Consider the following 61,343-nt stretch of genomic DNA (forward strand, 5'->3'; position numbering starts at 1 on the left):
CAAACTTTTTTCCTATTTAGAGCAAAACATGGCCCACAATGATGAGGCCGGCCGTTCGGGCGGCAAGCAATTCTGGGAGCTATCCCAGGAGTTGGAGGAAGAACCTCACCACTATGAGGACGCCGCGGAAGACACCAATCCTGACTACACAACCCCTAGTGGCGTCGGGGATGACACCACTGATGATGGCGCCGCGGATGCCACCACTGATGATGGTGGCGCACGCACAGATGGCAGCCAACCGAAGAGGCAACGGAAGGACCGGCGCCCGAACATGCTCGGCACCGTCAGGGAGGAATTTACTGAAGTGAACTCTGATGGGCATCCGACGGCGCCCAAACACGTAGTCAAGGGGTACTCGATTCAGCTCGGGTGCATTCTCCGGAGCACCGCCTCAATCAACACCGAGAACCTAAGGCATAAGGACCAAGGGAATTTGCGTAGCCTCCTCTTCACGAAGCTGCACGAACGATACAAGTTCCCCGCTGAGTTCGCAAACACACGCCTCTCGGGTAATAAAGTGAATGGTGCCGCCCTCACGACGATGAGCACGGCCCTGTCTACTTGGAAAAGCATGGTGAAGGCAATGATTGACAAAGGTGATAGTTATGAGAAGATCAAGGCGAAATATCCTTTGATGAGCGAAGATGACTACAAGGAGTTCAAGATCAAGTGCAAGAGCCCCGCAACCTCCGAATCAAGTAAGTGGGGGAAAGAAATGCGGCAGTTGAACATAGGGGTCCACCAACTCGGTCTCGGCGGTTACAGAGTGGTGGAGCCTGTATGGGACAAGGAGGACGCGAAGCGTGCCGAGCAAGGCCTACGGCCCCGCTTCGAGAAATACAGTGACAAGCAGACCAGGAACTTTCTCAGGGCCCGGTACAAGGAGGACCCGGTAACAAAGGAGCTTACCACGGATCCGAAGACCAAGGAGCTTGAGCTTATTCTCGTAAGGAATACACCCCCGTGTAATTAGCTCCATATGGTTGCATTCTAATTAATCCCCAATATTTCTAAATGGTTCACATTCCTTCCGCAGGACAAAGAAAGTAGTAGCGCGGGGTCGTCTCAGAGCTCCCCTTTCGACACCCCTTTGAATAGGGCGTTGAACATAATGAAAAACAAGGATAAGCTCAGTAACCCAGCGTCAGCTGGTCGTGTGGCCGGCAAAGGCTTGTCCACAAAATGGTTGCCATACTATACCGCTGGTGGGCGAAAGGAGAAAAAGACCAGCTCGGAAAGCCAGTCGCGCGAGGTTGAAGCACTCAAGGCATAAGTGGCGCGGATTCCGGAGATGGTCCAAGAGCAAGTGCAACAACTGGGATCGACGCTCACCGGCATTATGCCTACCTTGATTCATGGGATAACAATGTGGATTGCGGGTGGGCAACAGGAGCCGCCCCCGATTCCTAGCTTCACGGCCAGCAACTCGCACAACGCGCAGGCGGCGCCATTGGTGTCTCCGGCGGCGGCGGTATTGGTGTCTACGGCGGCAGTGCCATTGGTGTCTCCGGCGGCGGCGGTATTGGTGTCTCCGACGCCGGCATTGGAGCTTAATGCACCCGGGTGTACGCCGGCCGGCACCTCACCAGCAAGCGGCCCCTCCGTCAGTTGCACGCCTGCCGTTGGCGGTGCCTCGACATTAGCCGAGCTCGATGGCATCACGGTAACTAAGCCTCTCGACCGAGGACTTCATCTCCTTGCCTTTGACTAGGCATCCCTGACGCCCTACATGTTTTCGTAGGGCACCGCCGACGTTCCTTGCACTCTCCTGCACTTCGTGGGCGGCGAGTTGGTCGATGTCGCCAAGGGCAGAATCGTTCAACCGGGCAACCCCGTGTTCCACGGTAATCCGATGCCACCCAAAATGTATAGGGTTGAAGTGGTTCGGGTGCTGCCAGGCTGCGACGAGCTGTTACCTCCGATTCGACCCGCTGGGGCCGACGAAGAAGATGAGATGACCCTCAGCACCTGCGTAAGATGGCCCCTGCTTTGGCCGAAGAGCCAGATTCGTTTGGGGGCGGGGGACACCACCCCACAGACAAGACCGCCAGTCATGCCGGCGCCAAGCCATGGCAAGAATGCCGCAATGCTACCGGACATGCCAGACATCCCTATGGCACAGGATCCGGACATGCATATGGCACACGATCCGGACAACGACAACGACGATGGTACATTTACCAACGTCGATAAGTACTTTGCCGAACATGGGTACGGTGACGAGTTCTGCGGGCCTCCTTCTCAAGAACCCAAACAAGACGACTGCGATCTAGCTGGTACGGCGGAGAAACCCAATTGCAACAGGCGTCGTCTGGCGTTCAGTTCTCAGGAGACGCCTCCAGCTGCCGCTGAGGGAGTCCTGGATTAGGGGGTGTTCGGGTAGCCGGACTATACCTTCAGCCGGACTCCTGGACTATGAAGATACAAGATTGAAGACTTCGTCCCGTGTCCGGATGGGACTTTCCTTGGCGTGGAAGGCAAGCTTGGCGATGCGATATTCAAGATCTCCTACCATTGTAATCGACTCTGTGTAACCCTAACCCTATCCAGTGTCTATATAAACCGGAGGGTTGTATTCCGTAGGACAGAATCAACTCCATATACATCAATCATACCATAGGCTAGCTTCTAGGGTTTAGCCTCCTTGATCTCGTGGTAGATCTACTCTTGTACTACCCATATCATCAATATTAATCAAGCAGGAGTAGGGTATTACCTCCATCGAGAGGGCCCGAACCTGGGTAAAACAAAGTGTCCCCTGTCTCCTGTTACCATCCAGCATAGACGCACAGTTCGGGACCCCCTACCCGAGATCCGCCGGTTTTGACACCGACATTGGTGCTTTCATTGAGAGTTCCTCTATGTCGTCGCCTTTAGGCCCAATGGCTCCTTCGATCATTAACAACGATGCGGTCCAGGGTGAGACTTTTCTCCCCGGACAGATCTTCGTCTTCGGCGGCTTCGCACTGTGGGCCAATTCGCTTGGCCACCTTGAGCAGATCGAAAGCTACGCCCCTGGCCATCAGGTCAGGTTTGGAAGCCTAAACTACACAGCTGACATCCGCGGGGACTTGATCTTTGATGGATTCGAGCCACAGCCAAGCGTGCCGCACTGTCTCAATGAGCATGATATAGCTATGCCGCCGAACAGCGCCTTGGAGGCCGCACACGCATCGGTTTCGACCATTGATTTGGAACCTACTGCGCCGATCGAGCATCAGCGGTTGGACGCTGCCTCAGGGGCTGCGATCTCAGAGGCGATCGAGCCGAACTCCAGCCCTGCACTCCGCGTGGCCCGTGACTCCGAGAAGCCGGATTCCTCTCCGAACTCCGAGCCCCCCGCACCCCTGCCAATTGAATTAGATTGGGTGCCGGTAATGGAGTTCACCGCCGCGAACATCTTTCAGCATTCGCCTTTTGGAAACATCTTGAATTCCCTTAAGTCTCTCTCTTTATCAGGAGAGCCCTGGCCGAACTACGGTTAGCAAGGGTGGGATACGGATGGTGAGGAAATTCAAAACCCACCCACCACCCACTTTGTAGCCACTGTCGACGATTTAACCGACATACTGGACTTCGGCTCCGAAGACATCGACGGCATGGACGACGATATAGGAGACGAACAGGAACCAGCACCTGTAGGGCGCTGGAACGCCACCTCGTCATATGACATATACATGGTGGATACTCCAAAAGACGGAGATGGCGATGGAACAATGGGGGATGACGCCCCCAAGAAACAGCCAAAGCGCCGGCGTCAGTGGCGCCGCTCTAAATCCTGCCAAAGCAAAAACGGTGATTCCGGCACGGGAGATAATACTACCCTGGATAGCGCCGAAGAACACCCACCCCAGCAAGATTTGGCACAGGAAGATGGAGAAGCCAGCCCTCATGAGAGAGCGGCAAACCGAGAGGTCGAGGATGCTATACGCCTCCCTCCGAAGACGAGGCAAGCCTCGATGACGACGAATTCGTCATACCATCAGACCCCGTCGAACAAGAGCATTTTAAACACAGGCTTTTAGCCACGGCAAGCAGCCTCAAGAAAAAGCAGCAACAGCTTAGAGCTGCCCAAGATTTGCTAGCTGACAGATGGACTAAAGTCCTTGCGGTCGAAGAGTATGAACTCGAACGCCCCTCCAAGAGTTACCCGAAGCGCAGGCCGCTACCCCGATCAGAGGAGGAAGCACCTACATCACCAGCACATGACATGGCAGACCGGCCACCGCGTGGCCGCGACAGAGAGGCCTCTCAACCCTCCATCCAAGCCATGCCCCGACGCCGCACAACTAAGGCACGGGAAAATACGCCCGACCTGCGAGACATACTGGAGGACAAGGCAAGACAGACAAGATCAATCTACGGATCATGTAGGCACCCTACGGCATGTGACAATGATCTTCATGTCGGATACAACAAATCCGGCCGGGCCGAACACAACAGACATAGCTCTTCCGAGCTGTGTCATGATATAGCCCAGTACAGAGGCGCCGCACACCCGCTATGCTTCACGAATGAAGTAATGGATCATAAAATCCCAGAGGGCTTTAAACCCGTAAACATCGAATCATACGATGGCACCACAGACCCGGCGGTATGGATTGAGAATTATCTCCTTCACATCCACATGGCACGCGGCGATGATCTACACGCCATCAAGTACCTCCCACTCAAACTTAAAGGACCGGCCCGGCACTGGCTTAACAGCTTGCCAGCAGACTCAATCAGTTCTTGGGGGGACCTGGAAGCCGCATTCCTCGACAACTTCCAAAGCACTTACGTGCGACCGCCGGATGCCGACGACTTAAGCCACATAATTCAGCAGCCAGAAGAATCAGCCAGACAATTCTGGACACGGTTCCTAACAAAGAAAAACCAGATAGTCGACTGTCCAGACGCAGAGGCCCTAGCAGCCTTCAAGCATAACATCCACGACGAGTGGCTTGCCCGGCACCTGGGACAGGAAAAGCCGAAATCCATGGCAGCCCTCACGACACTCATGACCCGCTTTTGCGCGGGTGAACACAGCTGGCTAGCTCGCAGTAACAACTTATCAAAGAACCCTGGTAATTCGGATACCAAGGACAAAAGTGGCAGGACACGTCGGAACAACCAAAAACGCCGCGTTAACAGCGACAGCAATGAGGACATGGCAGTCAACGCCGGATTCAGAGGCTATAAATCCGGTCAGCGGAAAAATCCATTCAAAAAGAATACTCAAGGCCCGTCCAGTTTGGACCGAATACTCGATCACTTGTGCCAGATACATGGCACCCCCGAAAAGCCAGCCAATCACACTAACAGGGATTGTTGGGTGTTCAAGCAGGCTGGCAAGTTAAGAGCCGAAAACAGAGACAAGGGGCTGCACAGCGATGATGACGAGCCCAAACCGCCGAACAACAATGGACAGAAGGGCTTTCCCCACAAGTGCGGATGGTGAACATGATATACGCAACCCACATTCCCAAGCGGGAGCGGGAGCGTGCGCTACGGGACGTATACGCGATGGAGCCAGTCGCCCCAAATTTCAACCCATGGTCCTCCTACCTGATCACTTTTGATCGAAGGGACCATCCCACTAGCATCCGTCATGGCGGCTTCGCCGCATTGGTTCTTGACCCAATCATCGATGGATTTCACCTCACAAGAGTCCTCATGGATGGCGGCAGTAGCCTGAACCTGCTTTATCAGGACACAGTGCGGAAAATGGGCATAGATCCCTCAAGGATCAAACCCACAAGAATGACCTTTAAAGGCGTCATACCAGGTGTAGAAGCCAACTATACAGGCTCAGTAACACTTGACGTGGTCTTCGGATCCCCGGATAATTTCCGAAGTGAAGAGTTAATCTTTGATATAGTCCCGTTTCGCAGTGGCTATCACGCCCTGCTCGGACGAACCGCATTCGCAAAATTCAATGCGGTGCCGCACTATGCATATCTCAAACTCAAGATGCCAGGCCCTCGAGGAGTAATCACGGTCAACGAAAACACCGAACGCTCCCTCCGTACGGAGGAGCATACGGCGGCTCTCGCAACGGAGGTACAAAGTAGCCTTCTTAGGCAATTCTCCAGTCCGGCCATTAAAAAGCCAGACACTGCCAAGCGCGCCCAGAGTAACCTACAGCAGGACCGCCTGGCACACTCTGAGCAAGCGTAGCAATGCGGCCCCAACCCTAGCTTTCGCGACCTAGCGAAACCAGTACCTCGCGTACATAACTACGCCCTTGAAATACCATGGGCACAGGGGAAGGGGCACAATAACGGCACGCCCAAAATACGGCTTAAAACGTACCAGGGGCTGCCGGATTATTTTTTTTATTTTTTTCTTACTTTCAGGACTCCATACTTTGGACGACCTGTCCGGCAATTCGATTGCCGCACAAACGATGCAAGATCCAGGGAGGCAGACAAGCCATGCCGCATTATGGAACTCCCAGGTGGTCTCTGTTACGAGCGGTATACCTACTTTATATATAATTCCGCGGCCTGCCCCTGGTCAGGACATACTGAATAGTCCAATATCTTTTGCTTACCACACCATTTGTATCGTTCGGCTTTGATAAATAGCCTCTCCATAAACAATGCTTAGCTTTTTGTCTATTTTTTGCATTACTCTTTTCATATATATGTTCATTAATGACATGTCGCACCCGTACATTGTGGTACGGCAAGTACGCCAGGGGCTTCAGTACCCTTTAATATGGTGTGAGAAGTCCGTACACTTTCACAAGTGCGGCACCCCGAACTTATAGCACTATATGCATCGGCTCCGAATCATGATTTGGGTCAATAGTTGGGTTTGCCCGGCTCCTATGTTTTGGTGCCTTACGTTCCGCCATATCGGCTAAGGTAGCACTAGGAGAACCACTGCGATTGTGCCCCGGTTGAGCTGGGTTAAGCACCTCAGTGGAGAAAGCTAAAACTGACTGTCATGATGAGGCGAGAGACCGGTTGCTGTTCGAGAGGTTTTTCGAGTCCCTAAAGGCTTATGCCGCTTCGAGAGAGGAGCTGGATAACCCCAGCCAAGGCGTGGATAGCGCCCTGAACTCGGTCTTCCGAACTAGGGGCTTCGCCGAAATTTAAAATTATAAAGTTCTATGGCTAAGTGAGAGTGTTCAAGCATTATAGTCTGATTGCCTCGTTCGTCGTGCTGAGCGTCTCCCTCGAAGGACCCAACCATGGGGAAAAGAGCGCCCAGGTTTATCACCGAACACCCCAGCACTAGTGGCATGGGGGCAGAAGCCGACGACTGGCCATCTCTCAATTTTTGATAAACGGCCGCACAGAAAATAATATTTTAAATTCAATAAGCATTGCTTAGTGCATATGAACCAGTTTTCAGCGCACAGGATAAACACGAGCGAATTCATTCAAAAATTACATCCTTGGTGCACTCATCCGCCACAAGGCGGGCACCCGCAAGAACATCCTTATAGTAGTTCTCCGGCTTGCGATGCTCCTTCCCCGGCGGTGGCCCGTCCATCACAAGCTTCTCACCATCCATCTTACCCCAGTGCACCTTTACACGGGCAAGGGCCCTACGGGCACCTTCGATGTAGATGGAGCGCTTGATGACCTCGAGCCTTGGACAGGCCTCCACCAGCCGCCGCACCAGCCCGAAGTAGCTCCCAGGCAGGGCCTCTCCGGGCCACAGCCGAACTATGCAGCCCTTCATGGCCTGTTCGGCCGCCTTGTGGAGTTCGACCAGCTGTTTCAGCTAGTCGCTCAAGGGCACAGGGTGTCCGGCCTCAGCATACTGAGACCAGAACACCTTCTCTGTCGAGCTGCCCTCTTCAGCTTGGTAGAATGCGGCGGCATCGGATACGCTGCGGGGAAGATCTGCGAATGCCCCTGGAGAACTCCGGATTCGGGTAAGTAACAAGTAGTTTACTTTTATATTTTTGCTTTGCATAAAGAATGCCTTACCCGCTGCTATCTTTTTCATATCCTCCAACTCTCGGAGGGCCTTTTGGGCTTCGGCCTTGGCAGACTTGGCAGTCTCAAGGGCCGTCGCGAGCTCGGACGCTTGGGTCTTCGACTCAAGCTCCAAACTCTCATGTTTTTTCATGAGAGCCTGAAGCTCTTGCCGCACCTCGCCGACCTGAGCCCCAAGTTTCTCTCGCCCGGTGCGCTCCGTGGCCGTTTTCTTTTCGGCCTCGGACAGTGCCTGCTTGAGGTTCACCACCTCAGTCATGGCCCCTACAATAAGCAGTACAATCCTGTTATTTTTTGCAATCACGCCTCTCTATAGGCACTTTTTTATAAGGTATTTCTTACCTTCTTTCTCCTCGAGCTGCTGCTTGGCAAGGCCGAGCTCTTCCTCGGACCGCTCGAGTCCCTGTTTCAGGGCATCCACCTCCGCAGTCAGTGCGGCGGTGGCTAGCAGCGAAGCCGGCATACGCATATTGACTCTTCATTATTAGACTCCTGCGAAATTTAATAGATCCTCTATTCGGCTTTTCTTTTCGAACGCCAAACAGAGCATCAGGGGCTACTGTCTATGTGGTAATATTTTTACATATTTTTACTTACCTCGAAGCCTGTTAGGAGGCTAGCGCAAGCTTCACTCAGCCCGCTCTTGGCGGACTGAACCTTCTAGATCACCGTACTCATAATAGTACGGTGCTCCTCGTCGATGGAGGTGCCTTCAAGCACCTCCAGCAGATTGTCCGGCGCCTCTGGTTGGACGGAGGCTACCGGCTCAGAAGGCTTGCTCCTCTTGGAAGGAGTTCGCCTGTCGCGGTCCGGAATTGTTGAAGATTCCGGCATGGTGTCTGGCTTAATGCCGGACTTGGAGCCCTGGGGGGTCTTGTCCCCTTCACTCCTGGGGTCCGGGAGGTCGCCTTGTGGCTCCTCCAGGACCACCTCCTCCTGCCCCGGAGCTCATTGCGACGCCACTTCGGCGTCATCTGCAGTGCGGGGGGAGATAGCGGGCGGAACAGAGTTCACATCCGATGAATCCAGGGAGCCGCTCGACGACTCGTTGAGTGCGGCCTGGGGCGGGGTGCATGATTATATTCGACATTAGGGGAAGTTGTGCAACAAAAGGAATATCATGAGTTACTCTGGTATCTGAACACTTACGATTTTGCCGGACGCCTGGCCCTATCCGGCCACTCCTCTTCGCCCTCGACGGCGTCGGGGGCGTAGTCCGGCGGAGGGGTTTTCCTCTTCTTGGACCCTTCGCCCCCCCCCCCCCCACTGGGGCGGCCTTCCTTTTCTTTCCTCCCCCCGCTGGAAGGGGAGAGGTTTCTTCTTCCTCCTCCTCATTTTCACGGGAAGAGGGCATCTTGGACTCGTCAGATGATGAGTCCGACGGCACCACATTACGAGTACTCTTTCGAGTCCCCATGGTCTTCTTCTTCTTGGCCTTCTTTTTCGGCACCACATAAGGCGTCGGAGCCAGCAGCTTCACTAGTAGAGCTGGGGCTGGGTCTTCGGGCAACGGAGCTGGACAGTTAATTGGTTCGGCTATCGCCCGCCAAGCCTATCAAAGGTAAGGGAGTTTAGATCCTCATAGAGTCAAACTATGAAAAAAGCTTAACATCCTGTAAAAGGTGTAGATGGCATACCTTGCTAGCGTGACGCTGTGAGCTGTATCCGCGGTCCTCGCAGGCGGATGCGGGAGCCTCGGCGCCCTTGAATAGCATCTTCCAGGCATCCTCGTACGCTGTGTCGAAGAGCCTGCTGAGGGTTTGATGCTGCGTCGGGTCGAACTCCCACAGATTGAAATCCCGTTGTTGGCACGGGAGGATCCGGTGGACGAGCATAACCTGGATTATATTAACTAGCCGGACTGGCTTGTTCACCAAGGACTGGATGCATGTTTGCAATCCGGTCACCTCTTTTTCGTCACCCCATGATAGGCCCGTCTCTTTCCAGGACACAAGCCGCGTGGGGGGTCCGGATCGGAACTCGGGGGCCGCGGTCCATTCCGGATTGCGTGGCTCGGTGATGTAAAACCACCCAGATTGCCACCCCTTTAGGGTCTCCACGAAAGAGCCCTCGAACCATAGGGCGTTGGCCATCTTGCCCGCCATGGCGCCTCCGCACTCCACTTGGATGCCGCTCACCACCTTGGGCTTGACGTTGAAAGTCTTGAGCCAGAGGCCAAAATGGGGGCGGACGCGGAGAAAAGCCTCGCACACGACGATAAACGTCGAGATGTTGAGGATGAAGTTCGGAGCCAGATCGTGGAAATCTAGGCCATAGTAGAACATGATCCCCCGGACAAATGGGTGGAGTGGAAAACCCAGTCCGCGGAGGAAGTGGAGGAGAAATACCACCCTCTCAAGGGGCCTTGGGGTGGGGATAAGGTGCCCCTCCTTGGGAAGCCGGTACGCGATGTCCTTGGACAGATACCCGGCCTTCCTTAGCTTCTTGATTTTGCCCTCCGTAACAGAGGAGACCATCCATTTGCCTCCCGCTCCGGACATTGCTGGAGAAGGTTGAGGTGGGAAGTGCGGGCTTGGGCGCTGGAGCTCAGGTGCGCGAGAGATGGGTAGGCGAGGGAGGAAGAAGGCGTAGGTAAAAAGGGTGGATCCTTATCCCCTTATATAGGCGGATGCGGTTATGCGTCCCCACCTGCCTAATAAAACTTGCTTGCCTCCCGAGCGCCGTGATAAATGGCGCGGTTGGGTTACCCACGTCCGTATTGATGAGAATCCCGTAAAAAGGGTACACGATCTCTGCTTTGACAAGACGTGCCAAGGAAACCGCCTCGCAAAACATGTTGAGGTGGAAAAGTAAAGACGATTCGAGTAAAGGGCTTGGTTGTAGTGTGATGGTGCACTGCAGAATACGTCAGCAGATTTGATTTGTGTTAATATTATTCTCTCTATGGCAATATGTGGAAACTTATTTTGCAGAGCCGGACACTACTCTTGGTGTTTACAATCTTCTATGAAGGACTGGGAGGAGGAACCCGCCTTGCAATGCCAAAGACAATATGCGTGTCGGACTCGTCGTCATTGAAGCCTGGTTCAGGGGCTACTGAGGGAGTCCTGGATTAGGGGGTGTTTGGGTAGCCGGACTATACCTTCAGCCGGACTCCTGGACTATGAAGATACAAGATTGAAGACTTCGTCCCGTGTCCGGATGGGACTTTCCTTGGCGTGGAAGGCAAGCTTGGCGATGCGATATTCAAGATCTCCTACCATTGTAACCGACTCTGTGTAACCCTAACCCTATCCGGTGTCTATATAAACCGGAGGGTTGTAGTCCGTAGGACAGAATCAACTCCATACACATCAATCATACCATAGGCTAGCTTCTAGGGTTTAGCCTCCTTGATCTCATGGTAGATCTACTCTTGTACTACCCATATCATCAATATTAATCAAGCAGGAGTAGGGTATTACCTCCATCGAGAGGGCCCGAACCTGGGTAAAACAAAGTGTCCCCTGTCTCCTGTTACCATCCGGCCTAGACGCACAGTTCGGGACCCCCTACCCAAGATCCGCCAGTTTTGACACCGATAGCCGCCTTCACCGAGCCTTAGATAGCGGAGGTACCAAATATTATCAGCCCCAACACGCTTAAGAAGGCGGTCTGTGAGCAGAACTCGGTCCCATTACAACAGATCAAGAAGAAGGGCCGGAAACGGCCGACTAAAAAGGGCACCACGATCCGTGCTCAGGACGGGCCACCTTCACCTAAGGATATCTCGAGGAGGGTGCATGTGGCGGGTAGGGCGATGCTACCGACAAATATGCTCAATGCTGCAACCGGTGCTATGCGGAGTCTGCACGACAGTGTTCTTTCTTTGGAGAAGCGGCGTCTCAGAGAGAATGATGTGGCATACCCGGTTTTCATGGCCAAGGTGCCAGAGGGCAAGGGCTTTGTGGATGGCGCCATCGGGGGTACGATCGTCCTGCGGTTTGATGACATCTTTGCTATGTTCAACCTTCATCCGCTGCACTACACCTTCGTTCGGCTGTTTTCACTGAGTATGGAGATGCGGATCATTAGAGACAAGACCCCGGACATCGTGATCGTCGACCCCTTCTACATGCGTGCCAAGCTCTTGAGCAGCGCTGGGGACCGCCAAGTCGTGAGTTCACACCTCGAAGACGTCATTCTGGCAAACCCAGATAAGGATAACTTGTGGCTTACTTTCCCGAGTAAGTCATCCCTTAACCGCCCCGTAACATACGATTTCTTAGATTTCGATCGTTCTTTTTTTTCTAACATTCCGTGTTCTGTGCAGTGACACACATTGCACACTCATCCTCTTAAGCCCGAAATATTCCATGGCCACGTATTTTGACCCGAACTGTAACTCCAAGATAGACTACACAAATATCAAGAAAGTTCTTGATGATGTTCTCCCTGGCTACGCCAAATCTGGAGGCACCTTCATCAGGGCAGTTCGTAAGTACGACAAGCACGTGTTCACCCACAATACGACATTCTGCTGCGTCAAGCAGCCGCCTAGCGGTCAGAAGGATGCCTACTATGCCCTCCATCACATGCGGGCGATCGTAAGGGACCATCATCACCTTCTGCTACCAAATAATCTCAAAGATTGGGTCGCGAGCTTGTCGGCAATCCAAGACGCGGACATCAGACAAGAATTCTTTCGCATCCAGTCGGAGTTTGCAGAAATCATCCATCAAGATGTCCTTCATACCTCAGGGCATTTCTTCCTCAGATATCAACTGTCCAACATTGAGATAGACGGAATGCTACAAATGCAGGCTGACAACGCCCGCGATTTCATGACCATCACGACAGACGGCGGCTTCATCCACGCTCCTGTCCATGAGTCGAGTCAAAAGTAGTGATGTGTAGTTCTGAAACATTGATTGGCTCATGTTGTAATTAAACTTTAATGAATTGTATGTCTCTTTGGTTTGGACAGTCGTTCAACTTAGATGTAATCGATGCTATTTATTAGTAGGACCATGAATCGTGCTATTAATGTCTTGCTTTTCTCTTCCGATCCTTTTGTTGCATACTTATATATTGCTTATGTATGTATTGTCTATTGTTTGGCTTGTGCATAGAGATGCCGTCGTATGTCGTGTACAAGGGTAAGGTTCCCGGAGTCTACGACGACTGGGAGGAGTGTCGAAGACAGGTTCACCGTTTCAGCGGTAACAGTTACAAAGGGTACACCACTAGGGCGGAGGCCGAATCTAGATACGCCCGCTATCTAGTGGGAGAGAGGAGGGAGCGTTGGAGGAACCGGATGAAGACCAGTTTGATCGCGATGATGCTCATCGTGATGACCGCAGCTCTCTTCTATGTGATGGTAGTTTAGATGATTGATATCGACTTGTAATGTGAAGACAAACTCGATACTCGCGGTCTCGAGACTTGTAATGTTTTATCTTTGTTCGGTCTTTTGAATTCGGAGACTAATATGATGAATTGTATTCGGAGACTAATCTTCTATTGTATTCGATGAATCTGCTATTGCTGTGTGCTACTGTCTATATTCTGTCTAATAATATATTTTGTAACCTGTGCAAAAATCAGAAAAGTAAAAAAAACAAATATTCATACTAATGGCGCATCACCACAAGGTGCGCCATTAGTATGCCAAAGGATACTAATGGCGCATCAAGACAGAGTGCGCCATTAGTATGCCAAAGGATACTAATGGCGCATCAAGACAGAGTGCGCCATTAGTATGCCAAGTATACTAATGGCGCATCTATCCACAGTGCGCCATTAGTGTCCCAAAGCACATGGTTAAATATGGCCCCTGGGAGGCACACTAATGGCGCATGGTGTTATATACTAATGGCGCACTTGGTGGTGCGCCATTAGTATACCAGATACTAATGGTGCACCAGTGGTGCGCCATTAGTAAAAATTACTAGTGACGTGCTAGTAATGGCGCACCAGTGATGCGCCATTAGTAGGCAAAACTGGTGCACCATTAGTAGTCCTTTTCCTAGTAGTGCAAGCCTCTCCGATGAAGTGTGAGTAGTTCACCTCAGACCTACGAGTCCATAGTTAGTAGCTAGATGGCTTCTTCTCTCTTTTTGGATCTCAATACAATGTTCTCCCCCTCTCTTGTGGAGATCTATTCGATGTAATCTTCTTTTTGCGGTGTGTTTGTTGAGACCGATGAATTGTGGGTTTATGATCAAGTCTATCTATGAATAATATTTGAATCTTCTCTGAATTCTTTTATGTATGATTGGTTATCTTTGCAAGTCTCTTCGAATTATAAGTTTGGTTTGGCCTACTAGATTGGTTGTTCTTGCCATGGGAGAAGTGCTTAGCTTTGGGTTTGATCTTGCGGTGTCCTTTCCCAGTGACAGAAGGGGCAGCAAGGCACGTATTGTATTGTTGCCATCGAGGATAACAAGATGGGGTTTTTATCATATTGCATGAAACTATCCCTCTACATCATGTCATCTTGCTTAAGGCGTTACTCTATTTTTAACTTAATACTCTAGATGCATGCTGGATAGCGGTCGATGAGTGGAGTAATAGTAGTAGATGCAGGCAGGAGTCGGTCTACTTGTCTCGGACGTGATGCCTATATACATGATCATACCTAGATATTCTCATAACTATGCTCAATTCTGTCAATTGCTCAACAGTAATTTGTTCACCCACCGTAGAATACTTATGCTCTTGAGAGAAGCCACTAGTGAAACCTATGGCCCCCGGGTCTCTTTCTCATCATATCAATCTCCATCACTTTATTATTGCTTTGCTTTTACTTTGTCTTTTACTTTTCACTTTGCATCTCTATACCAAAAATACCAAAAATATTATTTATCATCTCTATCAGATCTCACTTTCGTAAGTGGCCGTGAAGGGATTGACAAACCCTAAGCGTGTTGGTTGCGTTGAGCTATTGTTTTTGTGTAGGTACAAGGGACTTGAGCGTAGCCTCCTACTGGATTGATACCTTGGTTCTCAAAAACTGAGGGAAATACTTACGCTACTTTGCTGCATCATCCTCTCCTCTTCAGGGAAATCCAACGCAGTGCTCAAGAGGTAGCAAGAAGAATTTCTGACGCTGTTGCCGGGGAGTCTGCACAAAAGTCAACATACCAAGTACCCATCACAATCCCTATCTCTCGCATTACATTATTTGCCATTTGCCTCTCGTTTTCATCTCCCCCACTTCACCCTTGCCGTTTTATTCGCCCTCTCTCTCTATCCTCCCTCTCTATTTGCCTCTTTTTTCCCGTTTGCTTTTTGTTTGCTCGTGTGTTGGATTGCTTGTTTGTCGCGATGGCTCAAGATAATACTAAATTGTGTGACTTCACCAATACCAACAATAATGATTTTATTAGCACTCCGATTGCTCCTCTTACCAATGCTGAATCTTGTGAAATTAATGCTGCTCTGCTGAATCTTGTCATGAAAGATCCGTTTTCTAGCCTTGCTAGTGAAGATGCCGCTACCCATCTTAATAGCTTTGTTGATTTGTGTGACATGCAAAAGAAGAAAGATGTGGATAATGATATTGTTAAATTGAAGCTATTTACTTTTTCGCTTAGAGATCGTGCTAAAGCTTGGTTTTCATCTTTGCCTAAAAATAGTATTGATTCATGGAACAAGTGCAAAGATGCTTTTATCTCTAAGTATTTTCCTCCCGCTAAGATCATCTCACTTAGAAATGATATTATGAATTTTAAGCAACTTGATCATGAACATGTTGCACAAGCTTGGGAGAGAATGAAATTAATGATACGTAATTGCCCTACTCATGGTTTGAATTTGTGGATGATTATACAAAATTTTTATGCGAGATTGAATTTTGCTTCTAGAAATCTTTTAGATTCGGCCGCGGGAGGCACTTTTATGGAAAACACTTTAGGAGATGCTACTAAACTCCTAGATAATATTATGGTTAATTATTCTCAATTGCACACTGAAAGACCCACTAATAAAAAAGTGCATGTGATAGAAGAAATTAATGTTTTGAGTGAAAAGATGGATGAACTTATGAAATTATTTGCTACTAAGAGTGTTTCTTCTGATCCTAATGATATGCCTTTGTCTACTTTGATTGAGAATAATAATGAGTCCATGGATGTGAATTTTGTTGCTAGGAATAATTTTGGTAACAACGCGTATAGAGGGAATTTTAATCCTAGGCCTTATCCTAGTAATCCTTCTAATAATTATGGAAATTCCTACAATAACTAGTATGTAAATTATAATAAGATGCCCTCTGATTTTGAATCTAATATTAAAGAATTTATTTCTCCGCAAAAGAATTTTAATGCTACGATTGAAGAAAAATTGCTTAAGATTAATGATTTGGCTAGGAACGTTGATAGAATTTCTCTTGATGTTGATTCTTTAAAGCTTAGACCTATTCCTCCTAAGCATGATATCAATGAGTCTCTCAAAGCCATGATAACTTCCATTGATGAGTGCAAGGAAAGAACCGCTAGGACGCGTGCTATGAAAGATGCCTTTATTAAAGTGTGTTCTTCTAGTTCCTATGAAAATAATGATGAAGATCTAAAAGTTATTGATGTGTCCCCTATTAAATCTTTGTTTTGCAATATGAATCTTGATAATGATGGGACTGAATATGATCCACCTTTACCTAGAAGGCATTCCAAGAATTCAGAATTTGTTGATCTTGATGCTAAATTTGATAAAAGTGAGATTGAAGAAATTAAAACCCTAGATGTTGCTAAACCCACTATTATGGATTTCAAGGAATTTAACTATGAAAGTTGCTCTTTGATTGATTGTATTTCCTTGTTGCAATCCATGCTAAATTCTCCTCATGCTTATAGTCAAAATAAAGCGTTTACTAAACATATTGTTGATGCCTTGATGCAATCTTATGAAGAAAAACTTGAGTTGAAAGTTTCTATCCCTAGAAAACTTTATGATGAGTGGGAACCAACTATTAAAATTAAAATTAAAGATTATGAGTTTTATGCTTTGTGTGATTTGGGTGCTAGTGTCTCTACTATTCCCAAAACTTTGTGTGATTTGCTAGATTCCCGTGATTTTGATGATTGCTCTATAAACTTGCATCTTGCAGATTCCACTATTAAGAAACCTATGGGAAGAATTAATGATGTTATTATTGTTGCAAATAGGAATTATGTTCCCATAGATTTTTATCGTTCTTGATATAGATTGCAATCCTTCTTGCCCTATTATTCTCGGTAGACCTTTCCTTAGAACGATTGGTGCAATTATTGATATGAAGGAAGGGATTATTAGATTTCAATTTCCATTAAAAAAGGTCATGGAAAACTTCCCTAGAAAGAAAATAAAATTTCCATATGAATCTATCATGAGAGCCACTTATGGATTGCCTACCAAAGATGGCAATACCTAGATCTATTCTTGCTTGTTATGCCTAGCTAGGGGCGTTAAACGATAGCGCTTGTTGGGAGGCAACCCAATTTTATTTTTATTCTTTGCTTTTTTACCCTGTTTAGTAATAAATAATTTATCTATCCTCTCTTTTGGTTGTGTTTTTTGTGTTTAATTAGTGTTTGTGCCAAGTAGAACCGTTGGGAAGACTTGGGGAAAGTCTTGTTGAACTTGCTGTAAAAAACAGAAACTTTAGCGCTCACGAGAACTGCTGTCATTTTTATTTGGAAAGTGCTATTTAGTTAATTCTTTCTGCATATGATTAATAGATAAATTCCTCACGTCAAGAAATTTATTTTAGAATTTTTGGGGTTCCATATCTTGCGCTATCTACATATTACTACAGACTGTTCTGTTTTTGACAGATTCTGTTTAGCGTGTGTTGTTTGCTTATTTTGATGAATCTATGGCTAGTAAAATAGTTTATAAACCATAGAGAAGTTGGAATACAGTAGGTTTAACACCAATATGAATAAATAATGAGTTAATTAAAGTACCTTGAAGTGATCTTTTATTTTCTTTCGCTAAACGGAGCTCACGAGATTTTCTACTTTAAGTTTTGTGTTTTGAAGTTTTCAAGTTTATGGTAAAGATTTGATGGATTATGGAACAAGGATTGGCAAGAGCCTAAACTTGGGGATTACCATGGAACCCCCAAGATAATCTAAGGACACCTAAAAGCCAAAGCTTGGGGATGCCCCGGAAGGCATCCCCTCTTTCGTCTACTTCTATCAGTAACTTTACTTGGAGCTATATTTTTATTCACCGCATGATATGTGTTTTGCTTGGAGCGTATTTTATGATTTGAGTCTTTGCTTGTTGGTCTACCACAATCATCCTTGCTTTACACACCTTTTGATAGAGCCATACATAATTTGGAATTTGATAGAATACTCTATGTGCTTCACTTATATCTTTTGAGCTTTATAGTTTTGCTCTAGTGCTTCACTTATATCTTTTAGAGCACGGTGGTGGATTTGTTTTATAGAAACTATTTATCTCTCATGCTTCACTTAGATTATTTTGAGAGTCTTTAATAGCATGGAAATTTGCTTAATAATAATATGCTTGGTATTCAAGATTTGTAGGACTTTCTTTTGAGTGCGTTGAATACTAAGAAAAGATTGATGCTTGATAATTGTTTTGAGATATGAAGATGGTGATATTAGAGTCTCTAGTTGAGTAGTTGTGAAATTGAGAAATACTTGTGTTAAAGTTTGTGATTCCCGTATCATGCACGTATGGTGAACCGTTATGTGATGAAGTCGGAGCATGATTTATTTATTGATTGTCTTCCTTATGAGTGGTGGTCGGGGACGAGCGATGGTCTTTTCCTACCAATCTATCCCCCTAGGAGCATGCGCGTAATACTTTGCTTTGATAACTTCTAGATTTTTGCAATAAGTATATGAGTTTTTTATGACTAATGTTGAGTCCATGGATTATACGCACTTTCCTTCCACCATTGCTAGCCTCTCTAATATCGCGCACCTTTCGCCCGTATCGTACACCCACCATATACCTTCCTCAAAACAGCCACCATATCTACCTATCATGGCATTTCCATAGCCATTCCGAGATATATTTCCATGCAACTTTCCACCGTTCCGTTTATTATGACACGCTCCATCATTTTCATATTGCTAGCATGATCATGTAGTTGACATCGTATTTGTGGCAAACCCACCGTTCATAATTCTTTCATACATGTCGCTCTTGATTCATTGCATATCCCGGTACACCGCCGGAGGCATTCATATAGAGTCATACTTTGTTCTAAGAATTGAGTTGTAATTGTTGAGTTGTAAGAAAAATAAAGAGTGTGATGATCATCATTTTTAGAGCATTGTCCCAAGTGAGGAAAGGATGATGGAGACTATGATTCCCCCACAAGTCGGGATGAGACTCTGGACGAAAAAAAGTCATAAAAAAAGAAAAGGCCCAAACAAAAAATGAGAGAAAAAGAGAGAAGGGACAATGTTACTATCCTTTTACCACACCTGTGCTTCAAAGTAGCACCATGATCTTCATGATAGAGAGTCTCTCATTCTGTCACTTTCATATACTAGTGGGAATTTTTCATTATAGAACTTGGCTTGTATATTCCAATGATGGGCTTCCTCAAAATGCCCTAGGTCTTCGTGAGCAAGCAAGTTGGATGCACACCCACTTAGTTTCTTTTTTGAGATTTCATATACTTATAGCTCTAGTGCATCCGTTGCATGGAAATCCCTACTCACTCACATATATATCTATTGATGGGCATCTCCATAGCCCGTTGATACGCCTAGTTGATGTGAGACTATCTTCCCCTCTTTTTGTCTTCTCCACAACCACCATTCTATTCCACATATAGTGTTATATCCATGGCTCACGCTCATGTATTGCGTGAAGATCGAAAAAGTTTTGAAAATGTCAAAAGTATGAAACAATTGCTTGGCTTGTCATCGGGGTTGTGCATGATTTGAATACTTTGTGTGGTGAAGATAGAGCATAGCCAGACTATATGATTTTGTAGGGATAGCTTTCTTTGGCCATGTTATTTTGAGAAGACATAATTGCTTTGTTAGTATGCTTGAAGTATTATTATTTTTATGTCAACATGAACTTTTGTCTTGAATCTTTTGGATCTGAATATTCATACCACAATTAAGAAGATTTACATTGAAATTATGCCAAGTAGCACTCCGCATCAAAAATTCTGTTTTTATCATTTACCTACTCGAGGACAAGCAGGAATTAAGCTTGGGGATGCTTCATACGTCTCCAACGTATCTATAATTTTTGATTGCTCCATGCTATATTATCTACTGTTTTGGACTATATTGGGCTTTATTTTCCAATTTTATATTATTTTTGGGACTAACCTATTAACCGGAGGCCCAGCCCAGAATTGCTGTTTTTTTGCCTATTTCTGTGTTTCGGAGAAACGGAATATCAAACGGAGTCCAAACGGAATGAAATTCGGGAACATGATTTTCTCACCGAATACAACTCAGGAGACTTGGACCCTACGTCAAGCCAATTAACAGGAGGCCACGAGGTATGGGGGCGCGCCTGCCCCCCCCCCCCCCCCCAGGCGTGCCCTCCACCCTCGTGGGCCCCCCGTTGCTCCACCGACGTACTTCTTCCTCCTATATATACCTACGTACCCCAAAACAATCAGATACGGAGCCAAAAACCTAATTCCACCGCCGCAACTTTATGTATCAACGAGATCCCATCTTGGGGCCTGTTCCGGAGCTCCGCCGGAAGGGGAATCGATCACGGAGGGCTTCTACATCATCATCCAAGCCTCTCCGATGAAGTGTGAGTAGTTCACCTCAGACATACGGGTCCATAGTTAATAGCTAGATGGCTTCTTCTCTCTTTTTGGATCTCAATACAATGTTCTCCCCCTCTCTTGTGGAGATCTATTTGATGTAATCTTCCTTTTGCGGTGTGTTTGTTGAGACCGATGAATTGTGGGTTTATGATCAAGTCTATCTATGAATAATATTTGAATCTTCTCTGAATTCTTTTATGTATGATTGGTTATCTTTGCAAGTCTCTTCGAATTATAAGTTTGGTTTGGCCTACTAGATTGGTTGTTCTTGCCATGGGAGAAGTTCTTAGCTTTGGGTTTGATCTTGCGGTGTCCTTTCCCAGTGATAGAAGGGGCAGCAAGGCACGTATTGTATTGTTGCCATCGAGGATAACAAGATGGGGTTTTTATCATACTGCATGAAACTATCCCTCTACATCATGTCATCTTGCTTAAGGCGTTACTCTGTTTTTAACTTAATACTCTAGATGCATGCTGGATAGCGGTCGATGAGTGGAGTAATAGTAGTAGATGCAGGCAGGAGTCGGTCTACTTGTCTCGGACGTGATGCCTATATACATGATCATACCTAGATATTCTCATAACTATGCTCAATTCTGTTAATTGCTCAACAGTAATTTGTTCACCCACCGTAGAATACTTATGCTCTTGAGAGAAGCCACTAGTGAAACCTATGGCCCCCGGGTCTCTTTCTCATCATATCAATCTCCATCACTTTATTATTACTTTTCTTTTACTTTGTCTTTTACTTTTCACTTTGCATCTCTATACCAAAAATACCAAAAATATTATTTATCATCTCTATCAGATCTCACTTCCGTAAGTGACCGTGAAGGGATTGACAACCCCTAAGCGCGTTGGTTGCGTTGAGCTATTGTTTTTGTGTAGGTACAAGGGACTTGAGCGTAGCCTCCTACTGGATTGATACCTTGGTTCTCAAAAACTGAGGGAAATACTTACGCTACTTTGCTGCATCATCCTCTCCTCTTCGGGGAAATCCAACGCAGTGCTCAAGAGGTAGCACAGCCTAGGAATAGCTTGCAGAGGGTGATGAAGCCCGCGATGTGTAGAATAGAGCCCAGCGTGAGATTATGAAGTGTGAGGCCATAGTACTCCAGGAGACCTCAGAGGAAAGGATGGATTGGGAATCCAACGCCTCTTAAGAGAAAGGAAACGAAGCACACCCACTCCCCTGCTAAACGATTTGGGAAATTTTCTGCCAGGGCTTCGCCATTAAGGGAAGTTAATCCCGCCCGAACGGGGACTAGATCCGTGGGAGGGAGGTATCCCTGCACCTGGAGCTTGGTTAGCTGGGCATGGGATACAAAGCAGCTCTCCCAATCACCTTTTTGAGGGCCGTGGGGGCGGGAGTAAGAACTGGGAGTGCTGGCCATGATTGTGTGGTTTCTTGAGGCAAGTTTGAAGGATGTTTGCTTGGTGTGCAATGGCATCTGAGATCTAATCTCCTTAAATAGGCACCTTCTGTACATTGTCAAGGGGTTATCTATAAAAGCACCTGGACCCTTCGTATTCATTTGCCACATGGAAGCTGAGGCAATGGGAACACAGAAGCCGAAGGGTATGACATTTAATGAAAACCGAGCTGTTCGAAGAGTGCACCTTACCAAGACCGAAGATGTAAGGGCCGAATATAGCCCTTCGGTTCAGATGCTTTGAAGTGTTAGGAGGAGGAACCCGCCTTGCAATGCCGAAGACAATCTGTGCGCCGGACACATCATCATTGAAGAGTGGTTTGGGGGCTACTGAGGGAGTCCAGGATTACGGGGTCCTCGAGCGTCCGGGCTATGTGACATGGGCCGGACTAGTGGGCCGTGATGATACAAGACAGAATACTTTCCCCCGTGTTTGGATGGGACTCTCCTTGGCGTGGAAGGCAAGCTTGGCGTGCGGATATGAAGATTCATTTCTCTGTAAACCGACTCTGTACAACCCTAGCCCCCTCCAGTGTCTATATAAACCGGAGGGTTTAGTCCGTAGAGGCAATCATAATCACACAGGCTAGACATCTAGGGTTTATCCATTACGATCTCGAGGTAGATCAACTCTTGTAACCCCTATACTCATCAAATTCATCAAGCAGGAAGTAGGGTATTACCTCCATCAAGAGGGCCCGAACCTGGGTAAACATCGTGTCCCCTGCCTCCTGTTACCTTCGATCCTTAGATGCACAATTCGGGACCCCCTACCCGAGATCTGCATGTTTTGATACCGACACCTGCAATCAGGATTTGCACGACATTCAAAGCAAACATTTGACAGAGTGAAAACAAGTTCATGAATTTTAAACAAGTAAGCAAAGAAAGAAAGGAAAAAGATAAAAAGGAGAAGATAAAAATAAAAACCATGAATTTAAAAATAGCTCATAACTAAAAAATAACGAAATAGAAAAATAAAATAAAACAGAAACGAACAAAAGACAAATACTAGAAGTCGAAAGAAAGTGTATAAAATTGAGAAGAACTAGAATTGAGTCATTTTTTTTGTGAGGAAAAAGAGAATTAATTCATCAAGCGGCGGCCAAGTCTGCATTACATAGGTTAGGCACCTCGTCTGGTCCTGACCGAAGCCACACTGCATTGCGCTTCTGTATTCTACCATAGTTGCTAAAAAGTGGCTAACAATGTCTTGCTCCCTCCTAACATGCTTGAATATGAACTCCCTATTATCCTGACGAAGTAACGATCTAATCTTCTGGACCATCATCATATATGTTGATCTATTGTCTCCCTGATCAGTGTGTTGGTATTGATCTAAGGCCCAACAGGCTGAATAGAAAAGAAAAGAAAAGAAAAGAAAAACAGAAGATAAGTTAACGTAAGGGAAGGGGAACGAACCAACGTACATTCCCCTCGACCCCAACTTAGGCTCCTTGATCGGGGGCACCCTAAGTCTTAACCAACAAGTGGTTTTGGTCCCCTGTCGCCAGCGCAAATAAAAACAGATTGGGGAGCAGCCGGCACCTATGTCAGACTAGTTCTCATACGGTTTACTCCTGCTCTCCACATCCCAAAAAACCCTAACCGATCTGGGGGAGCATTGCACGACGGAGGGACGCCACTACCTGCAGCGAGCATCTACATCAAGCCTGCATCGAGCAGGCACGGGACTTCGCATCATCGACACCAATGGCTGCTTCCATTGGTGGTAAGAACCCAATCCATCTCTCTGATTGATGCAATTAGGTGATCTAATGTCTGGCTTACGATCTGTTAAGTAGATCCTACGGGATTAATTGTCTAACAATGGTATCTTGAGCATGGTTAAGCCTAGATTAGATCCCTAAGATGATCTATTTAAGTTTGATGATCATGATTACGACCTAATAATTAAGGTTAAGGATAATGGTTCATGATTAAGGCTAGATTACCCTCTGTTGAAGTCAATGTTTAATCTCTAGGGTTATGTGGTGTCAGTTTAGATCTAATTTGCTAGGAGATTAGTGTTAATGATTCAATAATGATGATTAATCCATTCAGTTAGTCTAACAATACCATGCTTCTACATCAAGATATGTGAATTAACGCTGCTTTTAGTCCCTGTTAGCAATTAGATTGAACTGGCGAAGTTAAAGTCAGCCGAACCCTAACTCTAGAAATTCCCCAATTTTGGAACCCTAGAAAGTCAAAATCATGTCTCAAATTGAAAGAAATTAAACAAAGGAGGGGCTGGATCTTACGTTTGTTGAGCATGCCGGCCTTCGGGACCGACGTCCACTGCCGTTGGGGCACGGAATGGCCGGAACACCGCCGCCCCTCGGGACGGCGAGCGGAATGAAGCAGTAGCTGCCGCTGCTGCGCTCACGCATGTGCGCGTCGCCTGGCCTCCGTGCCTTGCACGCCACTGTCGTCGTTGAACGCCTGCGCCGGCAGCAGCCGGCGAAATGCCTCCCGTCAGCCGCTCAAGTTGCCATGGCTGCGATGCTGGAGCCACGCTCGCCGGAGCAGTGCGTGGGACAAGATCCGCTGCACGCTGCGCCGACGAGGGCAGTTGCCGCGCCGCCATGGCTGGCGAGATTTGGCCGCCGTCGCGGCCCTCTCTCCGTCGCTACTCCGGCTGGATCAGGGGAAATGGGGATTATGACTAGGGTTTGACCACTCCATGGTTTTGCTCTGTTCCGAAGCGATATGAGCCGCCAGCTTGATCCAACGGGCCAGATCGATGAGCGGCTCTAGACAGGCCATCGGCTGCTTAATAGGCCGTTTTTCGGTCAGGCTTCTGCCCAGGTTGTCCCAGCCCAACAGAAATGTTTTTTTCCTGTCTTTAATGATTATATGGCCGTGGGAATAGAATTTTAACGGACTGCCGTGGGTGGATGGGCTAAAATAAAAGTTCTGTGAATTTTCTATTTATTCAGTGTACTTTATGTATTACGATTTTCTATGAATGTTTTTGCACTGCTATAAATAGAAAATTGCAAGAAAAATAATGTTGTAAATTTATGTTTTAGTTTTCTGAATAAAATGGAACCAACGAGAAATTTTACTTAGAAAACTTTTATGAATTAATGTTTGTGTCATCTTATGGCATATTTATGTTCATCTCATGGTAATATCAATAAATGATGAATTATTGATGTTGGAAAATTGATATTACACATGAGATTAATGTGGTCATTTTTGTAATACAGACCAACGTTGTTTTAAATTTTTGAATCACTCCGTTAATTCCTTATTATTTTCTGCCCAATGGTGATATAATTTGGAGTTACCTTTTGCATGAAAATAGATCAAACCAACGTAGGTTAATTTTTGTGCAATTTAATTTAATTATGATGTTCTTTTCCTTTGCTTATAATATTTTGAAATCATGACAGCTTCCGGCCCTCGTGGTGTCGAGAATATCGAACCACTCACGGGAAACAACTTCCAAACTTGGAAAGACTCGTTGCTTTTGCACTTGGGATGGCATGAGGTTGACCTCGCGCTTATGGAAAGTAAACCAGTGGAACCTAAAAAGGATGTCACTAGGTATGCTGAGCTTAAGAAAGCCTACGACACTTATGTTGAGAAGTGGGAGAGGTCCAACAGAATGGCACTCCTAATTATGAACTTCTCCATCTCCACTGAGATTAAAGGGGCTATTCCCGCTAACGAAAGTGTTGCCGAATATTTGAAATCGGTAGAAGAATAATTTAAAGGCTCAAAGAAAGTGTATGCAGATGAGCTTTTGCACAAGCTGCTTGCAAAATATGAAGGAAATGGAAATGTGAGGGAGCATATTCTGAGCATGAGCAATGCCGCGGCAAAGCTTAAAACCATGAAGTGTGACTTGAGCGAAGAGCTTCTTGTGCTCTTAGTTTTTAGGTCACTACCCTCACAGTTCAATCCATTCAAGATAAACTATAATTCTCTTGAAATCAAATGGAAACTACCTGAACTCATTGCACATTGCGTTCAAGAGGAAGAGAGAATTAAGAGTGAACAGAAAGATCAAGTTTTCCATGTTAATTCTGGGAAAAGGAAGCATGAGAACCATGCTCATAACAATAATGTGCCCAACAAAAAGTAGTTTTGAAAAAGAATCCTCAAAAGCCTAAGCAATGCAACGAGGCAAGTTGTTCACGTTTCGCTCCTCCAACGGCTACTTCAGCTAATCTTACAAATGCCGCTAGAGAAAGACTTTGCAATTTTTGCAAGCAACCAAAGCATGTCAAGGCGGACTGTCCGGGTTTTCTTAAATAGCTGAATAAAAAGGGTAAGGATGAGATCACTCTTGTAGATGAATCTCTATATGTTGATTTTTCTGAATCTACATGGTGGATTGACTCAGGTGCGACTGTTCATGTCATGAATTCTTTGCAGGGGTTCCATATAAGCCACACCCTAAGGGGTACAAGAAGACTTAATGTCGCGAATGGGAAGGAGGTTGAAGTTGAAGCCGTGGGCTCCCTCACCTTGAAGTTGCACACTGGCTTCCTACTTCATCTCAAGGACGTTCTTTATGTGCCTACTTTGAGTAGGAATTTGATTTCAGTTTCATGTTTAGATGATTATGGATTTCATTGTACCTTCGGGGAGAAACAATGTTTTTAAAAGTATTGCAATAAGGATGTTGGTCTCGCCGTCCTACGAGGCAAACTTTATATGTTAAATCTTTTTGGTTATCCTATGTGTGTGAATCTCTGCGAGATGAATATGAATGAACGCAATCATAAAAAGAATGCGAGAAGTATCAATCCTTCTTTGAAATTGTGGCATCGTCGCTTGGTCCACATTTCGAGGGGGGATGGAACGATTGATTAAATAAGAAATACGTCATCCGCTAGATTTCTCTAATGCTGGCAACTGTATTGACTGTATTAAGGGAAAATATGTGAAAACAATTAAGAAAGGAGCAGTAAGGCCACATCGGTCCTTGAACTTATACATACTGACATATGCGGACCTTTTAACGTAAAGTCTATGGATGGTTTTGATTCCTTCATTACCTTCACAGATGATTTCTCTCGCTATGGCTACATTTACCCCATACGTGATCGATCTGAAGCTTTGGACAAATTTAAGATTTATAAAGCCGAGGTTGAAAATCAACTCAACCTAAAGATCAAAGTAGTACGGTCTGAGTGCTGGGGAGAATATTATGGCAGGCATGCTCCTTATGGGAAAATTCCAGGACCATTCGCAAAATATCTTGTTGAAAATGGAATTGTTGCCCAATATTCAATGCCTGGTGAACCTCAGCAAAATGGCGTCACTGAGCGTCGAAACCGCACTCTTATGGATATGGTACGTAGCATGCTTAGTCATGCAAACTTACCAGTAAGCCTTTGGATGGAGGCATTGAAAACAGCTGCACACATCCTGAATCTTGCTCCAACTAAGTCAGCACCGAGCACACCTTATGAGATGTGGGCGGGAAAGAAACCGAGCTTGAATTACTTGCGTGTGTGGGGCTGCCTCGCTGAAGCTAAAGTATTCAATCCACACATTAAGAAGTTGGACCCAAAGACAGTTTTTTTTCATTGGGTACCCTCATAGAGGAAAAGGATATCGCTTTTATTGCCCAGGTCATACCACCAAGTTTGTGGAAACCAGGCAAGCGGTGTTTTTTGAGGATAATGAAATCACTGAGGTTAGGGCAATTGATCTTGAGGAGAAGCGGGTGTATGTTCCAACCCCGACTATCCAACAGAACTTTATCCCTATGCCTAATATGCACGAGACACCTATTGGTGATCCCGAACCTGAAGTGGATCCTCAATCCGACAAGGAGCCTCGGCATAATGAAGATCCTCAGCATGATGAGGATCCTCAGCCAAATGATGAGCCTCAACCCAATGTTAATCCTCAGCCTTCTCGGGCAAGAGAAAATGCACATACTAATGAGCCTACGAGAAGATCACAATGAGAAAAGAAAAAGGCCATCTCTAGTGGTTATGTCACTTTCATGTGTGAGGATGAAAATGACATAGGGAAGGCACAAGATCCGACCTCATATAAAGAAGCCACTAAAAGTGAAGACTCGTCCAAATGGTTGGTAGCCATGGAAGACGAATTGAAATCTATGAGCTCAAATGATGTTTGGGACTTAGTAGAAGTTCCTGATGGAGCCAAAAGGGTAGGCTGAAAGTGGGTCTACAAAACCAAATATGATTCCAAAGGGAACGTCGAAAGGTTCAAAGCGAGACTTGTAGCAAAAGGTTTTACACAGAGAGAAGGAATCGATTATAAGGAGACATTCTCGCCTGTGTCATCCAAAGATTCTTTCAGAATTGTCATGGCACTTGTAGCTCGTTATGATTTGGAGCTGCATCAAATGGATGTCAAGACGGCATTTTTGAATGGTGACTTAAAAGAAGAAGTTTACATGGCTCAACCTGAAGGTTTTGACGTGGAAGGAAAAGAACATATGGCATGTCGTTTAAAGAAATCCATATATGGCTTCAGGCAAGCTTCAAGGTAGTGGTACCTCAAGTTCGACGAGATTATTAGAACTTTTGGTTTTAAAGAGAATGAAGTGGACAACTGCATATATGTTAAATTTAAAGGCAGTAGGTTCACATTTTTAGTCCTATATGTGGATGAAGTGGACAACTGCAGATATGCTGCATGAGACCAAGAGATTTCTATCCTCAAAATTTGACATGAAGGATCTTGGTGAAGCCTCGTATGTCCTTGACATCGAGATTCATCGAGATAGGTCCAAAGGAACATTAGGACTATCGCAAAAGGCATACTTTGAGAGAGTACTAAAGAAATTCAATATGCATAAGTGCTCTTCCTCACTTGTCCCCATAGTTAAGGGTGATAAGTTTGGGGCATTCCAATGTCTAAGGAACCAAAATGAAAATGATTAGATGAAGTCGGTTCCTTATGCTTCAGCTGTCGGGAGCATCATGTATGCTCAAGTATGTACACGCCCTGACTTAGCTTTTGTAACTGGGATGCTTGGCAGATTTCAATCTAATCCAGGACCGGACCACTGGAAGGCCGCAAAAAAGGTCTTGTGTTATATGCAAGGAACTAAGAATTTCATGCTTACATATAGAAAGTCTGATAACCTGGAAGTTATAAGTTATTCAGACTCTGATCTTGCCAGGTGTGTGGATAGTATGAAATCCACGTCAGGTTATATATTCACACTTGCTGGAGGAGCCATATCATGGAAAATCTCCAAGCAAAAGATAGTTGCCTCATCTACGATGATGGCAGAATATCTAGCATGTTTTGAGGCCACTGGGCAGGCTGTATTCCTAAAGAATTTCCTTCCCGGACTTAAAGTGGTTGACAGCATTTTCAAACCACTGACATTGTACTGCGATAATGAACCCGCAGTTTTCTATGCGAATAACAAAAGTCAAGTGCTGCTGCCAGACACATTGACCTAAAGTACCGTGTTGTTCGACATAGAATCCAGGATCAAACTATTAATGTTAAGCATATCAGTACGACACATATGCTTGCGGATCCGCTTACTAAAGGCTTACCACCCAATATATTTCATGAGCATGTAGCCGACATGGGATTATTGGAAGCCTCTTGATTATGGAATTATGGGACCGCTAATATAAACCACTCCCAATAAGTAAAATGTTTTCCATTTTGAAATAGGATGTGTGCTATGAGTATTGAGGTTCAATGGCTTTTCATCGGCTGTTGTAACACCTTACTCTGGTATATTATTCCTATGGAGAATGGACAAAAGTTATTGAGCCTAACGATCAAGGGGAGAATGTTGGTATTGATCTAAGGCCCAACGGGCTGAACAGAAAAGAAAAACAGAGGATAAGTTAACGTAAGGGAAGGGGTAAGGAACCAACGTACGTTCCCCTCGACCCCAACTTACGCGCCCTGATCGGGGGCACCCTAAGTCCTAACCAACAAGTGGTTTTGTTCCCCTGTCGCCAGCGCACATAAAAACAGATGGGGGAGCGGCCGGCACCTACGTCAGACTAGTTCTCATACGGTTTACTCCTGCTCTCCACATCCCCAAAACCCTAACAGATCTGGGGGAGCGCTGCACAATGGTAAGATCATCTCCAAGCTCTGCCCCTGTTCTAGGGTAGTGCCGGTGGCGCCCGGAGGGACACCACTACCTGCAGCGAGCATCTACATCAAGCCTGCATCGAGCAGGCACGGGACTTCGCATCGTCGACACCAATGGCTGCTTCCATTGGTGGTAAGAACCCAATCCATCTCTCTGATTGATGCAATAAGGTGATCTAATGTATGGCTTATGATCTGTTAAGTAGATCCTACGGGATTAATTGTCTAACACAGTGGTCATCTTAATAAGCTCTGAGCAATCTGACTGGATAACGATTGGCAAAGCTGACCACTAGATGGCTAAGGAGATGCCTTCCACACAAGCTGCTAATTCAGATTGCAACGGCGTTGCACAGTGTTGTAACTCTGTAGGATCAAAAGTATGTCTAAGGGGGGTTATTAGACTACTTGGCCAAATAAAAATCTAGCCTTTTCCCAATTTTAGTTCTTGGCAGATTTTAACAACTTTGCACAAGTCAAGCAATCAACCTACACATGCAATTCTAAGAGTATAGCAGCAGAATGTAAAACAAATGCACATGAAGGTAAAGGGAGCAAACACAATGTTGACACAGAGATTTTTATCCATGGTTCCGATAGGTGGTGCTATCGTACATCCATGTTGATGGAGACTTCAACCCACGAAGGGTAACGGTTGCGCGAGTCCACGGAGGGCTCCACCCACGAAGGGTCCACGAAGAAGCAACCTTGCCTATCCCACCATGGCCGTCACCCACGAAGGACTTGCCTCACTAGGGTAGATCTTCACGAAGTAGGCGATCTCCTTGCCCTTACAAACTCCTTGGTTCAACTCCACAATCTTGACGGAGGCTCCCAAGTGACACCTAGCCAATCTAGGAGACACCACTCTCCAAGAAGTAACAAATGGTGTGTTGATGATGAACTCCTTGCTCTTGTGCTTCAAATGATAGTCTCCCCAACACTCAACTCTCTCTCACAGGATAGGATTTGGTGGAAAGATGATTTGAGTGGAAAGCAACTTGGGGAAGGCTAGAGATCAAGATTTATGTGGTTGGAATGGGATATCTTGACCTCAACACAAGTGTAGGTGGTTCTCTCTCAGAAAATGTGTATTGGAAGTGTAGGCATGTTCCGATGGCTCTCACCACGAATGAAGAGTGGGTGGAGGGGTATATATAGCCTCCACACAAAATCTAACTGTTACACACAAATCACCAAACTCGGTGGACCGATTCAGAGAACTCGGTCAGACCGATTTGGTTCACAATGTGACTGTTAGGCATTTCGGTGGGACCGACATGTCAACTCGGTGGGACCGATTTCATTAGGGTTAGGGCATAATGTAATCTCGGTGAGACCGATTACACAAACTCGGTGAGGCCGATTTTGGTAATAGACAAACAGAGAGTTGGTCAGGCAAACTTGGTGGGACCGATTCGCTCATCTCGATTGGACCGAAATGTTACGAAAAGGAAACAGAGTGTTTGCATTGCAATCTCGGTGGGACCGATCGCTCATCTCGGTTTCACTAAAACATTACGAAGGGAAATCGAGAGATTACAATCACATCCCGGTGAGACCGAGATCCCTATCGGTGAGACCGAAAAGACTAGGGTTTCTGGAAATGGCTATGTCAACTGAACTCGGTGGCTCTGGATATGAAATTTCGGTAGGGCCGAGTTGGACTTTTTGGTTTGGACATATGTGGATGTGAGAAAGTAGTGGAGGGTTTGTGGAGCATATCACTAAGCATTTTGAGCAAGAACCTCATTAAGCAACTCCTCATCCCTTCTTAATAGTATTGGCTTTTCCTATAGACTCAATGTGATCTTGGATCACTGAAATAGAAAATGTAGAGTCTTGTGCTTTGAGCTTGAGCCAATCTTTTGTCCTTAGCATTTTGAAGGATCCACTTTCTAATCCATGCCATGCCAATCATTGAGCTTTCCTGAAATTTTTATCTTGAAATAGCATTATCTCAATGAGCTATATGTTGTTAGAAATTACCAAAACCACCCAGGGATAGTTGCACTTTCAATCTCCCCCTTTTTGGTAATTGATGACAACATATAGATCAAAGCTTCGACAAATGATGAATAAGATTGAAAAACATCGTCGCTTTGAGAAGTATGTGATAAGCAAGAGCTCCCCCTAAATTTGTGCATTATTTAAGATTTGCTTTTGAATGCAAATGCACAATTGATTAGGATCATGGGTTACTCTTCCATGTCACATACATCTTGGTGGAGCGCTCAAAATGATAGAAATTAAAAGCATGCACTCATCACCAAGCAAGTGAATGATCATCTAAGGATATAAGAGATAATATCATCCAACGAGCATTAAGGGTAGCATATGATCAAACACATGATCAAACAAGTACCTCACAAGGACATAAAGTATCTCACACAAGCACACAATAAAGTTTCGACCAAAATAGCAAGAGAGATAGAAAGGCAACACTCTCTCTCGAAGCCTATGATCTATACATTTTTCTCCCCCTTTGGCAACAAGTTACCAAAAAAGTTCAAAAAAGCATAGTGCTAAACGACTCTCAGGCTTGATCTTCGGGAGGTGGTGTTGGGAGAACTCCAAGGATGAAAGCTTCAGATGATGTAGCTGGAGCTGGTGGAGTAGTTGCTGGAGGTGGAACTGGAGCTGTAGCTGCTAGTGCTGATGTTGTAGCTCTAGTGTCTGTCATGGGCACTGCAGCAGATCTCTGGCCTCTGGGAACTCTAGCAAAAGCATCTGTGGTAGACTTTCCCTTCTTCTCCTCTACTTCCTCCTGAAGTTGCTCAACTGCAGTTTGGATCTCTGTTGCCTTGACATCAAGGTCATAGAATTTCTGCTCAATGATCCTCTCCAAACTCTCCTGGTTCTTGGTCAGGGTGGCCAAGCCCTTCTCAATCCTCAGGGTGGATTGGATCAGATATCCAACCTGGTCTTGCTTGCTCTTCAAGAATACCTGAGATGCCTCTTCTATAGTTGGCATCTTTGCAGCTTTCTCAGCTTTAGCCTTCTCTCTCTTCTCATGTGCTTGAGCTGAAGATGGTTCATTCTCATTCATCACCACTGTGTTGTCTTCAACTTCAGGGTATATGGTCAGCTGCTCCTTATCCAAAAGATATGTGCCTATGCCCATCTTTGAGTTGATGAGCTCCTGAATGTGTGGGGCATACCCACAACTTCTCTTCTGGTCAGCAGCAGTCCTCTTGATTGTCTCTACAATCAAACTCATGACCTTGAACTTCTGTGGGACATCAAATATATGCAGCAAGTTTATAGCATGTCCTCTGATCATCTTGTGATCACCTGACTTGGGTAGTAGTGTGTGCCTTAGAAACCAGTTTATGGTAGGGAGACCAGATAGCAAGAAGTGGACAGATCCAAACTTATGAGTATCCAAAGCAGCATCTGGGATCTCTTTGTACATGTTGGCCATTGTATTGTGGTCTTTCTTCTTCTCTGCATAAATATCCAAGTCATTCTCATGTTCCTCAGGAGCATTGATAAGCTTGGCCCACTCATCAACTGTAGACTGGTATCTAGTACCCTCAAACATCCATACTATCCTTCCATCTAGATAGAAGTGGGCAGTGGAGTAAAACTGCATAATGAGCTCATCATTCCACTTAGTGAGCTTATGGGCAACAAAAGTCTCAACTCCACATGCCTTGAAGCTATCATGTACATCAGGGAAGTGATCCTCATTCTCCTTGATGAACTCCCAGTCAACCCATCTCATGTCACACACAATGGGCTTCTTGTCAAGCAGAACTGTCTCATAAAAATCTTGTTGTTCCTTCGTGTGAAACCTGTAGTTCACAGCAGTTCTTCTCCCGATAGCATATGGATCAGACTGTCTCCATAGTCTGAATCCTACATCCTTCCTGATTTTCATGTTTTCTGCAACTGGGTGTGCATCATTGTGGTTAGGGATCTTAGGTTTCAGCGTCCTCAACACTTGAGCTTCATCTTCTTCAGCAGCTTCAGGCACTGGGGCCTTGTTCTTCTCTGCGGCTGGAATGTTTCTAGTGCTTCTCTTGGGCTTCTGAGCTGGAGCAGATGCCTTGGGAGCAGCTTTGGGATTTGATGGAGCAGCCCCTGATCTGATTGCATCCCCCATAAGCTTTTGAGCTTTGGGTTCTGGTGCAGCATCCTCCTATTCTTCTTCTTCTGCAGAACCAATCCTCGTTGAGGGCTTGCCAAGAACTTTGGCTTTAGTAGTTCTTGCCCTTTTCTTCTTCTTATCCTCACCAGCTGCTTCTTCTTCAGATTCAATGGTGAACTTCATGGTTTCACATGTGGCAACTTTTCTTGGCTTTGACATAGGCTGTCTTCTTGCTGGCATTTTTGTTTTCATTCCTGGCTTAGTTGCAGCAGCAGTGCCATACTCCTTCTTTAGCACCTTTTTCTTTGAAGTGGCTTCATCTTCAATAGCCACATAATCTTCATCCTCTGAGTCAGAAGTTCTCTTCTTCCTTGACCTGGTAGCAGCCTTTGGCAAGTTGCTTGGTGTGCTCCTGTTGCCCTCATCATAGCTGCTAGAGGGATCAGAACCCTCACTCATCTGCACCTGTTGTTCAGACTTGTTCTGGTTGTCACTCTGGTCAAACATCTTGCAGGCAACCAGTCAGCAAACCTTGTGAATAGATTATAGATGAGGTAGAGAAGATGAGTATCACAAAGTACATGAGTTTTGCAAAACAGATGACTTAAAAACTTAGTTTTAGTTCTTCACAGAAAGCATTTCGGATCTACCGATTTGTAAACTCGGTGATACTGAAGCAGCTTTTGGAACCTAAACTAGTGAACTCGGTCAGACCGAGTCACAGTTCAGTGGCACCGAGACTGCTAGGGTTTCACAGAGAATCAAACTCGGTCACACCGATTTGCGATTTTCGGTCAGACCGAAAACGCATGTGCTCTGGCCTAAGCCAAATCGGTGAGACCGATTTCTACAACTCGGTCGGTCCCGGATGAATTCGGCAGAGACCTAACCCTAAATTGTCAAATCAAAACTAATCTACGGGACGTTTTCGCTGGATAGGATGATTTCAATCGTGGCAAGAATCATGGCAAAGCAATGTGCTAAGAATCAGAGTTATGGATTAGCACAAAGATCAAGTTCGTACCCTAGTTCGGCGGCGAACTTGCTACGGCGGCAATGACAGGGCAGATTGCCGTTAACGGCGGCGGAGACCAGCGGCGGGAGGTCGCTGGCGACGAGAGGACGATCCGGAGACCCGAGGAGGCAGAGCAGGTTACGCGCGGGCGAAGAGGTTTGAAATTTTTTCCAAAAGTTGGCCCGTCGGTATATATAACCTGACCCTGTCGGTGTGACCGAGTGGAACGACTCGGTGACACCGAGATGCAAAACTGCAAGCAGTTACTGCAACTCGGTGTGACTGAAAGGTTCTAATCGGTTGCACCGAGATTGAAAACCCTACATCAACTTAGTGATCTCGGTAGGACCGAAAGGGGTGAACCGGTCAGACCGAAATGCACAAAGAGGTTATGGAAGTTTAAGTCTATGACGAATCGGGACTCCGAGTGCTCCTCACACATAGTGGTTCGAATCTGACTTGATCAAACTTTGTGATGTAGCATGAATAGAGTTTGAGACGAGAAAAGCATAGATAGCTAGAGGGAGTTCTTAGGCATTCTTGTCCATCCATTTGGCAAAAGAGAAAGAGCCAAACAATCAAAGAAACAAATGGATGTCCTTGAATGAATAAAATATGCATCCAACATGCTCACACAATTAAAATGGCAAATGAAATATGTGACAAAACATGCACAAACACTCTAGCATCTATCAAGCAATTTGGCGATGACTAGGTCATCTATATATGAGTATATTGAGTTAGGAGTCAAATGAGAACATTTGATCATAGGTCATACTCATCGTTTAAGCACAAGTTGGGTTACCACTTTTACATAAAGCATTGTTGTGTTCACACCATTAGAGTTGGTTTAGCTCAATTAATTAGAGTAAAGCTCCCCCTAGATGTGATATCCCCCCTAAGAGGGATGAACTAACCTTGGGTTTTGTCGATGATGACATTATGTAGGTGTTGAAGATGTGGATGCTCAATGGAGATGTAGATCATTCAGGGCAATCCTTTGGAGTGAGTTGCACTTTCAATACCTACACGGGTTAGTCCCACAAGGAACAAACAAGGATATCCATATACATAGAGTGATGTGTACACAAGATGTTGTCCATGAAAGCATTAGGTTACCTTGTCCCTTGTCTTACAACAAAAGGGTTTGTGACTGCTTAAACTAGTACAAGATATGGAAGTTGTTTGCACTTGTCCTCGCTAAAATGATAGGAGTGAAGTATGTTGACTGAGTCACCCTCAAGAACTCTCTAGTTCTTCTTCTTCTGGATCCACACCATCTTGATGGGAATCCTTGGAGTTGTAGTCGTACTTGATGAAGTAGAACTTGATGTAGTCTTGGGAACCCACTTGACCAAGGTCTTAGGTGCTTATTCAAATGCATCAATTTCCTCTTGAAGCTTGTCCTTGCCTTTTTGCTTGTGGTCTTGTGGTGGAAGATCATCTTGAGCTTGTGTCCCTTTGAAAGATGTAGGATCATACTTCTCTTGTTTAGGAACAAACTTCGTCTTGGGGTATTGATCTTCTTCCCACTCAACTCCATTGGCATTGAACTTTTGTTCAAAACCAACACCTTGATTCTTCCGATGTCTTCCTTGCTTGCGTACAATTTCCTCAAATTGCTTACTTCCGGCAAGGCTCTTGTAAACACCTTTCTCTATAATTCCCTTCAATAAGCTATTTTCTTGCTCAAGTGTAACTTGGCTAAGAGAATCATTAGTGGAATCAAGAGAACTACTAGAAGCAACAACATTGGATTTAGCATGATTGTTGTTACTACTAGATGAAGCATCTTTCTTGTTCTTGTTGCTAGATTTAACTTGTGGCATGTAAGTAGACAGGAGTAAACGCTTGGCAATGTAAGAAGAACTTTTCTTTCGAAGCTCATCATTGATCGCCTTTAAAAACTCATGCTCTTGCTCAAGGTTGAGCTTCTCAAAGCGTAGCTTCTCAAGAGTCTTTAAAAGTTCTTGATGATCTTCCAAGGTAGTTTCATGAGCTAACTTAAGAGTGTTTAATTCTTTAGTTAGACACTCAATCTCCTTCTTATCATCATCATTCGTTTTAGCTTGATTAGCATGATTAATTAACGTTTCATCATAGTTCTTATAACTAGAGTTGTCAACAAGTAAATCATCATCACCTAGCAAATCATCTTCATCACTATTGAAATCAACATACTCGGGGTGTATTACCTTTGGACCTTTAGCCATGAAGCATCTCCCAATTCCTTCATTTGGTGAGTCAAATATGTCATAGGAGTTGGTTGACACAAGTGCTAGATCGGCAACACCTTCATCTTGAGTATATTCGGAGTCGGAGTGATGGTCGGAGTCGGAACCGGATACCCATTCACCAACATGAGCTTGATGTCTTCTTTTTGTGTAGCTCCTTGATGACTTATCCTTCCTTTCCGAATCCTTGCTTTTCCGAGAGGATCTTTGTTCATAATGATCATCTCTACTCCTTTCTCTTGATGGTGATTCTTCTCTTCTACTTCTTATTTTGGGAGAATCTTCTCTTCTTTTGTAGGGAGCCATACACTCATTGGAGTAGTGTCCGTGTCTTCCACAATTGTAGCAATTACGCTTACGACTAGAAGATCTTTTGTCATTGTAGGACCTTGACTTGGAACCTCTTTCCTTGCTTCTACTCTTATAGAACTTGTTGAAGTTCTTCACCATTAGACTCAATTCTTCATTGAAGGTTTGCTTCTCACTTGATGATGTGGGAGCATCACACGAGGCTTTGTAAGCACCACTTGACTTATTGTGAAGCTCTTCCTTATCCTTGAGTGACATCTCATGAGCAACAATTCTTCCAATGACTTCCGTTGGCTTGAGATCTTTGTAGTTGGGCATCATTTGGATCAATGTGCACACGGTATCATATTTTCCATCCAAGGCTCTTAGGATCTTCTTGATGATGAATCTATCGGTCATCTCTTCACTTCCTAAGCTGGCAATCTCATTTGTGATGAGAGCAAGCCTAGAGTACATTTCATCGACACCTTCACCATCCTTCATTTTGAACTTGTCAAGTTGACTTTGAAGCACATCCAATTTGGATTCCTTGACGGAGTCGGTACCTTCGTGCATATCAATCAAAGTACCAAAATTTCCTATGCATTCTCAAAACGGCCGATTTTGTTGAATTCTTCGGGGCATAATCCGTTGAAGAGAATATCACACGCTTGAACATTGTATTGTAGCATCTTCAACTCTTCTGCGGTAGCTTCACGGTTTGGTTCTTTCCCATCGAAGAATTCACCTTGCAAGCCAATACACACAATAGCCCAAACGGCAGGGTTATGTCCAAGAATATGCATTTTCATCTTATGCTTCCAACTAGCAAAATTTGTACCATCAAAGTAAGGATATCTACGGTGGTAATTTTCCTCGCTAGACGCCATACTCTCCAAGGTTGTAAAACCAAGGCTATGACCACCAAAAGCTATGGAAATCAAAGCAAATGGAGACCAAAGCTCTGATACCACTTGTAGGATCGAAAGTATGTCTAGAGGGGGGTCATTAGACAACTTGACCAAATAAAAATCTAGTATTTCCCAATTTTAGTTCTTGGCAGATTTTAGCAACTTTGCACAAGTCAAGCAATCAACCTACACATGCAATTCTAAGAGTATAATAGCGGAATGTAAAACAATTTCACATGAAGGTAAAGGGAGGAGTTTAAGGGAGCAAACGCAATGTTGACACGGAGATTTTTTATCCGTGGTTCCGATAGGTGGAGCTATCGTACATCCACGTTGATGGAGACTTCAACCCACGAAGGGTAATGGTTGCGCGAGTCCACAGAGGGCTCCACCCACGAAGGGTCCACGAAGAAGCAACCTTGTCTATCCCACCATGGCCGTCGCCCACGAAGGACTTGCCTCACTAGGGTAGATCTTCACGAAGTAGGTGACCTCCTTGCCCTTACAAACTCCTTGGTTCAACTCCACAATCTTGACGGAGGCTCCCAAGTGACACCTAGCCAATCTAGGAGACACCACTCTCTAAGAAGTAACAAATGGTGTGTTGATGATGAACTCCTTGCTCTTGTGCTTCAAATGATAGTCTCCCCAACACTCAACTCTCTCTCACACAGGATAGGATTTGGTGGAAAGATGATTTGAGTGGAAAGCAACTTGGGGAAGGCTAGAGATCAAGATTTATGTGGTTGGAATGGGATATCTTGACCTCAACACAAGTGTAGGTGGTTCTCCCTCAGAAAATGTGTATTGGAAGTGTAGGCATGTTCCGATGGCTCTATCCACGAATGAAGAGTGGGTGGAGGGGTATATATAGCCTCCACACAAAATCTAACCATTACGCACAAATCACCAAACTCGGTGGGACCGATTTAGAGAACTCGGTCAGACCGATTTGGTTCATAATGTGACCGTTAGGCATTTCGGTGGGACCGACATGTCAACTCGGTGGGACCGATTTCATTAGGGTTAGGGCGTATAACGTAATGTTGGTGAGACCGATTACACAAACTCGGTGAGACCGATTTTGGTAATAAACAAACAGAGAGTTGGTCAGGCAAACTCGGTAGGACCGATTCGCTCATCTCGGTTGGACCAAAACGTTATGAAAAGGAAACAGAGTGTTTGCATTGCAATCTCGGTGGGACCGATCGCTCATCTCGGTTTGACTGAAACGTTACAAAGGGAAACCGAGAGATTACAATCCCATCTCGGTGAGACCGAGATCCCTATCGGTGAGACCGAAAAGACTAGGGTTTTTGGCAGTGGCTATGTCAACTGAACTCGGTGGCTCTGGATATGAAATTTCGGTAGGGCCGAGTTAGACTTTTTGGTTTGGACATATGTGGATGTGAGAAAGTAGTGGAGGGTTTGTGGAGCATATCACTAAGCATTTTGAGCAAGAACCTCATTAAGCAACTCCTCACCCCTTCTTAATAGTATTGGCTTTTCCTATAGACTCATGTGATCTTGGATCACTGAAATAGAAAATGTAGAGTCTTGTGCTTTGAGCTTGAGCCAATCTTTTGTCCTTAGCATTTTGAAGGGTCCGCTTTCTAATCCATGCCATGCCAGTCATTGAGCTTTCCTGAAATTTTTATCTTGAAATAGCATTAGCTCAATGAGCTATATGTTGTTAGAAATTACCAAAACCACCCAGGGATAGTTGCACTTTCAAACTCACGGTAGGAGGAGTATATAATTGCACCACCTTCATCTCTAAGCACCATGCCAGCTCCTGCTGTGTTGTCCACTTTCGAAAAAGAACCATCATTGCTCAACGCCACCCAGCCCGTCGGCGGAGGCTCCCAGGCAAGGTTCTTTCGCTCCCAGCGCACATGTGATAACGGACTGTTCTTGCTTAGTTGGCCGGCTCCCATTTTACCTTTGACATGATCAGCACGAGGGCTGGCTTGTACGACTAGCGGGGAGGTAATATAACTGGAGAGAAACCGGGTCGACACCTTGATTGGTGGCGGACGTTTATTGTGGGCGATCTTGTTGCGCACATGCCAACATCTCCATAGCATCATCATCGTACACAAGCGTCCTTCCTCTGACAGCTCCGCCAACACATGGAGGAGCCAATTCGTCCCTGTGTTCACTAGCCTCCGGACGTCTGGAATATCCCATTGTTTTGCCATTGCTCGCCACAGCTCGACTGCTCGTGGGCACCTACATAGAGCATGGAATGTGTCCTCCGGTTCGGTAGCACACAACGGGCACAGATTAGAGACTTCAAGTTTAAGACGGTGCTTATTAGTCCAAGTGGGTAAACAATCAGTAGCCACATACGCCACGCAAACACACGCACCTTCGGAGGAGCAGGGCACCTCAATAATAAAGCTCAGACGACTCGTCGCCAGTCCGGTCCCTGCTCGCCGCGACTGAAGATTGATGAAGACGATCGTTGAGAGCCAGCCGATACGCGCTTCGGACAGAGAAAATACCATTCCGTTCTGGTTCCCATGCCAGGACGTCCTCACCAAGCCGAGGTGAAGTGCGAATTGAGTCATTGCACAGACCTGTGAAAAGAAATAGAAAAACGCAGCCGACGACGAAAAAACAAAGGCCCACTAGATGTGAGGCTTTGGAGAGGAATGTGAGTGGATTACAAAGAGAGAGAAAACAGATCGCCAGCCCAATATCATGAAAAAAAACACGACAATGACTCGACCTCGCATTAGCAACGACCTGGACATGGCGAACCAACTTGTGGTTGGATGGTTAGAGGGATTATGGTATCCCAGCCCATTAGGGTTCAAATCCTGGTGTTTGCATTTATTTCTGAATTTATTTCAGAATTTCCCGTGATGCGCTTTCAGTGGGAGGAGATGTTTCCGTCGACCTCGAGGCGTCTATGGTCACTTCGTAAATTTCAAAATGATATACCGGCTCAGTCTTTCGGAGATGCTCACAGGGGTAGGGGATGCGTGTGTTCATAGGAATAAGTGTATGCGTGTGTATATTGATCATAGCTGATAGCGTGATGCCACATGGGGGATAAAGCAAAGACAAAAAATCAAGCAAAGAATCACCAGTCGGCACACGGCTGTCAGGGACACAATAAAGAATGCAACATGTGCATCATTACATTAAAAGTCGCATAGCGTAGCGTAGGAGCACGAACCTCCTCAACTACACGAAAGCCCACAAAGCCGGAACTCTCTCTCTCTCGAGCAGCCCAAAAAAACAAGTCACCTGTCCAGATCCCCCAAGTCCACCCATCCGAGATCTCCCAAATCCACCCGACCAAGCCATGGCCGGCGGCGACGAGGAGGCCACGACGGCGCTGCTGCCGCCGCCAGCGGGGTCGGCGGAGGCGGAGCGCCCGCCTCCCCCGCCGGCCGACCGGCTCGGGGTCGGCTACCTCATCTTCTTCACGCTCGGCGCCGGGTTCCTGCTCCCCTGGAACGCCTACATCACCGCCGTCGACTACTTCTCCTACCTCTACCCGGGCGCGCCCGTTGACCGCGTCTTCTCCGTCTCCTACATGCTCTCCTGCCTCCTCCCGCTGCTCCTCATCGTGCTCGTCTTCCCCAAGTCCAGCGCCCCGGCCCGCATCAACACCGGGCTCACCCTCTTCACGCTCGCGCTCCTTGTCGTCCCCGTCATGGACGCCGTCTACGTCAAGGGCACCCCGCGCCTCTACGGCGCCTTCGACGTCACTGTCGCCGCCACCGTCATGTGCGGCGTCGCCGACGCGCTCGTGCAGGGCGGGGTCATCGGCTTCGCCGGGGAGCTCCCCGAGCGCTACATGCAGGCTGTCGTCGCCGGAACCGCCGCTTCAGGTCCCCTTTCTCCCCCTCTGTTTTCTTCCGGTTCGTTTGTTTTTGCCCTGTAGCTAGTTTTCTGAATTGCCCCTAGACTAGAAACTGGTTTGGTTGTTTGTTCAGAAATCAGGCAGAAATCAGGCAGCATACAGCCTTATCGAGCTGAAGAGTTTGAGAGTATAAACTGACAGTGCAGCAGGTACTATAAAATCTGTTAGAACAACCAATAAGTGGTTTCAAATTTCAGTGGAGCATATATAGATTGTGCTTTGCCGACTTTGGAACTTGCTAGCATCTACTTTGTTTGTCAAAATGTCGGAGGCATATATTAGGATCTATGTGATGGGCTGATGCTAGATGCATTGTTTTCATGATCTGTGTTCCACAGGTGTACTTGTCTCAGCACTTCGAGTGATCACAAAAGCGAGCTTCCCTCAGGACCCCAATGGGCTAAGGCAAAGCGCAATCCTGTACTTCATGGTTGGCATGGTGGTCATGATCATCTGCATAGTGTGCTACAACGTGGCGCGCAGGCTTCCCGTCGTGGTGTACTACAAGAACATCAAGCAGAGGGCTCAGAAGGCGGAGGTGGGCGGCGGCATGACGGGGCCTGCCTGGAGGTCGACGCTGTGGAGCATTGTCGGGACGGTGAAGTGGTACGGGATAGGAGTGGTTCTCATCTATGCAGTCACCCTGTCCATATTTCCGGGGTTCATCACGGAGGACGTGCACTCGGATGCGCTCAAGGACTGGTACCCCATCATGCTCATCAGCGCCTACAACGTGTTTGATCTCATCGGCAAGTGCCTGCCGGCCATCTACCTCCTGCAGAACTCCAATGTTGCCGTTGCCGGTTCGTTCTCGAGGCTCCTGTTCTATCCCCTCTTCTATGGCTGCCTGCACGGACCCAGCTACTTCCGCACCGAGATCCCGGTCACCGTGCTGACCTGCCTTCTCGGGCTCACCAACGGGTACCTGACCTCCGTGCTCATGATCCTCGCGCCCAAGGCCGTGCCCATACACCACTCCGAGACCGCGGGGATCGTCATAGTGCTGTTCCTTGTGGTTGGGCTGGTCCTCGGTTCGTTTGTTGCTTGGTTTTGGGTCATCTGAATGCATGGGGCACCTGCCATCCGCCCGCGTATTTCGTATCTGTGTACCATAGCACGCTCTTCTTGCTGATGCTTCATTTTGCCCACCAAAGGGTATGTAATTTCTCAACTGTGCAAATGTATGTAAATTTCCATTTCATGAAAGGATGACCACTGTTCATATCAATTCCTCAGCCCCCAGTCTCAGTTCCTATGAACTTTCCTTCTTCTTTTCTTCATTTATTGGCACACCCTGAATCCCATCTCCTACCCTGCCCTCTTCTTCCTCTTCCATGTTCCCTTGCTCCTGTTCCTCCTCTGCCCAGCAATGGTTCAGGAGCAAAAGTTCAGAGCGGATGAATTGATGGATTTCTACAGAGTACGTAGCTATGCTGCAGGTTATAGAGCCGTCTTTGCTTCACTTAATATTGCTACTTATGATCGTGGGAACCATATAATTTTCTAAAGTTCTGTAGTTCTATACCCTTGGTGCTGAGTTCTGATTTTCCTTAAATACTCTCTCTGTACATACATTTGGTCACTTGTAGCTTACGCTTTCTGTTGGCAGTTGAACACGAAGTTGAAGAAGTTTTTGCATATAATTGAGAACTCTCCAGTTTACCCAGTTATATACTCCGTATATGATAGCAACAGGTAAACCAATTTTATGGTATTATGGTTGCATTTCTCAACTTATTTCTCTTACAAGGCGCGTGGCCTTTTCGCAGGTATATTTTGTTGAATCCTGAAAGATCATCATGTAGAGCATATCTTTTCGCCGGAAACCACAGACCTCATGTCTAGATGATAATTGAAAGAAGTGATAGATTTCAATCTTTTGCCATATAACACTTGGTTTTTCTGATGCACATTGCAATGTTCTTTGAAGCTTCCAGTCAGGATTTCTTTGAAGCTCTGACAGTCAAACATCACTATCACAGTATGTCCAACCCCTCCGCTGGTACACGTTGCCACTTTTTGAAGCTCTATGCAAAAACGAGCGTACACACACACACACACTCTCTCTCTCTTCTAAGGATAACCGTTTTCTCAAAGAAGTGGGCCTGAGCACCAAAACTCCACCAGAATCAGGCCCACGACCTCGCACCCCACAGTTGCAACACCACGGTGCTCTAGTTTTGTTTAGTACCACCTCGCCTGCGGGAGGAGGCTGGGGAGTAAGAGCCAGCTATATAATGAGCCCTGGGTGCACCCTTACAACATACTTACCTGGACGGGGTCGACGGCATCAAGAAGAGTCGTGGCCTAGGCTAGTGGTCCACATTATACTTGGTGGATGCGTTGGCCTACCATCTACTCAAGTGGGAGAGTGGACGTTGTATTTTGTGGTAGAGGAGGTATTCTCTAAATCAAATTTTGATCCTTGAGAGGCCTTCTACTAAGTTATGTTTAGTTTTAGTTGCATCAACTTGGCCTTCCAGAATCAGCATGTTGCAAATTACCTTTCAGTTGCCGAGGTGGCTGCTAATTAGTGGAGTATAGGATTGCTTGCAAATGTGGTCTGGGGTAGCGTGCTGGGGCCTGCTGTGCTCGCTGTTGAAGCAGCAAGGGGACAGGTGAGACAAGAGCGGGGAGCTCCACTGCTGTTCTTTTGCTTTTTTCGAGAGAGGCGCACAGGCGCACGATTGGAAGATGTACCCCACTCGGACCCGGCCGAAAGTCCACCAGGAAACAGACCCACGACCTTGTGTTTTTACAAGTCTCCATGCAATTTAATTAGAACTCGCGTCCTCCTCCCATGTATATATTCCTAGACTAAAAAATTATATATTCCTTAATTAATTCTAAAAAAGTATATAATCCTTAATTAAAGCTACTCGGTTGTTCTGAAAAAAGTACTCACTCATTTAAAAAATATAAGGCGCGGTTGACTTTTTTTTGTTTTGCTCTTTGACAAAAAAAAAATTTGCAGGGACTGTTTGACATAATTTTAACTATGATTTTCACTTGTAGCATGTCTAAATAATTAGTATAAAGATATATAAAATAAAACTAGTTTGCACGACAAATATGTGATACTATTTATACATGCTAGATTCATATAATTTTTTATATATTAGTGATCAAAGTTATGCATTAAAGACCGTGGGAAGTCAATTGTGTTATATTTTGGGAAGGAAGGAGTATTCGCTAGTATGCATCCACAGTAACTTTTTAACCGCATGTGTACCCGCGAAAAAAAAATCTTTCAGCTGCATGCGATCATCATTGGCTCCAACTTGTTAATTTTATTTTTTTTGAGAAATCTCGCCTGCTTTATTTATTCAGAAGTAATTGTCATAGGTACAAGATTGGGGTCATGGGGATTGCACAACCAAACATGTCAACCTATATGTAGATTACAAGCAAACTTGGCGAGATGGTGAGCTTCAAAATTGAAGTTCCTATGCTCGAAAACAAAAGTGCAAGTGATAAAACTATTACAATGGTTCATTATTTCATGTACCAACGCAGCATTGGGGCCTCCTGTTCCCCTATTGATATCATTAACCGCCTCTTGGCAGTCCGATGCCACGCAAATTCTCTGCTGTCCCAGGTCATCTGCAAAAGCAAGAGCCTCATGGCATGCAAACGTCTCCAAGGTTAAGGGGTCCGTGATCCCATGGTAAATAATTATGGGATCATCATCTCGTACTCTCCTCTTTATATTTATTATTTGCAACATCCTCCACCTGAGCCCACGAGGCCTGACCACCGTGGATCATCTACCCAGCCCAGACAATCCATTTGAAATCAACCTTCTATGCAAAAAACGTACAAACTCTTCTCCCAAAGATCGTTTTCTAATGAACTGGGCCTGAGCACCGAAGGTTCACCAGAATCAGGCCCATGAACTTGCACCGGCTGCACCTAAAAAAAAACCCTCTGTGTCTTGTTTGTTTAGTACCACCTCGCCAACGGGAGGAGGCAGGGGTGGGGGAGAATGCTATATAATGATCCCTCAGTGCACTGTTGCAAAATACTTACCTGGACGGGGTCGACGGCTGATCAAGAAGAGTCGTGGCCTAGGCTAGTGGTCCACATTGCACTTGGTGGATGCGTTGGCTTACCATCTCCCCAAGTGGGAGAGTGGACGTCATAATTTATGATAGAGGGGGTACGCGTCCGCGCGGCCCCTGCCAATTCTTTAAATTAAATATTGATCTTTTATATTTGTGAGGATGAGGATTTATGTGTTTGTTTGGCCCCTGCCAATTCTCTAAATTAAACATTGGACCTTTATTATTGATATAGTACTAGCATTGCAGCTGCTGAAGATAAGTTGTACTAGCCGATGTCTGATTTGGCGTAATATCACAGTCGAGCAACAAATACTCCTAGCAGTACCACAGTGCACCTAGTACCTGAATGAAGAGGAGCAGGGGATCCTAATAAAATTGCAATACATATCAAACGATGAAAGGTTGCCTATAAAAGCATATAGATACCGTACAAGACTAGCTAACAAGTAAAGTAGCAGATTGTATACAGCGATAATTCGCAAGAGCGCTCGTCCGTGCCTGCTCACGGAATCGGCTGGCGTCCATCGGGTCCAGAGTATTAGCGCGTGATGTATACTGCCACAGTAGTCTACGGATATTTTAATGGGAGGGGAGATGGGAGAGGGACGACATTTGTTTCTAACGGAGGGACGGTCGTTAGCGGAGGGACGGTCATTAAGGGCGGAAGCAAAGGTGTATCGGAAGCACAGACGGAGGTGGAGAGACATCAGGCTGCAAAACAACCACAGCTACTAATTCATGAAAACAACAAATTCAAACATTTATGTCTGCATGAAGCATACTGATGATACATCTCAAAAGACAGAAAACCACCATATGTTCTTTACAGGGAAGCGACTGCAGGCTGGAAAACAACCACAGCTACTAATTTATGAAAACAACAAATTGAAACATTATTTCTGCATGAAGCATACTGATACACCTCACAGGACGGAAAACTACCAACTGTTTTTTAACAATTTCTTTTCTCGTTTTGCAAACGAATGGCTGCAGAGCCCTCATCAAGATAGATTTGCAATGTAGAGTATAATCATTCACAAATGGTGCTTGGGTCGAATCCAGTAGATGGAACAACATGCAGGATGACCTTAATCTTGTTGCAAGTATTCTTCCTGTGGCCACCAACCCCACAATTTGAGCATTTTGCTTCTTTCCTCTCTTTGTGAGGCATGTCACCTCTCTTCGGGCATGTGGGGCTCTTGTGCCCTGGTTCCCGGCATATACTACAGAAGCGAGTTCGCTTACTTGTGCCACAATCATTCGCAGCATGCACATTAGGAGTGTGTGACTTATTCTTTGCACTCCGGTCGTCGTATGGAGGTTTGTCCCTGCTGGTGGTTGGTCGCCCTGGTTTCCGTTTGTGTTCTGGAGCTCTGAGGCCACTGAAATTACCAACTGCACTTCCTTCAGCATCACTGCACGCTGTGTTGTAGGGGACAGACAGGGGAACCAAATCTTTTTGTTTTATTTTTTGTGTCTCAATTCTTGCTTCCAAGCCCATACCATCCTGCAAGGCTGCTATTGGAGTCAATGTGTCCATTGCTTTCTTTAGGATATCCATGGCACACTTGTATGCTTCTGTGTTGGAATCACCCAAGCGCACAATTTCGAGAGCATGAGTGTACAAGTTTGAGTGCCTGAATGTAATTGAGTTCAGAGAAATGCTGTCCTTCTGGAGGTGTGATAGATGATTTGGTAGAACATCTCGTGCGTCCTTTGTCCATCGTTTCAAAATATGTTGTGCTGGTATACGGTCTATACCAAGGAAGTCGAGGACCTGCAAAGCAAAAATCATAGTAAGTTACGGTATTCTAACTGATGGGAAAGTTTGTCTTTTTTTGGTACCTTCACTGAATGGCAGCAAAGCAAGCCTGTGTGCTCGAAGTTAGCACACTCACACCTCAGTTTGTCTGCTAGTTTGTCAACTTCTACCCTGTATACTACTCTGCACCATTTCTCATGTTTTTCTGGATGGTATCGCCGTACCAAATAAGTTTCTCCCTTGCAGACCTCTTCTACTTTGTACTGCATTGATTCATACACAACATCGCCAAACTTATCGAACATAACCCGGGTGTATATCTCACTGGCATGCATTTCAAGTGGTGCATTCATTTTCATTACTGGGGATGTCTGCATTGAGGCAAAGAAGAATTAGTAACATGAGATGTAGTAGTCGGCTAAAAACAAAACAAGGTCATGAAGCTAGTTGGAAATCTTACTATTTTTGTACGCCTCTCTTCATAGTTTTCACTTGCCTCCCTATCGAAAAGTAGCCTCATGTATTGACGGACAAATAGGTGCATTGGGCAACTTGCTGGGACATAACCCTTCAGCATGTGGTTGGCACTCTCGCTGCGCTGTGTGCTTGTCATCTTCGCGCAGAATTTGCCGTTGAAGTATGGCTTTGCCCATTTCTCCCTTGTTTCATAGATGTTTGTGAGGTAAGGGTGTGTTTGTAAACCATGACTTTCTACCAGATCCTTCCATGCGGTCTCAAACTCATCAACTGTTAGCATGTGTTGGATTATCTTGTGAAACTCTGATCTGAATTTGCTTCGTTTTGTATAAAGTGGGCCAAGTTTTTCCTTTGCACTCTTGAGCACGTGCCACTTGCACCACCTGTGAGTTGTGTCAGGCATGACCTTCTCCAGTGCTAGCTCCATCGCCCTGCACTGATCTGAATCCAGAAGTTGATTTTTACCATAATTGTTATATTTGCCGAATAAATACATGTGAAATGTAAGAAGTTGGAAGGTGTCGGGTTGTATGTTGTCTAACCTGTAAGTACAGTTTATGGGTGTTTACCACCCATCATACGGATGAACTCGGTGAATACCCACTCAAAGGTTTCAACTGTCTCATCTCGAACCAGGACGCCGCCAAAGATAATAGTCTGGAAGTGATTTGTTGACTCCCACAAATAAGCCGAAAGGCATGTCATACATATTTGTCCGGTACGTGGTGTCAAATGTTATTGCATCTCCGAAGAAATGGTACTGAGACCTGCTTGCTCCTGTTGACCACAACAAATTCCTTATCCGACTGTCCTCATCTGGCTGCACCCTGTAGTACAAGCCAGAGTCTTTTGCTCCAAGCTCAGCAAAAACTTCCATTGTTTTGCGCGCATTATCATCAGCTTGTTCTCTGCTGATCTGTCCACACAGCCCCCTCAAAGCTCTCTTGCTGAATGACACGTTGCTCATTGCGCCGAAGAAACTACCAATTATGTTGTACACTTTACCAATACTTATGTTGTTTCCGCGCAGCTGCTTCACAACATCTCTTGTGTATATGTCAATATGTCTGTGTGAAGGCCAATACAGCTTCTCGCCACAATTTTCCGTTAGTGAGTAATTATGGGATGCTCTGTGCTCACTAATATGCCAGCCATTGTCATTTGTCCGGAGTAACCTTATCATTGCGGGACATCGGCAGCGACAGGTTCGTGTGTTGCTTCTTTTGGGGACACCCTAAAGTTTTCACAGACAAATCAAATGTTTTGTTAGTTCGTTCTTCACGTGTACTGGCTGCTGTAGGTACTAATCAGCAAAGATGCGGACAATATATGTAAAGTTGACTTAGTGAAGCATGTTGCTTACCGAGCAACCACACACAATCTCTTGCATGCACTTTATTCTCTCCACATTTAGCATGCTTTTGCCGTACCTGATTCCAAACCCTTTTTCCCATGAACAGAGATTGTAAAAATCGTACGCCTCCCCAAGTGAATCAAATGTGCTTCCGACTACAGGTACTATGACGGTTGGTGTCTTCTCATTCGCATAACCACGAAGTGCTTTTTCCAGGGCAGTTGTCCTGCCGGCCCCTTCACAGGCAGTCTTTGCAACAGCTCCAGTAGCTTTGACAATTTCATAAGTTAGAGGGAATATGAGATATAGTCTTGGAAGATACAGTACTGAGCAAGAACTATAACCACAAGAATGTTATTGTTGTGCTCAGCAGTGAGTACGATAGCTGGTATCACATACTCCCTCCGTTCGAAATTACTTGTCGCAGAAATAGATGTATCTAGATGTATTTTAGTTCTAAATATATCCATTTCCGAGACAAGTAATTCCGAACGGAGGGAGTACCAGACTATGATCTGGACATTAAGTAAAGATACATAAGCAGAATAAATACATGAGAAATTGAGATGAAGTGCTTCTAGGCCGCACGGAACAATACATTTGCACTAGTTATATAATTACTGCCCGTCTAGCACGGCAGGAAATTGTGGTAATTTATATTGTGGCCCGCACGTGCCCACGTATGATTTCTGTGGGACAAGTGTGTTTAGCAGGATGTCCACATATTTTGGTTATATCTGGTCCTGCAAGATTTAAAACACTTAGCGTCACACAGCGATGAACGTAGGGTTCAGAGTACCCGTTTCTGTCTTCAGAGTTCACGTGGATATATTTTCTGTCTTCAGAGCATACAAAATTTTAGAACACCAACTGCATACGTGCATGACTCTGTCAATTGCTAACATCCATGCTTCAAGAGTGTAAAAATTAATTAGAAGCATCAGATGCTAGTTTATTCAATGTGTGCTCACCGTATTACAATCTCTAGGACAATAGATAACCTGCAAAATTCAGAATAAGGAAAATTGGAGCTTCTCATAATAAAACTCCTCCCGGCGTGAGGTCCTACCTGTAACTGAAGCTTCAGGTTCAGGGTTCAGGGTATCATCAATTAGACTAGCATAGCAAAATTAACAGCTCACCAAGCTTTCATTTCCAAAGTGAGCTATACTAGCTTGGGCACATACACATATACGATACCATGTTATGCAAGTCTGAAGCACCCACCCATTGTTTTGACAAACACGTTGGCACAACTCATCTTGCAGCAGTGTTCCTACAAGTTAGTACTCCCTCCGTAAACTAATATAAGAGCATTTAGAACACTAAAGTAGTGATCTAAACGCTCTTATATTAGTTTACAGAGGGAGTACAAAGATTTGACCATGGATGAACTTCAGATGAAAGACGCACTAGTTTGTGCACAACAAGATTATAGTCTCTCATAGAGTAGTACGGAAAATACAAAGGAGAACCTGGGTACCAGCGCACCCTATATGCAAAAAAAAAATTAGTAATTCGAAAAAAGTTCAAAACCACTACCACCACTACTACCACTACCACTACTACTACTACCACTACCACTACTACTACTACCACCACCACTACTACTACTACATAATCTGAAAAACATCAATATTAACCCGAGAGGAGAGAACTGAATACATCTTCTAAGACTGCACACATCTCCCTCTGTCAGTTTGGAATCATAATCAGTCCATGGCTTCAGGTAACTCATATCAGCAAGAAAATACACACTCTTACCTTGTCCTTGCCTTTTTGGGTCCTCAGGGCTCTCGCAGACCTCGCAGACCTCGTCGATATCGCCAATCCCTGCTTGCCGTCGATGGGCATCAGAAGCACCTGGTCTTCCGGCCCTAAAACCCTCTTGCGTCTACCTGCAGCTCTCGTGGAGACAGCCCATTTGATTTTTTTTAAGGGTGGAGACAGCCCATTTGATGAAATAGGCGTTCTGTGCCAGAGAGATCATTTTTCTAATGAACTGGGCCTGAGCACCGAAAGTCCCATCAGAATCAGGCCCACCACCATGCACCAGCTGCACCACCACGGCGCTCTAAGTTAGTTTGTTTAGTTTTCTCAAAAAAAAAGTTAGTTTGTTTAGTACCACCTCGCCCACGGGAGGAGGCTGGGGAGGAAGAGCTGGCTATATAATGAGCCCTCGGTGCAACCTTGCAACATACTTACCTGGACGGGGTCGACGGCTGATCAAGAAGGGTCGTGGCCTAGGCAAGTGGTCCACATTGCACTTCGTGGGTGCGCTGGCCTACCATCTCCCCAAGTGGAAGAGTGGACGTCGTAATTTGTGGTAGAGGGGGTACGCGTTCGCGCGGCCCCTGCCAATTCTCTGAATTAAATTTTTGTCCTTCCTACTTTAGTGGTTCTTTGTGCTGAATTCACGTTCAGTTTCAGTTGCTTTAGTATCCTGGCCTTGCAGAGTCAGCTTATATGGTGTTTCAAATTGCTGACAGGTCACTCAATCCAGTGTGACAGTTTAGAAATAGACAGTGTGATGAGACGCATATGCAGCATTACCTGAAGTTGATGTTCAAGTGGCCTTTACAGTCTACACTTTCAACAAAATAGCAAACCTTGTACTCTACTGTACAGGCTCCAAAATGGTACAGACTATGGCATCAATGTCAGGATTTCTTTGAAGCTCTGACAGTCAGTGTAGCGGCACCCTGTGCTGAGGCACCAAGAATTTTACAAACACAGATACTCTACATCTGAATGTACAACGTAACGATGACTATATTATCTATGTGTACTTTAAACTGTTAAGCATCTCTTGGTAAGGAATCCCACCATGCATTTGGGATTCAGTGTTAATTATAATTCTCGCATCAACGACCGGTTCTGCGAATCTGGATTCCAACTGGGTTACAGTCTCCTCAATGCAGCAAAGAAGACTAAATTGGTAGCAGAGCTAGAGAATCAGTGGCCGTTCTGAATAGAACATTATACTCCCTCCGTTCAGAATTACTTGTCGACTTGTCGTAGGTATGGATGTATCTAGATGTATTTTAGTTCTAGATACATCCATCTCTGCGACGAGTAATTTGGAACGGAGGGAGTACCTTACTCGTACGGTTCGACCGAGAAGCATTTACTGTCGGCAACTCTTTTATGGTCTGAAGCCCTTTCCTGTTCCCAGCCATGACTTTCCCGGCCACCATTCTTATTTCTTAGAGAGACATTCCTCTTGGGTGGAGGGACATCGATCTTCACCATCCGGGTCTTCTGATCTCATGGACGGGGTGCAGGGTTCAGGGTATCATCAGTTAGACTAGCATAGCAAAATTAACAGAGAACCCCAATGTATATAAGGAACTCTTATCTGGTCTGTCCAACAGCTGAGCTTCCTTCCAGCTGACCAAGCTTTAATTTCATTTCCAAAGTGAGCGATACTAGCTTAGGCACACACACATATACTGATATACGCTACCTGTTATGCAAGTCTGCTTTGACAAACACAATGGCACAACTCATCTTGCAGCAGCGTTCCTACAAGTCAGCACAAAGATTTGACATGGATGAACTTCATATGGAAAACGCACTAGTTTGTGCACAGCAAGATTGCGTTCTCTCGTACATAACTACTACTACTACTACATAATCTGAAAACATCAAAAATAACCAGAGAGGAGAGAACTGAATATATCTTCAAAGACTGCGCATCTGCTTACCTTGTTCTTCCCTTCTTGGGTCCTCGGGGCTCTTGCAGACCTCGTTGATATCGCCAAACCCTTGTGCCACACGTGGCGCTTGCCGTCGATGGGCATCAGAAGCACCTGGCCTCCCGGCCCCAACACCCTCCGGTGGTGCTCCCCCGCGCGGCCATGCCGGCCTTTCACTGCCTTCGTTTCCGCCGCTGCTATGACTGCAGAACTTGCCGCAGTGGATCAGGAGAACCCGTGATGCGGGGGCAGTGGGTGGCCACGAGCGGGGATCTTGTAGTGGCCATGGCCGGGGGCGGGGGCTCCTCTCGGCCATGGCAGGACAGTCCACGTCGTTTCAGCACCTTTTACCCGTGGACGTCCACGAAGATGATTTTTTTTTCCTTTTTTAGGGCATGAAGATGATTTATGTGGGCTTGGATGTGGGTAGCGCTCGCCGCGGACAGCCCACGCCTACCTTCCAGAGAGAGTTTTTCTAATGAACTAGGCCTGAGCACCGGAAGCCCATCAGAACCAGGCCCACGACCTTGCACCAGTACACCACGGCGCTCTTAGTTTGTTTAGTACCACCTCGCCAACAAGAGGAGGCAGGGGAGGGAGAGGTTGCTATATAATGAGCCCCTGGTGCATCCTTGCAACATACTTACCTGGACGGGGTCGACGGCTGATCAAGAAGAGTCGTGGCCTAGGCTAGTGGTCCACATTGCACTTCGTGGATGCGCTGGCCTACCATCTCCCCAAGTGGGAGAGTGGACGTCGTAATTTGTGGTAGAGGGGGTATGCGTTCGCGCGGCCCCTGCCAATTCTTTCAATTAAATTTTGGTCCTTCAATGCTCAATAACTGGTAGCTTTCTGCTAAATTCATGTTCAGTTTCAGCTACAGCAACGAGGCCTGGCAGAATCAGTAGCGTCAAAAAATAATTTGCTGACAGTTTACTCAAGCTTTAACAAATGGAAATAGACAGTGTGATGGCCTGATGGAGGATATGCTCTGCATTTCTTTACACAAAATAGCAAACCTCGTACTAAAAAGACTCCAAAAAGGTACTCCCTCGAGTGTTTATAGATCACTGGTCTAAACGCTCTTGTATTTCTTTAAGGAGTACTTCATACTATGGCTTCAATGTCAGCATTTCTTTGAAGCTGAGACAGTCAGTGTAGCGGCGCCCTGTGCTGAGGCACCAAGACTTTTACAAACACAGATACACATCTTGAATGTACAACATAACGATGACTAGAATATCTATGTGTAGTATATAATCTGTTTAGCATCTCTTCGTAAGGTCTCCCACGATGCATTTGGGATTCAGTGTTAATTAGAATTCTCGCATCAATGACCGGTTCTGCGAATCCAAATTCCAACCGGATTACAGTCTCCTCAATGCAGCAAAGACGATTAACTTGGTAGCAGGGCTAGAGGATCAGTGACCGTTCTGGATAGACCATTATACCTTACTCGTAGGGTTCGAGCGAGAAATCTGGCTCGTCCGGCTTCTTTAGTGTCGGCAACTCTTTTATGGCCTGAAGCCCTTTCCTGTTCCCAGCCATGACTTTCCCGGCCATCATTCTTAGAGAGATATTCTTCTTTGGTGGAGGGTCATCTTCACCATCCGAGTCTTCTGATCTCATGGAATGGAATGACTCCCTCATACTCAGGTCCTTCGCCATCTTCCTCCTCCTGTAGCGCCGCCAGGCAGCTTGGATGAAGCACGCGCCCCAGGTTCTCCAATGGTGTGAGTAGTATCGGAAAGTGTGCTGCAACTTCTTGCTGTGCAACCGCCTAAATTGACTGGCCACAAACTTGAGATCCTCAGCCTGGAGTGAAAAGGCCTCCACTTCTATTTGTGCCCTCACTGTGCGAGTGGATGACGGCAAACTGGCGGTAGGCTTCGGGACAAGAGCCCATCCAAGAAGTTCCTCACCGCAGAAATCACCAGCTTTCAGCGTAGTTGAATTGAAGAAGCCTGTGCGGCCACCATTTGTTGTGGAGCTCTCCAGTTTCCCGCGGATGATGAAAAGCATCTCGGCCACGGGATCACCCTCACGGACAATGTATGTGCCCTTTGTACACAGTGATGATACAAGACGCACACATATGGCATCTAGAAGTTGGTCGTCCATCTGGGAGAAAAAGGGTACCTGAAACCTCACAGTAGAAAGAGAGATTAGCACATGATAATAATAACAAGAAGTCTAGTCCAAAGGGCAAACCCGGAAGTTTCAAACATGCAGTTTTATGTATTTGTAGAAAAGTTTGTAAAAGTATCTACCCGGCGAACAAGATCCAAGCAAAGGTGGCGTTTAATGTCACGCCGTAGATCCGCTGGTAGAACCTGTAATATAGACTCTTCATTCACACCTCGAGTTGCAAGCCACTTGTACTGGATAAATCGTCTAACTCTTTCCCGCAGTTCATCAGGAAGTTGACGATGTCTCATCCACTCCTCAGTATCTCTTTGCTTTAATCTCCACTCCTCAACCCTCACAGTGATAGATTGCAGGTAGGTCTGGAATAATAATAAAAATAATGTAAGATAACATATTCTAAAAAAACAGTTTACATTAATACATTATGACTAAAATGATGAATTTCATGCTCATGAATAACAAACTTTTATAATGTACAGAGCATAATTAAGTATGTATAAAATGTACCTGCACATTTCCAATCAAATGCGCAAACAAGACAAGACCGAGTACTGCCAAGAATATACAGTACAGTGTCTCACCAATGTAGGTGCTCACAGAAAGAGTCTGGCCGTAGCAACTGTACAGAAAATGGACGAAACATATACCATGTTAGAGAACCACTTACCGATCCTGGCAACTGATAATGACAAGATTAGAACTTCTAAGTTAATTTTGCAATGTACATTCAACTGGGACTGAAAGAGTAAGATCCGAACACATTTTGTTTAACACATAATGCTCTGAGGTTCTCATCAAAACTTTCAACTAACATAAGTATATAACGATATCAAAGAGCCGCCGATTTTTAAAGGAAACTGCAACCTAAGTTTCCCACTTAGTATTTAGTACCCTACAATATCAAGATGTCCACGACAGAAATACCTTAGATTCTGTAAACCCCACCAAAGGGAATAGAAGAACTTTCTCAAGAAACCCTGAGCAGGCGCTTGATTTGACAGAGCAGGCTGAAACATGCCATAGTCGAAGGTGATGGTGTCATTGCTAGCATTGCAGCGGCTGAAGAGATCAGTCGTACTAGCCCATGTCTGATTTGGTGTATCACAGTCTAGGTACCTAATATTACAATCACTTCCATTCCTGCAATTCATTTTCCAGCAGGCTGTTTGGCGATCAACAGATAGCAAGTACCATAGTGCACCTAGAACCTGAATGAAAAAGAACAGGGATTCTAAGAAATTTGCTACATAAGAAAGAATAAAGGATGAAAACTTGAGCAATACATTTGACTTTAAATTGAACTTCAAGATACGAAATGATGAAAGTTTGCATACAGATACCGTACATGACTAGCTATCAAGTAAAGTAGCAGGTTGTATACAGCCCCTTCCCAGGCAGTCTTTGCGACAACTCCAGTAGCTTTGACAATTTCATAAGTTAAAGGGAATATGAGATATAGTCTTGGAAGATACTGAGCAAGAACTATAAGCACCAGAATGTTATTGTTATGCTCAGCACCAGAATACTTGATAGCTGGTATCACATACCAGACTATGATCTGCACATAAAGTAAAGATACATAGTTTCAGAAAATGCCTGGACTGCAACTGCATTGAAGAAAATTATTTGAGTTCAATCTCATCTTACAATTTCATGCTTAATATAGCACATCTGCGTTAAATAAGATCAAATATTGCAAATACTAACAATCACGACAAACGTCCTAAAACCAGGGATCATTACTTCATTAGTACTGTTAATATTCCATTTATTAGAATAAAAAGGAAGACTAGCAAGTTACCTGCGGCAAAGGCAATGCAGCCACCACATCAATTGCAAAGTCAGATCTCAAATACTTCCATGCAATCTCTTTAGGGTCTGTGACAAGGTCTCCTCTTCCAAAAACCCGCAAGGTTGAGCTCGTTTTAACAAAAGCAGTTCTGAACTTCATTATGATGTGAACCACATACAAGAGATCGGCAATTGATCGGAAGAATGTAATGATGATGGTTAAATGTCTGTCTGTCCCAACACAGGAATAGGTGTCGCCATAGACGATTTTGGGCACGTAAAAGTACAGGGGGTCTATAAATAGAGCAAGGAAGGACGAAAAAAGGAAAATGCGGTTCCACATCAAGATGAAGTCACTTGACGGATCGAAAATCTTGTACTGCTGCGCATCCCCTCCCACAAAAATCTTGTTCTTCCCTGAGCTCGCGACGCCGAGTTTACTAGCAGCGAACGCTGCCTGTTTCTGTTGGATCGGTATCGCTGGCTTTGCCCTCTCATCATAGAACCTGTGAATGGCAGCAGCATCACAAAAGATGGCATTTGAACCATTCAGAACACACAGTACATGGAATAGAGCATCTCACTTGGTTGCAATTTCATATTCCTTACTAAGAACATGCATAATAATTTTTTACAATTCAGAAGAAATACTCTCCATTCCATATCAAAAAAGCAGAGGACTACTGTACTTCAAAACAGATTTAGTTCTCAATCAACAGTATTTGTTTATGTGATGCTGCCTTTTACTTTATCCATAAATGCTAAATTCCACCGACCAGATCAACCAAAAAGGGGAAAAGCTCCATGCTAGTACAGCTTAACAACTCAAAAAAATTAAGACACTGCAACTGCATGCTCTTAACGGACTAACGACACGAATCATACTGATGCTGCCGAGCCCCCAACCCCGAAGCTCGCGCCGAAGCACAGTCCTAAATGCTGGATCCCTGTATTTCAAAACGGTTCAGAAGATTACTGTACCTCAACACGAATTGGGTTCTCAATCAACAGTTTTACTTTATGTGATGCTGCCTTTTACTTTAACGCCGACCAGATCAACCAAAAAGGGGAAAAGCTCCATGCTACAGCCTACAGTATAGCTTAACAACTTAAAATTTAAGACACTGCAACTGCCTGCTCTAACAGAATAACGACACGAATCATACTGATGCTGCCGGGCCCCCAGCCCCGAAGCTCGCGCCGAAGCACGGCCCCAAATGCTGGATCCCTGACCAAAAGCAGCAGATCGGGCAGCTAGGCCGCCGCGGCTCACCTGACCGTCCTCTGCCTGCCCAGCGCCATCTCGTCCTCCACCTTCCTCGGCGCAAACATGGCGCCGGCCAGCCCGCTACGCCGACCAGGGGCCCCGCGACCGGCCCGCCATCCAATCCGAGCACCCAAAGCAAGGCAAGCAGCCCTCGATCGGCGGCCGAATCCGGCGGCGAGACGGCTGGTGGCCGGTCTCCTCCGCGTCGGCGGTGGGAGGGGATTAAGGCGGGGAGGCGGGATTTGGGAGCCGGCGGGGCGAGGAGTTCGAGGGGTGGAGAGAGGGAGGCGACGAGGTGGAGGACCCGGAGAAGACGACGAAGCGGAAACTGCCTGACCGTCTTGGGGTTGGTTAATCGCTTTGTCAGCCGTCGCTAATGCAATGGGTTAAAAGCTCGGGGTTAGTTAGTGGTGTTACCGCGGTTCAAATGGTAGGCCAAGTGCCAAGTGGTGGTAAAGTGGCGCCGGAACAAAATTTGCAATATCTTTTCGAGAAAATCTACTCTCTTTCGATCCTAATTAATCATCGCAGCTTTAGGATGCTCCCTCCGTTTCATAATGTAGTGCGTATATATTTTTTTGAGAAGTCAAACTTTACAAATTTTGATCAAGTTTGCATATAAAAACATATATATCTTGAATACCAAATACATATTATTACATCATAAGACGTGTTTTCACATTATACATATTTCATATTGTAGATATAAGTAGTTTTATCTACAAACTTGGTCAAAGTATGTAAAAATTGACTTTTCAAAAGATATATATGCACTATATTATGAAACAAAGGGAGTACAAATAAATTAGGTTCGATCGATAATATGTCAGCCCCGAGCTTGACACAAAGATGACATTGCCGTCTGTGGCAGCCCCTTGCATGAAGACGAGACGGAGGTTTGACAGGTGTGTGTGCGGGGGTGCTCGCCGAAGCCAGGAGGCTTTTAAGGAAAATGGGGGATGGTCGATGCAACGATAGCACGACGGAGAGGGCGGGTCGGGCAGGGCAAGGCCATGAGACGATGTGGCAGAGCCGCTGTCCATGGATGACAACGGCAAGCAGATAGGCCGATGGCGGAGGGTGACGAGTGCCGGGTTAGGCTGGGCGAGGAAGAAAAGAAGACGACAATGAAGAGGCGGCCGTTGGATTTAGGGCAAATCGGCCAAGAGAAAAAAAAAGGGACAAACGTTTTTATAGTGCTCCCTTTGCTTCGGAATACTATAAGAAAGCTGCAATTCCTTTTCTTTTAGCGAGAATAGAATATTGGCCGCATGCAACAATGTATCCATACATGCAATTTATGCATGTCCCTGCTTAAAAGCACCTTTTCATTTTTCATGACACAACACATGTAGCAGCACAATCTTTACTAGAGTCGGTACTGATTCTCAAATGGCAACAGTCGCACTACATTTTTGGAGCCAACATAACGGAAGTCGCTCTCGCGCAAGTAGGAAGATGCGGCTCCCTCCTTGATTTGTACTCCCTCCGTTCCACAATACATGCATTTTATTTATCAAAATATAAATGTATTTAAACATTTTTTAGTATATAGGTGCATCCATTTTTAAATAAATTAAAGTCAAGTATTTTGAAACGGAGGGAGTACTATGTTGTCACGGTAGTACTTACATGGTTGACCTATCACGTACAGTAGTAAAATACGTGTGGCACGAGCCGGGACATTTTTATTCTGCGGCCTTGCAACTTGTACGAAGTGAAGATTTCCGAATAATGATAATAATTTTAAAGATAAGCAGGCGAAGATTTATGTGCGTGCACACGCGCAGCGTCATCCAATGTTGTGTTGCCCTGCCCTCCCTGCCATGGCTCGCCTCACCAGAGAAAGAGGTACTAATATCATGCTAGTATTGGACACGACACGGCCTGCGTGTCGCACAAGCCAACCGAGTCACATGCGCGTGCGCGCCAACCGGTCCACACATTCGAATTCCGTCAAAGCGAAAATAAAGCTGACGGGGCTTTAGAAAGTTTGGAGTACAAGCACTCCATCCCCTACAATTTGGATGTGATCGCAATGTGAAGTCACTATTCCATCCAATGGCGGAGCCAAGAAAATTGTATCAACGGGGCCGAATGATGTTAAAACTGCTTGGGGAGGGCCAAGCCAATGAAAAACATGCATTTGACAGGAATTAATCACTAATTTTAGCATTATTCATTAGCAAAATAGCACTAC

The 61,343-nt window shown here is 45.6% G+C and overlaps 3 protein-coding genes, 3 non-coding genes and 1 pseudogene across 6 annotated transcripts; 5 read left to right on the forward strand and 2 right to left on the reverse strand.

Moving 5' to 3' along the window:
- Positions 1-41,882: 41,882 nt before the first annotated feature.
- On the forward strand, positions 41,883-43,810 carry LOC123128704 (equilibrative nucleotide transporter 1). The gene is made up of 2 exons (XM_044548781.1): positions 41,883-42,550; positions 42,921-43,810. Exons 1-2 carry the CDS (start codon positions 42,019-42,021, stop codon positions 43,643-43,645), a joined length of 1,257 nt encoding a protein of 418 aa, XP_044404716.1. The 5' UTR covers positions 41,883-42,018; the 3' UTR covers positions 43,646-43,810.
- Positions 43,811-44,845: 1,035 nt separating this feature from the next.
- LOC123132902 (uncharacterized) lies at positions 44,846-44,991 on the forward strand (annotated as a pseudogene).
- A 1,612-nt stretch (positions 44,992-46,603) lies between these two features.
- On the forward strand, positions 46,604-46,764 carry LOC123132851 (U1 spliceosomal RNA). Its single transcript, XR_006465078.1, has one exon. It is a non-coding gene; the product is annotated as a U1 spliceosomal RNA (small nuclear RNA).
- A 625-nt stretch (positions 46,765-47,389) lies between these two features.
- On the reverse strand, positions 47,390-49,719 carry LOC123131150 (protein FAR1-RELATED SEQUENCE 5-like). Its single transcript, XM_044550887.1, has 4 exons — positions 49,428-49,719; positions 48,869-49,326; positions 48,492-48,779; positions 47,390-48,423 (listed from the first exon to the last, which is right to left on the reverse strand). Exons 2-4 carry the CDS (start codon positions 49,310-49,312, stop codon positions 47,677-47,679), a joined length of 1,479 nt encoding a protein of 492 aa, XP_044406822.1. The 5' UTR covers positions 49,313-49,326; positions 49,428-49,719; the 3' UTR covers positions 47,390-47,676.
- Positions 49,720-52,436: 2,717 nt separating this feature from the next.
- On the forward strand, positions 52,437-52,597 carry LOC123132828 (U1 spliceosomal RNA). Its single transcript, XR_006465059.1, has one exon. It is a non-coding gene; the product is annotated as a U1 spliceosomal RNA (small nuclear RNA).
- A 1,979-nt stretch (positions 52,598-54,576) lies between these two features.
- LOC123132839 (U1 spliceosomal RNA) lies at positions 54,577-54,737 on the forward strand. The gene has a single exon (XR_006465069.1). It is a non-coding gene; the product is annotated as a U1 spliceosomal RNA (small nuclear RNA).
- A 271-nt stretch (positions 54,738-55,008) lies between these two features.
- LOC123128705 (cyclic nucleotide-gated ion channel 17) lies at positions 55,009-59,223 on the reverse strand (the record flags this gene model as incomplete). Its single annotated transcript, XM_044548782.1, is given in 7 exon segments — positions 55,009-56,076; positions 56,208-56,444; positions 56,593-56,704; positions 57,010-57,293; positions 57,431-57,643; positions 57,887-58,382; positions 59,150-59,223. Coding segments are annotated over 7 exon segments (2,088 nt in total). The 3' UTR covers positions 55,009-55,389.
- Positions 59,224-61,343: the final 2,120 nt, after the last annotated feature.

Source organism: Triticum aestivum, chromosome 6A (assembly GCF_018294505.1).
Source record: "Triticum aestivum cultivar Chinese Spring chromosome 6A, IWGSC CS RefSeq v2.1, whole genome shotgun sequence".
NCBI lineage: Eukaryota > Viridiplantae > Streptophyta > Magnoliopsida > Poales > Poaceae > Triticum > Triticum aestivum.

What these genes read in the sequence shown, in the direction of transcription:
- LOC123128704 (XM_044548781.1), top strand. Translation starts at nt 42,019, where the DNA reads ATGGCCGGCGGCGACGAGGAGGCCACGACGGCGCTGCTGCCGCCGCCA. An exon ending in CGCCGGAACCGCCGCTTCAG is followed by an intron (nt 42,551 to 42,920) that starts GTCCCCTTTCTC and finishes TGTGTTCCACAG; the next exon opens with GTGTACTTGTCTCAGCACTT.
- LOC123131150 (XM_044550887.1), bottom strand. Translation starts at nt 49,312, where the DNA reads ATGGAGCTAGCACTGGAGAAGGTCATGCCTGACACAACTCACAGGTGG. An exon ending in AAGAGAGGCGTACAAAAATA is followed by an intron (nt 48,780 to 48,868) that starts GTAAGATTTCCA and finishes GCCTCAATGCAG; the next exon opens with ACATCCCCAGTAATGAAAAT. An exon ending in TTTGCTGCCATTCAGTGAAG is followed by an intron (nt 48,424 to 48,491) that starts GTACCAAAAAAA and finishes TTTGCTTTGCAG; the next exon opens with GTCCTCGACTTCCTTGGTAT.